A 72089-nucleotide genomic window follows, 5' to 3' on the forward strand; every position below is an offset into this window, starting at 1 on the left:
TATTTTCTTTTGTGGGGAGGTTACAAGCGTAGTCACTTGTACTTGCAGAACATATTAACAGAATACATATAACAAACGCACAATAACTAGTTCACGGAAGTGGGTGGCTCTTCAAAATTTTGCAGAAATATATTTAAAATAAGCTTTCACAATACTAATAACTAATTCAAACCCCCTAAATAAGAATAAGTTAAAGCAACGGGCTTGAATCCGAAGCCAACATCTATTAACTTTTGAATAATAAACAAAAAGCAACAAGTCCTGGAAAAACTGGCATAAGCGTAATAAAGCTAGGCTGAAACTTACAAGAAACACTGATGATGACAAAAGCGTTGTCTAAGAGAATTAAGCGAACGGTACACCATCGACTATGGCAAGTTACGGTACAAAAATTGGACGCACTCACTGCACAAGCTCACAAGGAGAGGACCCCTACTCGTCATCGCCGTATTCGTCCAAATGTATGGTACATGTAGGGCGTGGTGAGATAAGAAATGCTCGAAGTGGAAACTCCAGATGGCCAAGCGTTTAGGAAATAAAAGGAATTTTGATACGGATCTATGACTATGTGCTCCGTATCAATTCTCCCTGTGTCTGTGTGTTTAGGAAGCTGTGTTTGGCTTAGCGATAAGAAATCTGATTCTCATTAATAGGGTCGCAGGTTCGACTCCGCCCGGTGGTAATATTTTTGTGCTCCTTTGGCAATGCGTACACTAGTGATATCACAATTAACCACAACATCATATAGGTTATTTTATTAATTTATATAAGCACAAAAAGTATAGGCATAGGATGAAACCCGAGGCTGCAAACATTTAAAAAGAGTTTGTAGTTAACGTGTACACGGGAACGTATGTATGTAAATCAGTACTTCCATTCTTTTGCAATTGATCTATGACGTGTGCCGGGGTGATATTCATCAAAGAAACAGGGGAAGCAATAATTCTGACCGCATCTTACGCACGTTATAAACGACGCCTTTTTGCAGTGACATGGTTCTTTTAATGTCTCCATAGAAAAACAAACTGGAATGACAAACTGGAAACAGCTTCTTTCATCGCACAGTTCAGCAGCGAACCACGTGTAACGCAGCATATCGCTGAATACGCGCGAGGATAGCTAGTGACGTATGATGGAATGTAGTTTGATGCAAGCTTCTCGGGAAGTGATTTCTTCTTCTTTCTCGGTGAGGCAAGTGCAGTTTTGACATTTTTTATTAGGTTTCTTATTTGACTATAAAAATATACATCGCAGGGTTGCACTAGTGGCGTACATTTGGGGCGAAATACTTCAATACTGAATGTTGGCAATCTACCTTCATCTTGGAACAGTTGGTCGTAATTTACCAAGGAGCACAAAAATATGTGGCGGTGGGCGGAGTCGAACCCGCGACCATTCCAACACGAATTCGTTCTTTTATTGCTGATCCAAACCTCGCTAACTGAACGGATTGTCACTGGAACAATTTATAAGGTGCACATGGTGATAGATCCGTATCAAAAGTCCTTTTATTCCTAAGCGCTTGGCCATCTGATGTTATCACTTGGGGCACTTTCATGTTTCACCACACCCTAAATTTGGACGAATTCGGCGATGACTAATAGGCGTCCTCTGCTTCTGTACCACTCAAAATCTGTGCTTCCCATAAACCCCGATATTCAAATGAATAAACAGCCAATTTTAACCTAGAACAAACAACAATTAATGCCGATCGAAAAACAAGAACAAATTAACGGGTGAAACCAATGTAACACAAACAGTAAATAAACAGCTCTTGTCAAGTCTTTCAGCGCTAATAGCAAACACCAAGCAAGAAACCGATTCAAACCAGTAGGAAGTGACGTTCCGGCAAATAACATTAAACCAGAGTGGACGGTGCGTTAACGTCGGCTCCACGGCACAAGCGCAGAGCAACAGGGAATGTTCTGAAACACAAAGTTCAACTCTTTTTGGCTGAACAGGGCATTTTCTAAATTGTGTCTGGTACACCAGTCTTCCCTTGATAGCGTCCCGCGACTCGACGTTGCCTTCTCTCAGTGTACAGCCACCCACTTCGCCTCCTGTCATGCTCGCACAGTCACTTGCCGGAAATTCGCACTCGATCACTCGCTGCCCTATAGATGCCCACTCCGATTTTCCGCTCCGAATGGACACCACGATCCTGTTACCAATAGGAACCTTGCTTTTTGACTGACAGACAGCGACTCTCTAGTGTGAGCCCCGTAAGGCTACAGATGTCTCCGATGATGTCGTGCACGCCCTCTCAGGCGCCACGCAAGAAGTCGTTGGTGGGTAACAGCGAAAGAGTATAATAACGCGCAATATCGGTAAGAGCCGGGACAGGTGCAGTGGTGTACAGTAATACTGTGTATCGTAAACGATTGAAATCGGCTGGGCACTGAGAGGAATACAAACATAAATTTAAGTACTAGCAAGTCTTTCTTGGAGATATTTCTCTGGAGAGTAGAGAATACTTTAACGGCTATGACTCATATCTAAATAAAACAGTACTAAGCTGGCTCAGTAGGATTTAGGTTTCAGTAATTATGTAAAGGTGAAGAAACTTTCACAAGACAGACCAGCGTCAAGGCTGCATCAAATCAGTCTTCAGAATAGTAAGTAAATAAATAAAAAGTTAAAAATAAAAAAAATTCAGCTTGTCGAATTTTTTGTCATTTGTCCGGGAATGTTGGAATGTGAAAAATCGCGAAAATGTGATTGTCTGCAAAATAATATAGGAACGCTATTGATGCTTCAGTTGTGATGGCATAGTATTTTTAAATATCACCTCTACCCATTGTTTAAGATACAGAAAAAAATACCTAGAAAATGTCGCTGATTTGACGTATTTAGCAGTTGCAGTGACTTATGTGAAATTTTCAACAAATCGAGAAGGCTCTTTGTAGCTTTTTCATATCTGGCGCCTCAGCATCAAATTTATTAGAAGACAATTTCATTTTCCAGCCATCACAGTCAGCTGATTTCGGCTGTTTGTCAAGTGTGTGGAAAACAGCCGAAATCAACTGAGCCTGGTGTGATACAAACGACAGTGATCGTATAAGAGCCAGGATTGAAAACATAATGTTCTCTCAACCTACACGGTGCAACACAATTAAAGGATCACTTTTTCAGAACCCCTTAATTTCCACCATTTGGGACGCTTTAGTTAGAAGTTTGGCTCGAAGTTGCTTGGCGCCCTGTGACGTCACCATGCGCTCGACTGCACTTCAAACAGGAAGATACCGACACATGTGAAAAAAAAGGCCACAACTCAAAAGTACATGTGAAATATGAGGTGGGTTAATGATATCACACTGGCACGACACTTCACCACGGTTCTCCCCGTCGCCACCGTGTGCACGTCACATGCTGGGGAGATCGTCAGAGCCCGTCTTACCCACATTTCACCCGTTGTTTTGACGCCTCTATGATGAAGGTTAGAACTGCGACACACACGGATATCGGACATGCCCTTTCAAAGGAAACATCCCGGCATTTGCTTGCTGCTCATCGCTCTGTGAATTGTCGTTTCCGACCACGATCTGTCTGGAAATCAACGCCTCAGCGAAAGGGGTCTTCCACCCACCCCGGAGGCAGTTTCGTGACGAGCCTGAGCGGCAATTTGCGTGGAAGTTTTTTCCTTGTTCTCCCATAGGAAACCCGTAAGATGTCATCGCTGGGCGTCGTGGTTCTGACCTCCATTGCTGAGGCGTCAAACGAAGAACTGATATGTGGATAAGAGGGACGTGACAACCATCCAGTCTTTTGACATGTGCTTTTTTTTTTTTTTTTTTTTTTTTTTTTTTTTTTTTTTTTTGCATGTGTCGACTCTTTACTGTTTGAAGCGTCACCGAACCCGAGGGTCAGGTCGCAGGGCGCAACTCTTTTGCAGCATTTAGAGGAAGGTTTTAGGCATTTTTGAGCCAAATTTCAAACTCATGTCGGAGTAGGAGACAGTTACGGGACTTCGCAAAGGGAATGGTTTAATTCTGTTGCACAGTGTATTTCAAGCATTGCTCAGTGCTCAGTTATAATAAAAGTGATGTTCGTGAGCCACAACGAACGACAACATTTAAGAAATACGTGCAGTGGCAGTTTGGTTAGCACACTGGCCTCGCGTTTGGGAGAATGACGATTCAGAATCTGCACCCTGCCATCAAGCTCTAGCTTTCCGGTGGATTCCTTAAATTACTCCAGGCAAAAGCCGGGACGGTTCTTTTGAAAGGGCACGGAAGATTTCCGTCCCCATCCATGGAAGGGTCCGAAATTGTGCTCCTTCTCTAATAACCTTAGTCTGGACTGGACGATGAACACTAACCTCCTTTCGTTGATTCCCTCCTTTCTTCCTTCCTTCCTTCCTTGCAGTTAAGACTTGTGATTTTAGGACAATATATCTTTTTTACAATCAACTGTAATTGTTTTATTTACAATCGAGATATGAGACGATGGAGACTTCTTTTGTATTATTTGTGGTGCTTGATATAGGTACCACGCAGCTAGTACCGCATCATATAAGTATTGGTAACAACATATAGAGCACACATATACGATGAAAGGTCATAATGATACTGTGTGTTAACTAAGTGTCAAGAAATACAATTCTTTTACATTACTGAAGGAAAAGGGGCAAAGAATTAGTGCTAAACTTGTTCTAAAGTGACATTGTCACCTTAACTGCTAATTATACGATGACTTTTATAATGCAAAAATTAATAAATAGCCGGCCGGAGTGGCTGAGTGGTTCTAGGCACTACAGTCTGAAACCGCGCGACCGCTACGGTCGCAGGTTCGAATCCTGCCTCGGGCATGGATGTGTGTGTTGTCCTTAGGTTAGTTAGGTTTAAGTAGATCTAAGTTCTAGGGGACTGATGACCTTAGAAGTTAAGTTCCATAGTGCTCATAGCCATTTGAACCATCTGAATTAGGGAACACGTAGATATATAGCGTTATCACTAAATTACAAGTGCAGGCTACAATTTATGTGAAGTTTTCATATTTTATATCTCATGGATAGTGGTGATACTAGTGTGAAATTGCTGTTTAAAATCGGAGTTACTGGTTGCATGTAAGACTGGAAATCGCCGCGCGGGGTTAGCCGAGCGGTCTAGGGGACTGCAGTCGGCTGGTCCCGGCGGAGGTTCGAGTCCTCCCTCAGGCATGGGTGTGTGTGTTTGTCCTTAGGATAATTTAGATTAAGTAGTGTGTAAGCTTAGGGACTGATGACTTTAGCAGTTAAGTCCCATAAGATTTCACACATAGGACTGGAAATCATGTCCATCCTGGCGAAGGCCTAGAACCTACCGTCATTTTACGCTTCTCGCGATTATTTGTTATTATGAAAAATATCAGGGTGCAGAATGGTTCGGACTCAACGGTAAAATGGAGGTCCTCTTGTAACGGCCTGGGAAAGATTTAAAACTTCCAAGCATGTGACTGACAAGCAAATCTCTGTTAAAAGATTTCAAAGGAAAACCATGGAGCTAAACGAATAACGACTGAAGTTACAGAAAAAAATAATGAGGATTGTAAACAAAGGAAGTCGCTCCGACGTAGCTGTACTTCAATTCTGCACTTACATGCTAGCCAACTCTCTCTCAATTTCTAAAAGTCAATCTGTTCCTGCAAAAGCCAAAGAATTTCCTGATTTACCTTGATTTTTCTTAGATCAGGATAAATAAATCGTTATTATTCGAGTACTTTTTCTGGGTTACGTCTGCTGCCTTGTAATACAACAGTTTAGCACCAAGCAGTAGCATTGTCACATTCTGCATATAGGAGGTCCGGACTACGTTCCTACCGCCAGCGTGGCAGTTTCGTAGGCGCGGGTCGATGATATCGTTGTAGCTGATTTACGCTGACGGGCGTCGATCTCTGGCATGATAGCTGCCTTATCCGCGCTGCGCGTCGGCCCGCTCCAATACGGCCGTAAAGCGAACCGATAAGGAGGACGGCGGGGAAGGGGGTCAGGGGTCGGGGGTCGATTGTGGAAGGCGTTGACGTGGATGGCGTGGGGGTGGGGTCAGTGGGGACAGTGAAGTGCTGCCCTGGAGCGCTGTGGGGTCGCACGGCGAGGGCCTCTGGTCGATCGCTCGCTGCTGGTATGTATCGTAGGGCTACACTGGTTTCCTTGGCCCGTCGTGGTGCCCTGCGGAGGAGGGTACGCAAAACTAAATTTAATGTCTGCATCTACACTTCTGTAGCCCGCAAGTCACCTTACGGTTTTCGGCGGAGGTCACATCGTGTAGCAGTTACTGGATTTTTCCGTGCTATTACACCGAGTTTCCTGATATATCTAAGTTTTTAGTTGCAGAAGATTTGTTCGAGAAGGAAGGGTGACGGGGAAGGGGGAAACAGGAGGGGATACTGTGGTGGTATATAAAAAGAAAAGATAATCTTTATGTGGTGGGTGATAATTATTACGTAAAATTGTAATCTTCTGTTTCTGTTTTGGTACTTGATTTGAAGAGAAATGTTCATCATTAGCATTTAGTTCTGATTTTGGCTAGCACGAGACTGTTAAGCAAACTCTATACTACCACAAGCACTTACTTAGACCTTGGATATTCCGTGATGCGTACGTAACAAGTTTTATAACACAGCGCGCGACTCACCGCCTTCTGTGGTTAGCTTTGCGTGAGTGACTGTTGTTATTAATAAAAATATGCGTATATTACGCGGAATGCTGTAATAAAAGTTAGTCCTCAGGGGGCCTGATGGCAACTGGTTTAATTATGTACGATTTTAAAACCACAATTAATACCTGCAATATTTCTGTTTTCATGAAAAGTAATAAATTGCTATGATTATTTTTCACTAGCAGGGCAAAGCTAGGGAGATTCTCGTCATCTGGCGTTAAGCGGTCAATCGAAAATTTACCGGACTCAACGCAACGAAAATATTAACTATCGAAACTTTAATTTAATTTTACTCACTTTAGAATATTGACTGAGAAAAACACAGTACTCTCCTGCGTTTACAGCTATATTTAATAAATGATTTAATAAGAATAATGGTTTTGCCGGCGTAAGGGCCGATCTATGCTGCAAGAGAAGTGGTGGTCCCCTCCGGAGCACACGCTGAAACAACAAATTTACACAAAATATTGGTTCACTCATATGAGAGAAGCGAGCTGTACAAAAAGTAAATATTATTATACAGAAATATTATTTATATTTTGAATAGTTTGTCGAACTTGCGCACAATTATATCCAGCGTACAGTGGCGCCTATCATCCATATAAGAATCGAAGACAAGAGAGTGAGTCACATGATACAATATCTGTGGTCCAGTTACATTGACCAACACAGATTAAATAAAGAAGATTCGATATCATTATCTTTAGTTCTCTAGATCTTCCTTCCAAATGTTAATTTTCGTTTCACAAAACACATCGCACTTTAACACTTCTGGCGTCACATGACCAATTATTCATCAGAGCAAAAAAAGCCCATTTGTTTATAATAAGTATATGCTGCGGTCCGCCACAGTACCTTAATGCACGTAGACAGTGTTTCGCTTTCTGACTGAATAAAAATTCCGGAGTGTGGTACTTCTGTTTAAGGGGGTGACGTCAGAAGTTTTTGAAATTCGGCTACAATTATCCGTTGTAGTCTGCTGTCCGTTACTACCGCTGCCACCCAGTGTTAGAGACTGGTGCACTCCTTCTGCAGCGACTTTCCCACTGATGTTATTGCCATGTTTGTCAATCTCCCTGCCTCGCGGGATTAGCCGAGCGGTCTAAAGCGCTGCAGTCATGGACTGTGCGGCTGGTCCCGACAGAGGTTCGAGTCCTCCCTCGGGCATGGGTGTGTGTGTTTGTCCTTAGGATAATTTAGGTTAAGTAGTGTGTAAGCTTAGGGATTGATGACCTTAGCAGTTAAGTCCCACAAGATTTCACACACATTTCAACATTTTTTTCAATCTCCCTTTACACTTTGCTATAATACATTTCTGTCATCAACCGTTGCTCATCAGACTGAATCCTGCGGTATCTTGGAGGAAACAACTTGCTATAACTTCTATCAGTTTCTCCTCTTCGACAGTTTCTTTTGTGAACTTCTATTTTCACAGGACATAAAAAAATATTACTTTGAAAACATTCAAGTGTCCGTAGTACTCACACTCTGATGAGGTGGAATAAGCTGTCAGCAAAGAATTACAGAAACTGTGAAATGGCATCATATCTACATCTACATCCATACTCCGCAAGCCACACGACGGTGTGTAGTGGAGGGTACCTTGAGTACCTCTGTCGGTTCTCCCTTCCATTCCAGGCTCGTATTGTTCGTGGCAAGAAGGATTGTCGGTATGCCTCTGTGTGGGCTCTAATCTCTCTGATTTTATCCTCATGGTCTCTTCGCGAGATATACGTAGGAGGGGGCAATATACTGCTTGACTCCTCGGTGAAAGTATGTTCTAGAAACTTCAACAAAAGCCCGTACCGAGCTACTGAGCGTCTCTCCTGCAGAGTCTTCCACTGGAGTTTATCTGTTATCTCCGTAACGCTTTCGTGATTACTAAATGATCCTATGACGAAGCGCGCTGCTCTCCGTTGGATCTTCTCTATCTCTTCTATCAACCCCATCTGGTACGGATCCCACACTGGTGAGCAGTATTCAAGCAGTGGGCGAACAAGCGTACTGTAACCTACTTCCTTTGTTTTCGGATTGCACTTCCTTAGGATTCTTCCAATAAATCTCAGTCTGGCATCTGCTTTACCGACGATCAACTTTATATCCCAATACTAACTGCTAGTGAAGAATTTTATCGTGAAAAAAAGAAGAAAACAAAACATTTTTCGGTAGGAAACTTTGGGTGTGACTAGAAATAATAGAGGTCATAGGTTAGTAGAATTTGTCGGGCAGAAAAAACTGTTTCTCCTTAAAGCATTGCTCCACGAGGGAACAAGTTGAAACGCACTTGATAAAGATGAAATGCATCAAAACTGACTATACTTAGTAAACACAAAAAATTAGTTTTATACAATGTGCCGATCGTAAGCCGCTTCAGGATTTAATATGATCATAGAATTGTCAGACGAAGAGAAAAACCAAATACAAAGCTACAAGCAGGACGTCAGAAATGTACATTTTGATAAATTTAATGGAATATTCCGTCGGTACTTGGAGGACTTCAGTCATAAAACTAACTTAAATCTCAGCATTGATGATCCACAGCAATATTTATTTAACGTGTGTGGTGCTGGTGGGAGGCAATCTCCTGGCCTGTACTGCCGCTCACGGCGTAGAAATGGTGACCTGTGCGCCGCTGGTGTTGGGACCTCCAACCCCGATGACATGTACCGATATCTGACTCGCTAGATACAAAAATATTAGGAAATGACTTCGACAGCGTGTGAGAAAATACAGTGAAAAATAAATTCGCGCGTTTTACATCTAGCAGCTAAAGTCCCTCAGTCATCTCATACAAAGATGGGCTTACAATACTATGAAAATTTGTGAGATGCAAAAGAGAAACCAAGAAGTAATTGAAGGAAAAATGTAGAAACTTGTTTAGGAATGACGACAATTATCAGCAATTGAGATGGCAGATTCTGTAATAATTAACAACAGTGAGGAAAATGTACAAAAATTCAAAGCTTTCTTCAAGTGATGACAAGTTCCCTATATAATGCTGTTTGAGGTGCAGAAAGACGACTAAAAGGAAAGCCGCATGGAAACGATGAAGATTTGTTTAAAGTGGTTGAAACTCGTGACAAGAATACAAAAGAAAAAACTTGCAAAATTCTTTACAAAATGTGTACTGGGGAAGACAGTTTCCACAAACTGGAATTGAGTTGTTACTGTTCTACCGCTGATGATAAGCTTGAGAAATAAAAAAAAAGCAAAGAAACTACAGACTTATTGACCTTGTCTCCGCAGTGTGCAAGGTGCTGAGTAGAAGTTTGGACAACTCAGAAGCAAACCATTTGGGTTTAATCAACTGATGGAGCAAGATGGCCTTAGGACTGAATATAGTTAAGTGGACAACTTACCGGTTTGGAAAGAAGCAACGATGGTGAATTATCGATTTGCCTGAAGTTCATAGTGATACGAGAAAGTTTTTGAAGTATTTTCAACAATTTATTCTGACAGTCGTTGCGAAATCAGATGTCGATGAAAGCTGTGTTAATGTACTGAAGAATATATATTTATATTTATACCAATTCTTCATCAATTTCTTACAATGCAAAGAAACTAATGACTGATTGTGGCCTACCATACTCAACTCTCAAGATGTCAACACATATGCGAGGTGCGAGAGGAGGGTTCGAAAGACATTTCCATAGGGAATTGCAGGATGTTGTAGAGTGGCTTAGCGGGTGTGATGTGGTAACCAGTTTTACTGTTGGACATGTTCACAAATAAAAAAAAAAAACTGTATGGACTAAAAGGTAACATGGACATCAGAATGCGGCTCAGTTGCTTTGCGTGTCTACAACGCGGTTTTGTAAATCTCTCTGTTTAAAGGCCTGTTTGCACTTCACAGTTGAAAGCTTTCACAAGCGCTGCTAGGTGTTGGAAATTTCCTTAAGTCGACACTACTGTAGGACCGAGACTATTCTCAGGGCGTTCCAGTTGTGTGTCAACACCCAAATGAAATCGAAAGAAAAAACGATAAATTATTTGATTTCATTTGTTTAAATATAATGATTCATTATAGTGTGTTTTCCTTTCTTTATAATTCATTGTTCCGCTCCATACATTATACTTACTCTCTGCAGTGTCCGGAGTCGTCTGCTACTGCCACACAAGCCGCCAAGACGCCGCATCTGGTTCCATCGTCTCGGCAGCAGCTGGAAAACCGCATGCTCCCATGTACTCTCAGACCTCGTTCCTTCCGTTTGCAAAACCTGACCAAGGTAATGTTTCCAACGCTTTGTGTTCATTGTTGTTTCGGAGTTACGCGCTAGCGTATTTATATTTCTTACGCAGTCAAGTCGGAAGTTTAAATATCTAATAAAATATGGGAAGTGAAAGCACAGTGAGACACTTAACACCAATTCTTCATCAATTTCTTACAATGAAAAGAAACTAATGATTGATTGTGGCCTACCATACTCAGCTCTCAAGATGTCAACACATATGAGAGGTGCGAGAGGAGGGTTCGACAGACATTTCCATAGGGAATTGCAGGATGTTGTGGAGTGGCTTAGCGGGTGTGATGTGGTGACCAATTGTACTGTTGGACGTGTTCACAAATAAAAGAAAACTGTATAGAATTATCAAGTATACGATGATCTGAGCTATGTGAATGGTACAATGAAAAAGCACAGTAAGTGTGAAATTCGTCTTCCTAGTTATTTCAAATTTAACGAATTTATTTTGTCTTCCGCTAGAATTAATGTTTTTTTCTGGATTACCAATGATGAGCTGAAATCGAGATGCACAATGAAAAAGGGAGAGAGAATAGGAAGACGCTAAAAAGGCTCATTAATGACATATGCTGTTTAGGAAAACAGGAACTGCCATTTCGTGGTCATAATGAAAATGAAGAGTTCTTCAATAGAGGGAACTATATACTGTATTTCTTGCTACAAGTGCTGAATTTGATTCTACAGTCAAAGAGCATTTAGCAATATCTACAGACTTCTGCGGAACCTCAGCAAGTAAACTTTGCTTGATGAGTGTTGAAATATGAGATTTACGACGAAGTTCGAAAAACAGATTCTGTGACCATCATGCTTGATAAGACCTTAGATGTGAGCAATACGTCTCACCTCTCAACCGTGTTGCAATACTTTTCTGCGTCATAAAAGAAGTCGTAGAAAGATTCTTTGGAATTACTGATGCAAGCGCTTGTAGAACCGCAGAAGCTCTATTTAATCATGTAAATTCAATCGTGGACAGACATAAAACATACGATGGAATGTCAGTGATAACTGGGCGCCTTAGTGCTCTTCAAACGAAAGTATTAGAAAAGTATTCTCTTAAACTGTTCGTGAGGGAAGAGAGAGAGAGAGAGAGAGAGAGAGAGAGCGGCATTTATGCGTTTTTCTCGGACTTCCTTTGCAGCAGCACGGCCTGAATGCTGTACAGGACACCATCCATTGCGATAGTGACACCCGACAGCAGCTTGTTGAGCTGCTCGTCGTTGCTTATGGTGAATTGGGAGTGGCACGCTATGATGTGCATCTACTTGTTGTTACGCAGTGCATTTCCTGCCAAATACAGCGCCAGGTACTCCATGACGGGGCAAGGTAGGCAGGCGTCCCTTCTCTGATGTGCACTGCATTTGAGTTCTATTTTTTTAAATTTCTTTCGATTATTTCTGTTATATTTTCTCACATTATTAATTTGGTACTTCAACAATCTCTAGAATTTATGAAGAACTTTAAGTCATCTTCAGTGCCCTTAAATTGCTGTCATTTCCTTTTCCACATCATCCTAAAAAACTTCTCGAACCTTCAGTCTTCGAGTCCAGAAAGCTTCCATCAGTAGCTGATACCAGACGGAATTTTACTACGCCACTTATCCGTAGTGGGTAGTAACAGAGAAGCACTGATAATATTTTTTGAACATGCCTGTGGAAGTGCATATTTCGACACCTTGACTGAAATGACAACTAGAGAAGTTTCTGGATTTTTGAAGGATTTTAAATATATATTTATAAAAGTCAAAGTTACTGACTTTTATAAATATAAAAAAGTTACTGGTCCCCCCCCCCCCCCCCCCTAGAACCGTGGACCTTGCCGTTGGGGGGTGGGGGGGGGGGGGCGGCTTGCGTGCCTCAGCGATACAGGTAGCCGTACCGTAGGTGCAACCACAACGGAGGGGTGTCTGTTGAGAGGCCAGAGAAACGTGTGGTTCCTGAAGAGGGGCAGCAGCGTTTTCAGTAGTTGCAGGGGCAACAGTCTGGATGATTGACTGATCTGGCCTTGTAACACTAACCAAAACGGCCTTGCTGTGCTGGTACTTGATTCAAGAATCATAAAAGAAGGTTGTATACATGGAAGAAGCCTGGAGATACTGACAGGTTTCAGATAGATTATATAATGGTAAGACAGAGATTTAGGAACCAGGTTTTAAATTGTAAGACATTTCCAGGGGCAGATGTGGACTCTGAACCAGAGGTTGTACAGAGTTTCAGGGAGAGCATAAGGGAACAATTGACAGGAATTGGGGAAAATAAATACAGTAGAAGATGAATGGGTAGCTCTGAGGGATGAAGTAGTGAAGGCAGCAGAGGATTAAGTAGGTAAAAAGACGAGGGTTGGTAGAAATCCTCAGGTATCAGAAGAAATATTGAATTGAATGGCGAAAGGATAAAATATAAAAATGCAGTAAATGAAGCAGGCAAAAAGGAATACAAACGTCTCAAAAATGAGATCGACAGGAAGTGCAAAATGGCTAAGCAGGGATGGCTAGAGGACAAATGAAAGGATGTAGAGGCTTATCTCACTAGGGGTAAGATAGATACTGCCTAAAGGAAAATTAAAGAGACCTTTGGAGAAAAGAGAACCACTTGTATGACTCTCAAGAGCTTAGATGGAAACCCAGTTCTAAGCAAAGAAGGGAAAGCAGAAAGGTGGACGGAGTATATAGAGGGTCTATTCAAAGGCGATGTACTTGAGGACAATATTATGGAAATGGAAGAGAATGTAGATGAAGATGAAATGGGAGATACGATACTGCGTGAAGAGATTGACAGAGCTTTGAAAGACCAGAGTCGAAACAAGGCCCCGGGAGTAGACAACATTCCATTGGAACTACTGACGGCCTTGGGAGAGCCAGTCCTGACAAAACTCTACCATCTGGTGAGCAAGATGTATGAGACAGGCGAAATACCCTCAGACTTCATGAAGAATATAATAATTCCAATCCCAAAGAAAGGAGGTGCTGACAGATGTAAAAATTACAATCAGTATAATAAGTCACGGATACAAGATACTAACGCGAATTCTTTACAGACGAATGGAAAAACTGGTAGAAGCAGACCTCGGGGAAGATCAATTTGGATTCCACAGAAATTTTGGAACACGTGAGGCAATACTGACCGTACGACGTATCTTAGAAGCCAGATTAAGGAAAGGCAAACCTACGTTTCTAGCATTTGTAGACTTAGCGAAAGCTTTTGACAATGTTGACTGGAATACTCTCTTTCAAATTCTGAAGGTGGCAGGAGTAAAATACAGGGAGCGGAAGGCTATTTACAATTTGTACACAAACCATATGGCAGTTATAAGAGTCGAGGGACATGAAAGGGAAGCAGTGGTTGGGAAGGGAGTGAGACAGGGTTGTAGCCTCTCCCCGATGTTATTCAATCTATATATTGAGCAAGCAGTGAAGGAAACAAAAGAAAAGTTTGGAGTAGGTATTAAAATCCATGGAGAAGAAATAAAGACTTTGAGGTTCGCCGATGACATTGTAATTCTGTCAGAGACAGCAAAGGACTTGGAAGAGCAGTTGAACGGAATGGATAGTGTCTTGAAAGGAGGATATAGGATGAATATCAACAAAAGCAAATCGAGGATAATGGAATGTAGTCGAATTACGTCGGATGATGCTGAGGGAATTAGATTGGGAAATGAGACACTTAAAGTAGTAAAGGAGTTTTTCTATTTGGGGAACAAAATAACTGATGATGGTCGAAGTAGAGAGTATATAAAATGTAGACTGGCAATGGCAAGGAAAGCGTTTCTGAAGAAGAGAAATTTGTTAACATCGGGTATAGATGTGTCAGGAAGTCGTCTCTGAAAGTATTTGTATGGAGCGTAGCCATTTATGGAAGTGATTCATGGACGATAAATAGTTTGGACAAGAAGAGCTTCCGAAATGTTGTGCTACAGAAGAATGCTGAAGATTAGATGGGTAGATCACATAACTAATGAGGAGGTATTGAATAGAATTGGGGAGAAGTTTGTGGCAAAACTTGACTAGAAGAAGCGATCGGTTGGTAGGACATGTTCTGAGGCATCAAGGGATCACCAATTTAGTATTGTAGGGCAGCGTGGAGGGTAAAAAGCGTAGAGGGAGACCAAGAGATGAATACACTAGACAGATTCAGAAGGATGTAGGTTCCGGGAGATGAAGAAGCTTGCACAAGATAGAGTAGCATGGAAAGCTGCATCAAACCAGTCTCATTACTGAAGACCACAATAACAACAAAGTTACTGGCATTTTCAGATGTGCTAAAGGGCTCTGAGCACTATGGGGTCATCAGTCCCCTAGAACCTGTTGTTTTTGGTCATCAGTCTACTGTCTGGTTAGATGCGGCGCGCCACGAATTCCTTTCCTGTGCTAACCTCTTCGTCTCAGAGTAGCACTTGCAACATACGTCCTCAATTATTTGCTTGACGTATTCCGATCTCTGTCTTCCTCTACACTTTTTGCCCTCTACCGCTTCCTCTAGTACCATGGAAGTCATTCCCTCCTGTCTTAGCAGATGTCCTATCATCCTGTCCCGTCTCCTTATCAGTGTTTTCCACATATTCCTTTCCTCTCAGATTCTGCGTAGAACCTCCTCATTCCTTACCTTATCAGTCCACCTAATTTTCAACATTCGTCTGTAGCACCACATCTCAAATGCTTCGATTCTCTTCTGTTCCAGTTTTCCCACAGACCATGTTTCACTACCATACAATGCTGTACTCCAGACGTACATCCTCAGAAATTTCATCCTCAAATTAAGGCCGGTATTTGATATTAGTAGACTTCTCTTGGACAGAAATGCCTTTTTTGCCATAGCGAATCTGCTTTTTATGTCCTCCTTGCTCCGTCCGTCATTGGTTATTTTACTACCTAGGTAGCAGAATTCCTTAACTTCATTGACTTCGTGACCATCAATCCTGATGTTAAGTTTCTCGCTGTTCTCATTTCTACTACTTCTCATTGCCTTCGTCTTTCTCCGATTTACTCTCAAACCATACTATGTACTCAGTAGACTGTTCATTCCGTTCAGCAGATCATTTAATTCTTCTTCACTTTCACTCAGGATAGCAATGTCATCAGCGAATCTTATCATTGATATCCTTTCACCTTGTGTTTTAATTCCACTCCTGAACCTTTATTTTATTTCCATCATTGCTTCCTTGATGTACAAATTGAAGAATAGGGGCGAGAGGCTACAGCCTTGTCTTACACCCTTCTTAATACGAGCACTTCGTTCTTGATCGTCCACTCTTATTATTCCCTCTTGGCAGTTGTACATATTGTATACGACCCGTCTCTCCCTATAGCTTACCCCTACTTTTTTCAGAATCTCGAACAGCTTGCACCATTTTATATTGTCGAACGCTTTTTCCAAGTCGACAAATCCTATGAAAGTGTCTTAATTTTTCTTTCGCCTTGTTTCCATTATTAGCCGTAACGTCAGAATTGCCTTTCTCGTCCCTATACTTTTCCTAAAGTCAAACTGATCGTCACCTAGTGCATTCTCAATTTTCGTTTCCATTCTTCTGTATACTATTCTTGTAAGCAGCTTCGATGCATGAGCTGTTAAGCTGATTGTGCGATAATTCTCGCACTTGCCAGCTCTTGCCGTCTTCGGAATTGTGTGGATGATGCTTTTCCGAAAGTCAGATGGTATATCGCCAGAGTCATATATTCTACACACCAACGAGAATAGTCGTTCTGTTGCCACTTCCCCCAATGATTTTAGAAATTCTGATGGAATGTTATCCATCCCTTCTGCCTTATTTGACCGTAAGTCCTCCAAAGCTCTTTTAAATTCCGATTCTAATACTGGATCCCCTATCCCTTCTAAATCAACTCCTGTTTCTTCTTCTATCACATCAGACAAATCTTCACCCTCATAGAGGCTTTCAATGTATTCTTTCCACCTATCTGCTCTCTCCTCTGCATTTAACAGTGGAATTCCCGTTGCACTCTTAATGCTATCACCGTTGCCTTTAATGTCACCAAAGGTTGTTTTGACTTTCCTGTATGCTGAGTCTGTCCTTCCGACAATCATAACTTTTTCGATGTCTTCCCATTTTTCCTGCAGCCATTTCGTCTTAACTTCCCTGCGCTTCCTATTTATTTCATTCCTCAGCGACTTGTATTTCTGTATTGCTGTTTTTCCCGGAATATGTTTGTACTTCCTCCTTTGATCAATCAGCTGAAGTGTTTCTTCTGTTACCCATGGTTTCTTCGCAGCTACCTTCTTTGTACCTATGTTTTCCTTCCCAACTTCTGTGATGCCCATTTTTAGAGATGTCCACTGCTCTTCAACTGTACTGCCTACTGCGCTATTCCTTATTCCTGTATCTATAGCGTTAGAGAACTTCAAACGTATCTCGTCATTCCTTAGTACTTTCGTATCCCACTTCTACGCGTATTGATTCTTCCTGACTAATGTCTTGAACTTCAGCCTACTCTTCATCACTACTATATTGTGATCTGAGTCTATATCAGCTCCTGGGTACGCTTTACAATCCAGTATCTGATTTCGGAATCTCTGTCTGACCATGATGTAATCTAATTGAAATCTTCCCGTATCTCCCGGCCTTTTCCAAGTATACCTCCTCCTCTTGTGATTCTTGAACAGGGTATTCGCTATTACTAGCTGAAACTTGTTACAGAACTCAATTACTCTTTCATTCTTTGTCCCAAGCCCATATTCTCCTGTAACCTTTTCTTCTACTCCTGCCCCTACAACTGCATTCCAGTCACCCATGACTATTAGATTTTCGTCCCCCTTTGCATACTGCATTCCCCTTTCAATATCCTCATACACTTTCTCTATCTGTTCATCTTCAGCTTGCGACGTCGGCATGTATACCTGAACTATCGTTGTCGGTGTTGGTCTGCTGTCGATTCTGATTAGAACAACCCGCTCACTGAACTGTTCACAGTAACACACCCTCTGCCCTACCTTCCTATTCATAACGAACCCTACACCTGTTATACCATTTTCTGCTGCTGTTGATATTACCCGATACTCATCTGACCAGAAATCCTTGTCTTCCTTCCACTTCACTTCACTGACCCCTACTATATCTAGATTGAGCCTTTGCATTTCCCTTTTCAGATTTTCTAGTTTCCCTACCACGTTCAAGCTTCTGACATTCCACGCCCCGACTCGTAGAACGTTATCCCTTCGTTGATTATTCAATCTTTTTCTCATGTTAACCTCCCCCTCGGCAGTCCCCTCCCGGAGATTCGAATGGGGGACTATTCCGGAATCTTTTGCCAATGGAGAGATCATGACACTTCTTCAATTACAGGCCACATGTCCTGTGGATACACGTTATGTGTCTTTAATGCAGTGGTTTCCATTTCCTTCTGCATCCTCATGTCGTTGATCATTGCTGATTCTTCCGCCTTTAGGGGCAATTTCCCACCCCTAGGACAAGAGAGTGCCCTGAACCTCTATCCGCTCCTCCGCCCTCTTTGACAAGGCCGTTGGCAGAATGAGGCTGACTTCTTATGCCGGAAGTCTTCGGCCGCCAATGCTGATTACTTATCAAAGTTTATGTAGTGGCGGGGATCGAACCCGGGACCGAAGACGTTTTGATTATGAATCAAAGACGCTACTCCTGGAACTACTTAAACCTAGCTAACCTAAGGACATCACACACATCCATGCCCGAGGCAGGAGTCGAACCTGCGATCGTAGCAGTCGCGCGCTTCTGGACTGAAGCGCCTAGAACCGCTCGGTCACAGCGCCCGGCTCAGATGTACTGTTCGGCGTACGCCAGTCCACAAATGTTGACGTTTTATGTTATAGTAATAAAATAGTTGTTTCAGCAACAGCCGTAAAATAAAGAGAGAACTTTGAATCGTTATGGTCATCTACGTTGAATAAAACTGGTGATGAGGAACTTGCACCAACAAAAAGAGGAAAGTTGAATGATGAATCACGTGATAACTATTTTCGAAGCCTGTATATCGATGTCTTAGGTAATATCAGTAAGAAATAATAAATTTAATCAGTTTTTCACGCATCTCACTGACTGTGACGTTATGTGTATGGTACCATGATATGATTTTGTAGGAGCATTTAGAAGTATATGTGGATACTGTATGCGAAATTTATTGCGAATAGAGTTAGTAATGCAGAAGTACTACATTTAGATATCCTGCATGATGCAGTGCAGTTTCTCAAGCATCTCTTTTTATGGTGACATGTTTTCTGAACTATCATAGGTAGGTGCTTCTTACCCACAGAGCGACTGTTGCCTGATCATAAGGGGTGTGTGTACCAAGTATGATTGAAATCGGTGACGTGATTTAGGATGATATGTGTAACACACACACACACACACACACACACAAATAAATACGTACATTTTTATAACATGTATAGATATACATATTCAAACTGATGTTTCATGTGGCAGCTGCTGGTGTTAGGACAATCCGAATATGCTGTGCTGAAATTTAGCATGGTGCAAAGTCAGTTGGCGGACACGTCCGAAAGAACAGGCACCACTCATTCATTCAACTGATTGGCCTCTATGGTCAGTAAATCCACAACCTTCAGCACGGATGAACAATATCTTTCCACCTCAAACAGTAATCTAAATTTAGAGAGTGTAGAGCATTTGGTCGGAGGCTGCGGATGGGTGGCGCTGAGTGAGAATGTGGGTGAGCCGGGGGGCATACCCAGATAGTTCTTGCATGTGTTATAAACCTGTGTGGGGATGGCGCAGCGGTTAATGCAACTGCCTATTAAGTGGGAGATTCTGGGTTAGAGTCTCGGTCTGGCGCACATTTTCGCTAGCCGCCGCTGATTCCGCATAAAGTCCCGATACATCTAATATCACCATTTCTTTTTGTTTCCTACCTTCTCCCCCCCCCCCCCCCCCCCCCCCCGCCACTCCACATTTTATATACCCGCACAATTTTACTTCTACACTCCTGGAAATGGAAAAAAGAACACATTGACACCGGTGTGTCAGACCCACCATACTTGCTCCAGACACTGCGAGAGGGCTGTACAAGCAATGATCACACGCACGGCACAGCGGACACACCAGGAACCGCGGTGTTGCCGTCGAATGGCGCTAGCTGCGCAGCATTTGTGCACCGCCGCCTTCAGTGTCAGCCAGTTTGCCGTGGCATACGGAGCTCCATCGCAGTCTTTAACACTGGTAGCATGCCGCGACAGCGTGAACGTGAACCGTATGTGCAGTTGACGGACTTTGAGCGAGGGCGTATAGTGGGCATGCGGGAGGCCGGGTGGACGTACCGCCGAATTGCTCAACACGTGGGGCGTGAGGTCTCCACAGTACATCGATGTTGTCGCCAGTGGTCGGCGGAAGGTGCACGTGCCGTCGACCTGGGACCGGACCGCAGCGACGCACGGATGCACGCCAAGACCGTAGGATCCTACGCAGTGCCGTAGGGGACCGCACCGCCACTTCCCAGCAAATTAGGGACACTGTTGCTCCTGGGGTATCGGCGAGGACCATTCGCAACCGTCTCCATGAAGCTGGGCTATGGTCCCGCACACCGTTAGGCCGTCTTCCGCTCACGCCCCAACATCGTGCAGCCCGCCTCCAGTGGTGTCGCGACAGGCGTGAATGGAGGGACGAATGGAGACGTGTCGTCTTCAGCGATGAGAGTCGCTTCTGCCTTGGTGCCAATGATGGTCGTATGCGTGTTTGGCGCCGTGCAGGTGAGCGCCACAATCAGGACTGCATACGACCGAGGCACACAGGGCCAACACCCGGCATCATGGTGTGGGGAGCTATCTCCTACACTGGCCGTACACCACTGGTGATCGTCGAGGGGACACTGAATAGTGCACGGTACATCCAAACCGTCATCGAACCCATCGTTCTACCATTCCTAGACCGGCAAGGGAACTTGCTGTTCCAACAGGACAATGCACGTCCGCATGTATCCCGTGCCACCCAACGTGCTCTAGAAGGTGTAAGTCAACTACCCTGGCCAGCAAGATCTCCGGATCTGTCCCCCATTGAGCATGTTTGGGACTGGATGAAGCGTCGTCTCACGCGGTCTGCACGTCCAGCACGAACGCTGGTCCAACTGAGGCGCCAGGTGGAAATGGCATGGCAAGCCATTCCACAGGACTACATCCAGCATCTCTACGATCGTCTCCATGGGAGAATAGCAGCCTGCATTGCTGCGAAAGGTGGATATACACTGTACTAGTGCCGACATTGTGCATGCTCTGTTGCCTGTGTCTATGTGCCTGTGGTTCTGTCAGTGTGATCATGTGATGTATCTGACCCCAGGAATGTGTCAATAAAGTTTCCCCTTCCTGGGACAATGAATTCACGGTGTTCTTATTTCAATTTCCAGGAGTGTAGTTTATATATGAGTTGAATTATTCCAGTCATGACATTGATATAGCAGTCACTGATGCTCCTTTTTAAACTGCGTAATTTTACACTTTCCAACAGTAAAACAAGTGGTCAAACGTCTGACCATTTTTTAATCTGATATAGGTCTACCTGAACATCGGGAAGTATTTTTCCGATTGTAATTCATTACAGATAACCGCATCGTCTGAAAATTGCTGTTCATTCTGGCAGGTCACTAATATACAAGTAAGCAAAGTTCCTAAACACTTCCCTGGGGAACACCTAAAGGTGTGACACTGTGTCCATGATAACATGCTCCTTACTATGTAATCTGCAATCCGTCACAAATTTCGTTTCATAATTCTTCTTACACTATTGTTAACAGGCGTTAGCGTTGTACTTAGTTTAATGCTTTACGTAAGTCGAGAAATACTGCATTTGTTTGATATATTTCATGCTTAACAAACCCATTTCCCGGAAATCAATTATTATCTCCCTAATGGAACTACAGTACGCAGCTCGTGGTCTTACGGTAGAGTTCTCGCTTCCCGCGCACGGGGTCCCGGGTTCGATTCCCGGTGGGGTCAGGGATTTTCCCTGCCTCGAGATGACTGGGTGTTGTTGTGTTGTCTTCATCGTCATCATTCATCCTCATTACGGTCGGAGGAAGGCAATGGCAAACCACTTCCTTGCCTAGTCGGTGGTGCGTGTCTCCCGCAACGTTCCCTACGCCCCTCGGAGTACGGGACCTCATCATCATAATGGAACTACAGAAGTAATCAACGGTATGCCAAGAAATGCCAGAGGGCAGTTGAAGACGGTTAACACGTACGAATAAATTCATCTAGAAAACAACTATAGTGGCCCTTGCGGACTTTCTTTGGAAATTGCTCTAAGCTGTGCTACAGTTCGGGTAGTGAGCTGACAGTTTTAAGTCTATGGTTGCAATTGTACTTTTGTGAACTAATAAACGACTGGTTGTAGCCGATTAGGAAGGAAGATCACTCTGTGTTTAGGAGAAAGCTGGGAAAAGCGTAGCGATTTCGACCATACGAATTATTTTTGAAGATGGGTTGTGTAATGTACGGGTGGTGCCTGAAGTTCCAGCCACAGGTCACACAACAGTGCTTTGCGTGTTGTCGCTCTGCCAGACGCCTGAAGACGATGCGTCTTAATTCCACTGCGACGTCCGTAGCAGCAAGGAGTCAGCCACGTTTACCGGGCAGAGCGGCACTAGCTCACTTACGTGAAGCCACGTGGGGCTGGCTACCTTTTAGTATTCATATGTCGGCAAGTCTTTATAGAACCGTCTTCGTCAGCTCTCCAGCAGTCCGAATCCGACCGCGAATCGAGTGATAAGCGACGAATCTCCGATACTGCGCACCAGAACCAAGTCCACACTATTGCAACCACCGATTGCGACCTCGACCGATTCCGACCTTGTCTACGGCAGTGAAACCTATAGTGACAAACTGTGTATTAAATGAGTGACTTTTCTTCTGGTATGTCAGGACAGTCTCTTACGTTCATTCACGGAGAATCTGTTTTCTGGTATTTGTATTGTCTTGTCTGTATTCTTGTAGAAATAAACTCCTATTGCTCATAGCTACCTTGGCACTTTCTTGTTGAAGGAAGACAACCAACGTGTGTAACATTTGTAGATTTAAGTAGTGCTTATTGGAATATATTGTTTGGAACTCTGAGTGAAACGTCATGTGCAACCTGTATAGAATCAAGAGCTACAAAAATTGGAGAGCTTGATAGTAGAAGAAAGATAAGTGAGAGAGATTTATAGCATATGCCCCTAATAATCAACCGTGTATAGAGGAAGCACTGAAGCAAAATAAAGATATTCCTGTCGCAGTCGCAAAATTGCAGAATGGACAGTAAAATAAATGGCGACGTCAAAGGAAAATATGTGTATAATTTGTAGACTGGAAAGACCGAAGAAAACTTTCCCTTAGAAAACATGTTAACATGGAATATAAATTTAGTAGGAAGTCTTTCCGAAGAGTAATTGTCTGGTGTGCAGCAGCACATGTCTGGAATATAGAATTAGCGAAAAGTAGAAGGATAAATGGGAAACATAAGAGGAGGTAGTCTAGCGTGGAAAGTACCATCAAACCAATCTTCGTACCGAAGTCTACAACAGCAATAGCAACAACAGCTGCAGTAATAGTAACAACAAAAACAATGATTTTAGAAAAGAAATGGTTCTGAGGTACTTAACATCTGAGGTCATCAGTTCCCTAGAACTTAGAACTACTTAAACCTAACTAACCTAAGGACATCACACACATCCATGCCCGAGGCAGGACTCGAACCTGCGACCGTAGCAGTCGCGCGGTTCCGGACTGCAGCGCATAGATCCGCTCGGCCACCGCGGCCTGCATGATTTTAGAGCAGAGCAATTAACCGAGAGGTCTTCATCAGCGCCAGATACTTGACTCGTAACCAACGTAAGAGATACGTAACTACTATGCCACACTGACACTTTGATATTTAAATTTGGTTTCACATCAGTAAGCTTCCTACTCATTCAAGACAGGGAGTGATTGTGTCTGCACCAACGACAGAACGAGCTATTGCTGCTACATAGTTCTAAGCATACTCCAAATAGGAATTCATTCCGCCGTTCTTTCTAGGTGTTTAGATTTTGATAGTTGATACATAGAATGAAATTTTTTTCTGCATTGTGTAGCGTTCTGAAGCGTAGACGACTGATAATCAGTTACATTCGCACAAGTGGGGGTAATGCTACTGTAAGACGGGTCCTCGTTAGATGACACATTTAATTATTTCGCATTTGCTGTAGTTCGTCGCAAGGCAACATTGCTCTCCTGGGACAGCGAGGCATGGGCTAGCCGAACAGTTGAGCACTGGAATATAATTTGCAATGTTTGTAGATTTCCATTCCATACTGATATTGTGAAGTGGTAAAAACTGACCTATCGGAATGCATGTACACTGATCTTTGATGTGGCCTATGACCTACTGCTACGATTCCTTTGTCAGGGCGGCCTACCTTTTCCGCTTTCTTGCAAGTATCTGATTATTTTGGGTATGGATTGCAGTGGGGCGATCTTTATATCGAGATGAGATGCTCGATACAGATCACTGGTTTAATATGTACATGTACTCCCGTAACTCCAGTGCAATAAGGAGGCAAGATGTCTGTGCCATACGAGTCTGTCGTCCGAGATCCCTCGATCACTACCAGCCGTGACCTGAAGTCATATCCGATGGATCCCCATAGCACCATGCTAGGAGTAACACTGCTTTGCCTCTACAACGCAATGGAAGAATGAGACCTTCCCCCAGGTCGTCGTCTTACCCGCCGACTATGGTCATCCTGGGTATCTCAAAAGCGCGATTCGACGCTGAACACAGTGCGACGCCATTTATCAGCAGTCCATGCTTCCCGGTCATAGCACCATTCTAAACCCAGACATTTGTATTTTGATATTAACACCAGCCTACGAATGGGAAGTTAAGTCCCTAATATAGCTGCGACTTGCCTCAGACTAATGGTCCGTACCACGAAATGGTGTAGCCAGTCCATTACATGTTCTCGGATGGCAGGCGCAGATGTGAAGAAGTTGTGATGTCTGTAGTGCAGAATATGGCGATCGTAACTTGTGATGTCAGACGTGGTGACTGGAAAATTGATGACGAGTGAGCCTGCACTCAGTTCAAATGTAGTCCTACATCAGGCCACTGTCATATCCGAATACCTCACAAATCTGGATACTGAACAATTCGACGAGCCAGCGAAACGGAGACCCACAATGAGGCCTCTCTTAAACTCTGTCAGATGATGGTAACACGGTCTAACATAATTATGCGGCACTTCCCTGTAGTACAGTGCTCACTCAACATCCGACGCTGTTCGTGTCCTTTGTATGCCCCACCAGGCCTCTTCACAGCACTAAACAGGAACAACACTGATGCACTAATACACTCCGGTGCCTCTTCTACCCTCCACAGAGAACTAGTTAAAATGGCTCTGAGCACTATGCGACTTAACTCCTGAGGTCATCAGTCGCCTAGAACTTAGAACTAATTAAACCTAAGTAACCTAAGGACATCACACACATCCATGTCCGAGGCAGGATTCGAACCTGCGACCGTAGCGGTTCCAGACTGTAGCGCCTAGAACCGCACGGCCACTCCGGCCGGCCCACAGAGAACTGCAACTTTAATTTTATACATCGTATACATACCCGCCCATGGCGTCTATGTTTACGAAATTACAATATCTGACCATATCTTTTAGATCCTCAATTTTTTTTATCAGGTGTTGTATTTGCGTAACCATTATAGATATGTAACCTATGTTTCTGTTCGCTATACTGCAGCAAGGAGCACGTATTTTGTTTATGGTCGATGCTTGTTACATTCCCCATGGCTCAGATGACTCAGAGGTATGTAAATTTGCAAATCTGTTGTACTTAGTACTAGTGTACGTTTGATTTACGATCGTACGAGGAATAATAATAGTAACAGTAATGATAATAATAATACTAATAATCTCTGTTACTATTCAGGTAATCAGCCGAAATTACGAATTGGTCTTAATATCGAGCAGTGTATCACAGTCGTAGATACCCGTCATGATGGTGCAGATGGGCAGACGAAGAGGTCTTCATGCGTCCTTAGTTACTGTTGTGTATCATTCAGGACTTCGTGCAAGTGTTTGTCAGGTTGTGTGTGTGTGTGTGTGTGTGTGTGTGTGTGTGTGTGTGTGTGTATGTGTGTGTGTGTGTGTGTGTGTGTATGTGTCTGTGTTATTTCCACTGACGACTATTTTAGACGTTGTCGGCTTTCTGAAGGGGGTCGGACGGTTGGTGCGGACCAGGCAGGATATCTCCGTGCGGTGCGGTCGGCTAGGTCCCCGCCGGTCCCTGCGCAGTGTCGGAGTGTGTGTGGAGCTGTCCGATCGCTACGAGCTTCGTGGCTCACCGACCCAGGACGTCAAAGATGAGTGGTGTCTTAAGTGCCCAAGCCATGTCCGTTCATGATGTGTCGTTCGTTTCGGTGCTTCGCTGTTGGGGAGCTTTTCCTGTGAGCAACACAGTATTTGTAGGGATGAAATCGAGCCGCCGTGCCGTGGAATGAACTACATTGGTTCACTTCAATTCAAGTGCACCAGTTGAATTTTCTGCCTTGTAGCCGTTAGTGTTCTGGTTACCTGCCTTGCCCACTAACGTAATTGCAGGCAGCGTCCTTTCCTCACCTGTTGTCGCTGTTCAACATGGTGTGTAGTTTTGACAGCGTAATACATATTTCATTGTGGATAATCACGTCCGTAACAGTTAGGTCTTTGAGTTCTTAGGTACCGATTAGTGGCTAGCAAGCCGTTTGGTCGGTCGGTCCGTGGCTGTCCATTGGTTGGGTTACCGACGGATCAAGTGTAGTTGGGCCCACCACCTGTCTCATGTAAGTGAACATTTATGTTACGAGGAGAGCTCCCCCCTCCCCCCCCCCCCTCGGGATACGGATGAGTGCCGCCGTCTATACTGTCCTTTTCATGGGTGTTTAATGGTCTGTTGCTAATCTATTATAGCCAATGCTTTAAAATAACATTTTTATTGTGTTTTATGTAAATCAGTTCATGTAAATCAATTGTGGGCTTTGAGCCGCTTAAAAGCTTATTTTTAAATTTAGTTACTGTCGTTTCGTTTCTTTTTCATTTAGTGTGCGTTCCCTCAAAGCAAATTTAAAGTTTAAGGTAATTTTGAATATTTGGAAAATCAGCTGTGGACCTTCATTCAGCCTCTTAAAGCCTTATTCTCAAAATTTCCCCTTAACCGAAAACATTGCGGCCTTCTGCCTTAAAAGATTACGGTAATTTATTTTAAGATTTTGAAATTTAGTTGCGGCCTTCAGCCCTTTGTACTGCATCTTGCATATGTTTGTTCTACCACTTTTGCCTTGAGGCTTTCCGCCTAGCTGTGATATATTATTTTATTTGCTTTTTTAACTGCATGTCTTCAGTCACTTGAAATTGTTGCTTTTTAAGATTTCTTGTTTGGAGGCCTTCAGCCGTGAAAGAATTGTATTTTGAAACTTGTAGTTGTAAAGGTTTGGCTATATGCCGTTTTGGTTTAAAGGTGTTATTACATTACAATAAATTACAATTTTGAAGTGAAACTGGCCGACATCTTATTTGGCTCTTTCCAATATCCTAATCACCTGTTCTGCCCTGCGGGATTAGCGGGCGCCTCATAGCCCTTGATTGCATCATTAGGTCAAGAAACAATGAAAAGTCCAAACCAACACAGTGGACCGGGATGTGAAGCCCGTTCTTCCTCAATGGCAGTCCACAGTCTTACCGTCTGCGGCACGTCGCACAGTTTTCCTCATTGATTCAGATCGACTACTGAGACGGAAACATAAGCCACGCAGGAAGGGGTGACCGATGACTACATCGAGCCTAAACAGTGGTTGTTCGGGACTCTGGGACGGAGTGCGTCCGGGAATGGATGGCACTTCTCGGACGCGCCGTACACATGTGTGCACTGGGCAGGCTACTGTACATAATGAACGATTCTGCGTCGTAAGGCGGCGGTTGTAAATATCGGCGCTCCCGCGCGATGAAGGAAACTGATGTCGGGGTTAGCCGTAATTCACTCTGGAGCGGCGCGTTCGTGGCTGCGGGCAGAAGCGGCGGCAACTTGGAGGCGAAGCCTGCTCGGACGGAGGCCGTGATTTATGGCGATACCGGGCCCCGTCGCCGGCCCGACTTGGCTCGTGACAAATCTGTACACCATATAAATCAGCCATTATGTATCGGACGCAAAGTACGCCTAAATGATAACGGACTGCTTCCTGACGCGAACAAATGACGGCGCGTGCATTAAGAAGTAAAAGCCCGCGGGAGGGCGCGCCGTATAAATTCTCGTTGGCCCAACTCGGCGTTCATCAGTCAGGGGTCGTCATCTGCCCTCCCCCGGCGTGCACCCCTTCTGCAATCTGAATCTCGTACAACGCCGCACCGGACACCACTACCACAGGCTCACGAGTTTACTGAAATGTCTCAAGAGCAGATACCAGACAGGCAACTTTTACTTCCACTAAATGGATCTTAGAATAAAATTATTCAGATTTGTGGATCGACTGCAAACTTTACTCCTCCGTATCTCCGAATTTCTATTCTGACGCTTATCGTTTCTTTCTCCAGCATGGATGAAGCAACGGTGAGGTTTTGTAGGGAAGCAGCCTACTCACGCCTTATAAAATTCGCATCAGTCTTTCCATTGTGTGCCAGCCTAGTCCGCTGTAACTAGCTCTGACGTCATAAATATTACGCAATACTTTAAAATGAAGTAAATAACCTGAAACGTTTCTAGCATGTCAGGAGTAATACAAAATCAATATGTGTTGAATATCAGTTCAATAACTTTAACCATTTTCGAAAATTGGATGTTTTTCTGTAAAAATCATTGGCGCAACAGAAAAGAGCTAGAAACTTAAAAATTTATATTTAGATTCCTTTTGCATAATAATTTAGTAGAAACAGTATTCTAGATCTCACAAATTAAAATTTTAGTTGAAATTCATGATTTTTCTGGTTTTTGTCTTAGAAATTAACGAAGCAGGATAGATTTAGCAGGCGGATAAATAAAGCTAGGATGTTTAATTTAAGTAGAAGGGAGATCCGCTTAATCATAAAAATGTGAGAAGTTTCAACAGAATAACTATAAAACTATAGCTGTAGCATATCTCCAAAGAGCAAGTTCAGAGCTCGTCTACTTCGTGTAGGGTAATTAAATAAATTCTCTCGCCCAAAATATTTGACTTAGCCACGTCAGACTTTTATTATGATTACTTACTTGTGTGCTGATTGCAAAATTAAATTGAAAGCTTCATCGGCCATCAGCAAAGGAAGCAATGATTTATTCGATAACTTAAAGTGGTGCATTACTAGCCCAGTGGCTAGTCGGGAGAGAAGATTTGATCAGGCGTTCCCTTAGCCGTCCGCACCGCGGCTTTATATGTAAGAACGCTGCGCGAAAAAAGGAAGGCCCCCAGTTCTCTCCAGACGCTGATTAGCGCACCACCTGTTCCGGGAGTCGCGTCGCGTCGGTATCGTTGATATATACAGCCTCAGATGCAGTCATAAGTTACTTGGGATACGCGTAACCATGAAATCGTTTCCGAGTGAAGTGTTAATTTTGGGATGACGTTAATGATCTATCTTTAGTTTGCGTATGTCGTATTTTCACGTGCCGCCGCAGGACAGACATTCTACCATTATTAGCGTGGCGTTTGATGAACGTTATCATCAAATTATGGCGAGCATTCACTTAAACATTTAATTTGAACAGTTATAGTTGTATCAGCGCATTAGACTCTGAACTGCTCTGGTAGTTGGATTGTGTGGATTCTTTTTGGTCTGTGACTTTCAGAATATAGTGAACATTTTAGAGAGAATGGTTTTTGATTATGAATCCCAGACAATCTCCTAATTCCTCAGAGCTATAAGCTGTAGCTATAAATGTATTTCTCAGATGAAGTGGGCACTAGGAATTCTAATTACAGGCTTCACGTTTTGCTAATCACTTTCTGGTTGCCAATATTGTAATTAGAGACCCAGTGTTGAGAACGGCAAACAACAGCATTAAATAAATAATAGGAACATTAACAATTATTCCACCCACCGCCCCACAGTTTTCCTTGTGTTCATTGTAGAAAGAAACTTGGAATACCAAAGAAGTATGTTAGACTCATAGAAGCGAGTTTGAAAAATACAAAAGGTAGAGTACGCGTGAGGAAATTGGAGTCAGAAGAATTTGTAATAAAGAACGGGCTTAAGCAGTGAGATGCCCTGTCTCCGCTACTTTTTATTTTAATCCTAGAATATACTGTACGAATGGCGGCAGATAATTCAGAGGGTGTGGAGTTAAATGGAAGTATTAAGATACTAGGATATGCAGATGATCTAAACATCATTAGCGCTAGGAAAGAATCTGTAACAGCAAATGCGAATGCGTTAATCAAGGCTAGTGAAGATGTAGGACTAAGGATAAGTGAAGACAAAACTAAATATCTGGTTACTACTAGAATGCGAACAGCAGTAGATCAGGCAATGTTAAATCACGGATATTGTCTAGGAATTCTACCATATATGCTGTATGGTTGTGAGACTTGGTCTCTCACTGTGCAAAATGAAAAACCGTTTCGAGTATTTGAAAACAAAATTTTGACGAAAATTTTCGGAGCAAAATTAGCGGAGAGTGGCGAAAACTGCATAACGAAGAGGTTCACGAACTCTATTGAAGCCCTGACATAGTCAGTATCATTAAAGCACGTAGGCTGCGATGGGCGGGTCACGTACCTCGATTGGATGAGGGCAGGGCAGTGCACAGAGTACTGGTAGGGCACTTAGAGGAAAAACATCCTGTGGGGAGACCGAGGCGTAGGTTGGAGGACAATATGAAGGCTGATTTGAGGAGTCTAGATATTGAGGGTGAATGGAAGGAAATAGCCCAAGACAGGGACAGATGGCGAACATACGTTGCTATGGTAATGGACTCTCGAGTGTGGGGGGGGGGGGTGTTTTATCGAGGACGAATAAAAATGAGGAAGGTGCATTGAAAACGTATGTGGCTTTATCGACATGACAGGTAAGTGGTGCCATGAAAAATAGAAAGAAATAAAATTAAATATAGTGATATGGACTACAATTACAAGAAAAGGGTCTCAAATATCCTTAACAGAAATGAAAATTTTAAGATTAACAGGAAAATACCTTCTGAAGTACGATGTGCGTTGGAGATTGCTACAAATAATCAGTCAGTATGGTAAGAAACAGGGAATGGTATCTTTGTCGCAGAAAGGTACCTGCAGTGACTCCAATAAATGTGTAAGTCTTGTGCAACCATAAACGACAGTGATGTGTAACAACATTGTCCATTTGAAATCTCGAAGTTGTTGAAATTAAATTAATATTAAAGCATGATTGTTTGTTTTTAACTAGACGATTATCTCTTATCACATAGAATTTTTGTTACCGAGTACTCTGATACGTGATGCAACTGCTTAGATCTGTAGACGATCAGTAGTGACCGAAACATGTGACCCAATTAAAAATGTGCAACTCAGATGGAACAGTAAATGAGAATTATCTTAATTATCTAAATAGTTGCTGAATTTCTCAAGAAGATTATGTCAACTGTAGTGATAGACATTACTAATAATTAAATTAATTCCACAACTTATCACGCTTAATAACAAATTGATTAAATCCAGTGAACTGAAATGACTCAGTCGATAGGGATGAGATCGATGAAGATGCAGTGACATGAAGTTACATAAAGGCAAATCTTATAGGTATGCAGAAACTGCTCTGTGACGGTTACGTAGCACTAAATGAAATTTCTTCGAGTCTGGGACTCGAACACAGAACAAACAAAACTTGCAAACTGAGACCAGCAAAGCATTCAAGAATGAATGGACGCTGATAACCGACATGTCGACAGTAAAACTGCGTCCCATGATATTGACATAACGACATAGAGGGCATGTTGAATGCAATGCCCCGATTTGTTTCTATGTGAAAACTCTTAAGGCTTCTTAAATAAAACAAACGTTTTTAACATTCTACATCTTTATCCTTCATGTCTACTTATTTATTTCTCAACATAACGGCCTTGGTGACGAACACGTATCTGTCAACGAGAGACCATGTTGTTGATAACACCTCTGTAAAAGGTTTGAAATTGTTGACTAAGTCAGGACCTCACCTCTTCTTGTACCGCTTCATCGCAAGCAAAGTGAAGTCCTCGAACGTGTCGTTTAACTCCGTCGGAACAGGCCTTAGCTTCCAAGGCCGGCCGCCGTGTCATCCTCAGCCCACAGGCATCACTGGTGCGGATCTGGAGGGGTATGTGGTCAGCACATCGCTCTCCCAGCCGTATGTCAGTTTACGAGACCGGAGCCGCTACTCCTCAATGACGTAGCTCCTCAGTTTGCCTCACAAGGGCGCTCGGCCGACCGGATGGTCACCCATCCAAGTGCTAGCCCAGCCCGAGAGCGCTTAACTTCGGTGATCTGACGGGAACCGATGTTCCCACTGCGGCAAGCCAATTGGCTCTCGTAGGTGTCGTTTAAGTTTTGGAAACAGGTGAAAATCAGATGCTGAGGACAGCACACCGCACCATGTCCGAGGGAGGACTCGCACCTCCGACGGGGGGAGCCACACGGACCGTGACAAGGCGCCCTAGGACGCGTCTACGCTGCGCGGCTTTTTAAAAATGATGGCGTGTGTTAGCCATTTGTTGAACTGTAGAGACTTTCTTTTCCTGGCTTCAGTCACAAAACTTTATTTAAACACAATTCTCTCTGCATGTTGTTAAATTTGTAATAATCTAGAAGTTCTTTTCGATCGTCCTTTATTCGGTCCAACGGTAGCGTAAGTGGTGTGAATATATTTTTATAAGTTCTTCCATTTCGTGAGACACCACACAAAGCGTTCATTGGTCAGAATTAAGTCTTATTGTTCCGCACTGGACAACTAGCTACTTCAGCTATTACGTATGTAGTTTGACTTCGTTGGCGTTATTATTTTTAACATAAAATCTGCATCCTTTTCGCTCTTCATGAAACACAACGATTTAGGGACGTATTTCTTTTATTATTTAGGGGCATTTTTCTATTATGCCCCTTTCGTGAAAGTAATACGATTTATTCCTCCTGTGTGAAACACAGGCTCTATGCGTCATTCTTTTTGTCTGCGTACTATGGGCTGCTGTAACTTTTTTTCGAACGTTTACAAAATCCTTGTAGAAGTGCGAGTGAGAGGGAGATTGTTGAATCCCCCCTTACGCAGACAATGTGAAGGCGGTCAGAACTTATCGCTGGGGCGTCCAGGGCTGATGTTAGATGACAGAACAGGAAGTTAGGTCATTTAAAGAGAATCTTAGGGTAGGATGCTACCAAGTGTAGGCCAGTCTAGGACATCAAAGACGATGCAACAGTTTCGTACAAAGTTCATTACGGTTTATGCTCACTGAGAATCTATACGATTAGAAAGCTAGGCTTAATTACTGTAAGCAAGACGAAGATGGGTTAGGAAAGTGGTAGCGTGACTGGCTGAAATCTGAATGAGTCCAAAAAACACTGATGCCTCAACTGTAAACTCGCTGCTCGGTAATATGAAACATGTTTAACGTTTCAACTCTGACCTACGGGGGAAACAGCGTAAAATACACTGTTTAACATCAGCCGGTTAATTCTGTATTATCGGAAAAGATATCCTCCATAGCTTCTTCTAAAAAAATTCATAATCTGCGCAACAGAAACAGCATCACTTAAAACTGCTGAGACAAGAATCCTTGACAGCACATAAGTACCTTCAACAACATTAACCACAAGAGCTATTGCATGCTCTCAAATAAATACAAAAAGACAACCTCACACTTATTTTCATATCAACAGAACTTTCCTGTCCTTTTGGGGATAATAGCCGAAAGTCATTATATCCCCACATAACAGCTTACAGGGGTCCAACAGATCAGTCTTCCATAATCCATTTTAACTTATATTACACTGCTTAATACATCGTAGTTTTGTGCATTGAGTTCACAGTTACATGCAACTAGCACTTATGAAAAACCAACAGACAGAAAAAGACTATAAGGTAGGGAGAGAAAGTGTAGAGAGACGCAGAAAGAAGTGAAAGGGAAGATGGACAAAGTTTGTTTCTTTCGACATAAAAGATTTCTGGGTATGGTACCACGTCATAATGTATAAAACCACTCCTGTTGGAAAAAAAAACAACGTTTCGGCCACGGTTACAGCAGCCTTCTTCTGGGTCTTCAAAATGGTTCATATGGCTCTGAGCACTATGGGACTTAACTTCTGTACCCTAGAACTTAGAACTACTTAAACTGAACTAACCTAAGGACATCACAAACATCCATGCACGAGGCAGGATTCTAACCTGCGACCGTAGCGGCCACGCGGTTCCAAACTGAAGCGCCTAGAACCGTACGGGCACACCGGCCGGCTTCTGGGTCTAATGGTGCATTATAGCTATCCAGTGTCCTTTATATTTAGTTCTTACTGTTCACTGCGCATGCCGTTACGTCATAATTTTAAAAAGGTAGTTAGTTTCATTTGTCACTTAAGAAAGAAGGAGAGGGAACTTTATTTTAATAGGTTATTGCGGTGGAGGGAGAACGTAACCTCTCTTGCCTATTGGCTCTTGTGTTATGTGCCATGATTGGTGGTCACCGTCGAATGAGAAGTTGGCTGCTGTTTACCAACTGCTGGACGTCGGCCGCACGGCGGCAGTTACTCGCCGGTAGTGCTCGTGCCTCGTGTTGACAGTGCGGTCTGTTGGGCTCTGACTGCTGGGAGCCAAGATGGGGTAAACGTGAGTCCATCCTCCCTGTTCATGTTATTAGGGTGTTTAAGTATTTCGATGGCCTTTCTGATTTTGCGTTTCGTCATAACCGGCTGCTTGGCCAACACACAGGCTTCGCTGAATTTTATTTCTTTTCCGCTGTCTTGCTGATGTTTTGCCACTACAGATTTGTTGTGTTGCCCTAGACGAATATAGCTCTCGTGTTCCCGAATGCGCGTTGCTGTTGACCTACCAGTCTCGCCGCTGTATGCTTCTCCACATTCGCATTCCACCTTGCAAACGCCTGCAGTGTGTAATGTATCCATTTTGTCCTTAGATGAGCCTAGCACGTCCTGGATCCCACGACCAACGCGGTGAAGATATTCGCCTATTCGGTCAGTAACATTTTTCACATGAGATAAGCGCACTGTTGCCTGAAACTATCTACCTGTGAAAGTAACTACCTTTTCAAAATTATGACGTAATGGCATGCGCAGTGAACTGTAACAGCAAAATAAAACGCACCATTATACGCAGAAGAAGGTGGCTGCAAACATGGCCGAAACGTTGGTTTTTCTCCAACAGCAGTAGTTTTATAAATTATGAAGCGGTTCCATGACCAGAAAACTTTTATGCCGACTGACTCTGGCCGCGGAAGCCTACGCAATTCTGTTTCTTTCGTTCCACAATCCTGCATGTCACACAGCGTCCCAGTAGTTTTGGCAACGCAAGTGATAGTCATGGAATTACGACTGTGTACGCTCTTGGGGCCTCAAGTCTCCTAGTTCCGTTAGTAATCTGATAGACAGTACCAGGATGGTCAGAATCCAATGGTTTGCAACTTTTCTTACAAGGCCTCGCAATAAAACAGATTCCTTTCAATGTTAAAATGATTTAGAGTACCGATTATATCTTCGACCTTAGAGACGAGGTTTTCGAACAGAAGGGATTTGTGAGGTGTCTAATTCTCTCACGTCTGTGGATCAAGGCGTAAGATCATACTATCATCGGACGCAGGAGTAATATTTGTAGAAGATGAAAGAAAATAAGACGGATCCTGGCACGAAAGCAACATGGAAGAAAATGCCACGAACAGCTTGGAGAGACTCTGCGTGCCACAGACATTTTGCTAGTACAGATTGCTGGAGGTTAATCGAAAACTCTTAAAAACATATGTATAGAAACTTCTCATCAAAGCACCTAAGCATGACATACTTCAGTGACAACAGAGCTTAAAACATGGATAAGAAATCCACTGCAGCACGCCGATCAAGATAACTATGTGTCTGAATCAAGCAGGCATTAACTGTTCAAATAACATACATCTGAAGTGGTTATCTTGGAACAATTACACAAACATTACTCAAGAACAGACCCCATAAAAACGTTACAGTGCTACAAGATTTAGGTATGTTGAAAAGTAGAACAGTTAATCACTATGATGCCTGGTAACATCGCATACAGTGGGTAGGTAACGCAAAGAGTTGCCAAATCAGCAGTAACTTACAAGCTGGCAGTAGAAGAGATGAAGGAAAACTAAAATCAATTAACAGATAATACGTGTAGAAGAAATGCCAAATCAAGAAAAAAGTAAAATCAAAAATGAAATCTGTGGAACAGTTGAAACTTCAAATTTAACCCATGTTGTCCACAGAGAAATATGAAAGGCATAACCTATTGTTTCGCCTTCGCATCCCCGTATGAGGAGATTGAACCTCTGCTGTGAGCTAGATCGCCTCAAATTTGAATATTGGGAATTAGGAACCCATTTCAGCCGAGACTGTATGGAGACAAATGCCGACGACGGACACTTGTCAGAATGTGTTCCTTTGATTTATGTATGTATACAAAATGCTGTCGGCGACTGACAGTTCCACGACCCAGAGTCACCACATAAATCTGTACTGAGGTGCGGTAAATGCTTAGATGTTCAGCAGATATGATGCATTCTTTTGTGAACCATCTAATTAAAATATAATTAGCCCGTTACTGTTCACTTTCAACGCTCAGCTCTTTAATTGCGGCGTTTAGCTCTTTCGATTGCGAAATCAAATGTGTCGCCAGCAGCTAATTTTGCTTTCGATACACATTGGGGGTATTTTGTGAAACAAGTTAAACGTAGCGAATCACGTTTATCGGTATCGTGATGAGATAGTATTCCTTTAAAACAGAAATGCTGACTTTAATGAGAATAAGTTCATCTGTCTGGCGTAAACAAATCCAGTTGCATATCACAAGCTCAAGGGTATTCAATGAGTAATTCCGTCTGGAATTAACGATAAGAACTCGACGTGTTTGACCGAAATAAATGAATTTTGAACAGCAACAAGAATATATTCTTATCACAGCGATTTAAGAATAACCTGTGCCATTGTGCATTCCTATTTTAAAAGCTACGATCAGCCAGTTTGTTTTGTGCTCAGACAGCACAAACTGACAAAACAGACATTCTTTCCCCAGCCTTTAAGAAATATTTTTAGTTAAAGGATAATCAGAGTTTCAAAAAATTAAGGAACATCATTTCAACGCGCTGACTGTACCCTTGGTCAATCAAGTTTCATGCTACTAGTCTACTTTCTGTTGCTTGTATGTTCTTCAACGTCACTTTGCTGACGGCTGTCTAATGGAGCAAGCTCTGGATTCTTAATCTAATTATGATGCCGTGAAGTAGAAAATATGCTGAAAATTTTATCGTAAAAATACATGAATCCAGCCTTGCCTGCTAAAACGAAAGCAAATTATTTATTACAGTTTCGCCCACGTGTGTTTCATGTTATCAATATTTAGTTGCTAATTGATGCTTCCTGCAACAAATGAACAAGGTAAGAGTGACAATACGTGAGTCAACGTTTATGATTTAGCGGAATCGCTGGAGTCTGTTAGCTTTGTGCCGTAGAATCTTATATGTTGCCACCCATTTGCCTGCCGTCGTAGCAGCGTCACAGCTCTGAATGAATCTAGCGACATGCAACAGGTTACACTACTTTTTTGATTAGTGTGTTGTTTTAGTGTAGCTACATTGTTAGTTATTTAGCAATAGAGAAGAAAAGACAATCAGCTTTGCTCTGTTACTTTCTTGAAATAAGAGAGTGTTAGCTGCAAACTGTTTTCATCTATTTATTGACGCGTTTCCCCCCTCTGAGGCATCTTCAGATTAACCTAAAGGTATAAAATAAAATTGTTAGGCCTAGGTACATTAAAAACGGGGTTGGGGATAATATGAGGCAAAGTTTCAGGCAGAGTAGCCGTCTCTACAACTAACAATAACTGTCAATTTAAGTCAGAGGTAATGTCTTTAATGCCAGCATATGGGATTAAGATGAAAATTATAAGGAAACCTCGTCCTATCATCATTAGGGGAAAAAAAACGCGTAAGGGACCTGAAACCGGGAATAAAATGCCAAGTATAACTAAGAAGACCTATGGCAAACCAAGAAAAATACTTTAAAGAGCTTACATAACAGAGAGCCAACTGCGTTCCTGCGTACACAGCATGGAGCGTTGCGAAATGTAAATACATATGTAATGCACTCGAGAACACAATATACGTCAGACCCCGCAGCTGGCCTTACAAACATAGAGCCATAAAGGCAATGTTAAATGACCATAGTAACAGACACTGAGGGTAGATGACGTTGGTTAACCCACGTACTTATGAAAAGCGGTTGCACAGCTAAATTACGTAAGCGGAGAACAATAAATTAGGTAAACAGTAAAATTATTAAAATTAAATTAGTACAAAGACACTAGCTGTGTAGCGGTAAAATAACCTCTAAAGTATGAAACTGTTAAAACCTGCCTAACAATAAAACTTAAAATAAGTAAACTTAACAAGTCAGAAGACAAAAAAAAAAAAAAAAAAGAAAAAAAAACGTGTAGAAGATAAAGGAACGAGTAAGGTAGCGTCAAACTCACGCTAAGGAACTATTGGCGGATTAGTGTAGTGGTTATCATAATATCAAAATAAAACTGGTTTCTGCTAAGCAATGTATTACTCAGTATTCTACCTTTTTCTGCCCTGAAATGCTTAAGAATTTCCATTTCCTCTAAAATGTTTAGCTGTTTTCCTTTGCGCGTTGTATGGAGTATTTGTAAACTCTTCAACATCGGGGGGACGATGGCTACTAGATTTTAAGTGATCACCAAAAGCCAAATGCTATTTAATCGGTCCTTTCTGTCTTAGGTAACTGTTCACTAAATCTTGTACGAAATTTTCTACCACTGTGGCCCACATACGAGGCTTCACAGTTAACTCACTCAGTTCTATAAACTCCGGAGTCCGCGTATTTGGTTTTGGTAGATAGTTCGTTATGAATGTACCAATGCTGGACCTTATGCGTCGCCGAAAAGGCGACTCCATACCGTACTTTATAAATAATTTTGCGAAGTACTGCGATAAAGTACATACAAAAGGGATTTTAGCAAATTTAGTATTAGCGAATAACAGACGTAGATTCATCGGGATGGGTTTTTTGTTCATAGAGATCGTCTTTAATATTAGGATTGTATTCGTTGCTGGTTGAAATATATCCAAGGTTCGGTAACTCTTTTTCGATGGAAGATTGACTTCGGTGAAGTTCTGTAACACGATGAATCACTGATGTAAATTTTTCAGAGTGCTGGCAGATGAAACTGCTGACGTTTGTGGAATTCAACAGTTTGATCATTGTGCTCGATATGTTGATGAAGACAAAATTCGTGAAGATTTCCTCAGATTTGTTCCTGTTTATGATCTTCGTATACTGGCTTGGCTGATGTTAAAAGAAAACATTCATGATCTGAGGATAAATCTGACCAGTGCTTGTGGACTAGGCTTCACTGGGGCAGAAAATATTAGCGATGTGTTCAAGGGATCTGCCGCAAAATGCCAAGAGTCCTATCGGCAAGCTATTTACGATCACTGTGCTCTTAGTCATTCATATAGTGTTTCTGTAATGAAAAACTCTTCAGGCAGCAGAAACAATATCATCATATCCTTCAGAGTTTCCCCTAAGAGATAAAGATAAAATATTGCAAGTTCGTACCGAAGCAAGAAGAACGAGGCATATGAAATTCTGCCAGACCAGTAGGGTAGAAACGTGGGATACAACTTTATTGTAGTCAAACTGTTTCCACTTTTCATTGATTCTTAGGCAAAATTCAAGGAACTTCAAGCCAAATACGTTCATTTTTGACAGCAATATGGACCGACATTTCTGGTGTAAATGGTTGTAACTAGTCAGGTTTCGGGCTTATTCAGTTGGTTTACTACACTCAGAATAGATGGACCTCAGCATATGTTCTGGACTGCGTACGAATCTACAAAAGGGAATGGAAGATTTTTCGATCACACTTTCAACCATTAAACAAGGAGTCAGGAAGCGTGACTGAACCTACTGGAATTAAGCTAGAAATTCCAAGAACTAAGGGGCACAAACACAGCACAAGCCTTCAGCTTTTCTACCTTCTATAGACAGCTGCTTTCGCCAGCTCATGAATAGGTTTTTAAATCCTAAGTGAATCCTAAGAAACACAGATTTCGTTACCGAGAAACATAGTGCTACCATCCAAAGAAAACAAGCAAAGTAGTGTTTATGCTATAGTGTAATGATGTTGATGGATCACCAGAGACTATCTTGAATGAACTGTAAATGTTGAGAAGAATTTCCCTTAACTAGAAAGATCGTTACTTACTGCCCACCAGTTTTATAACATCCTTATGTACTTATGTAATGAAATCATTTTTTCCTGCAGTCTTAAGGTGCTCAAATTTTTCTGCACATTGCCGCTAACCACAGGAACACCAGAACGCTTGTTCTCAACATTGCGGCTGTAACCTCCCCACGAAATTCATTCACATTTAGTGTAACTTCAAAACAGAAGAATTTCTAAACTTCTCAACAGTAAAAATTATAATTATGTCGTTCACATTCACTGTAACGTCCCAACAAAAAATAAATTCAGTAACCTGGTAATAATACAATGTAACTAACCTCTCAATTAAATTGTCGCTCACTTATAACCTTTCAATAATTGACTGTCAATTTAACCTGGTAAATTTTGGACGTCAGCAGTGCTGCGTCATGGCCCTGAAACATCATACTGAATAAATTGAAAATTCTTATCTCAGTCTAGTCGCCGGATAACGCATGTGTATCTGCTCCTATAAGAAAATTTTCTGGCTCAGCTCTGTGCAATGCTGCCCTATAGATTTGTCATGTATAAAAAGGACAACTGATTTTTCTTAGCAATAATCGGGATGACCATGGATTGGGCAAATTAGTAAATTCTGTAAATTGAGATGGGTGATTGTCAAAAGTTACTTTTTATGACGAAGATTATTATTACGAGATTTTTGAAACATTTACATGGCACTTGAGATAACATTACTACATATTCGCGAGGCTGCTTTTACCTTATACTACGTATAACGCTCAGGCTCCGCCATCGCTGCACCACGACCGGCCCAGCCAACTCGATGCACACGACTAGACTGCTCGCTATCAACAACTTACTGCTACAGCTACATAGTTCCTACAGCAGTCAACACTGCTCTCTGGTCTGAGATTCTCTTATACCTTACATATCACAGGCAGCGCGTGAGCAATACATCGAAATTACATCTGCTCGGACCTCTTACATAACCCTCCACTGGGGGGGGGGGGCAAAAATTTGGCAACGATGGTGAGTCAATCGGACTTGCCATGGGCAACAAATTTTTCTATAATCGACTTAATTAACTAAGTCTACAGTCACAGAGTATATACATATATATAAGTGCAGAACATGAAATGAAATGGAGTATACATGCACTGAGTACAGAACATATCATGAAATGACAAAATGTATACGCAATGAGTACAAAAGATGTTAACAAATGGCAAAGTGCACACGCACTGTATAAGTCTTTAGCATTTCTACATAACATATCATGAAGTGAAATAAAGTGCACACGCACTGAATACATAATATATTAACAAATGACATAAAGTGCACACGCACTGTAGAAGTCATTAGTATTTTTAGGACCACTGATCATATTAACAAATGAAATAAAGTGCACAAGCACTGTGTATGTCTTTATCATTTTACAAAAATTTAAACGCACTGTATAAGTCTTTACCATTTTACAAGAACTAGGAAAGGAATGGAAAGGATTGCATCATGGTTGTAGCACAGTAGGTTGCACGTAGCTGCACTGGAAGTCCATATCTTTCTACAGAAACATAGCACTAAGTGAGACAATCTGAAGTTCTCTTCCCTGAAGTATTTATCTGATGTGCAACGACAAGAAAAGCGACCTGCTAACCTTGCCTTGCCGGTCACTTGCCAGGAAAAAATATGATCATCATCAGTAAGTAGTCATATAAATATAATTGCATAAGTGGTCATATAAAATTCAGGAAATGGCATTACAGTGTGATAAATCATAAAGTATATTCATTCAATAAAGGGTTTAATATTGGAGACATGGTGATTGCCTTTGCTTTTTCTGGTTCTCAAAGTTTCGACATGTACTACATTGGGGTGAGGAATGCTGCGAATTCTGTATGGACCTGCGTATAGAAGCTCAAATTTGCTGCATCTACTTTTTCCTCTGCTGGATAAATAGTGTGTGCATACTAATATCTTCTGTCCAACGTGAAAGTCACGGCGTGTACAAACCTGTTTTTGCTGTCTTCTCCGGCGCTCTGCGGCACGTTTGATGTTGTTCAGTGCAATGTCAATTATTTCATGGTGGCGTAGTCGACGAGATGTAGGAAAAGATACTAATTCTTTAATTTTGTTGGGTGGTTCAACATTTTTCGATATAACAGTCGGAGATAACATAGTAGATTCATTTGGTATGGAGTTAATTACATCCTGGAATGAGAGTATGTGTGTGTCCCAATCAATATGTTTTTTATAGCAGTATATTCTACATAGTTTACCAATTTCTTTCATTAGTCGTTCACAAGGGTTCGAAGAAGCGTGATACCTATATATATAGATCAGAGAAATGTTTCTAGCTCGTAACATATGTGTCCATATTGCAGATCGAAATTGTGGTCCATTGTCGGAAATTACTTTCAATACATGCCGTACATGAAATAAAAAACGTTTTACAAATGCATTCGAAACAGATTTAGCAGTAGCTTTGCGTAACGGAGTGAAGGTTACAAATTTGGAAGTGAGTTCAACAGCGACAAAGATGTAGCAAAAACCTTTATTTGTTCTGGGAATCGAACCAAAAATGTCTACAGCGGCCATGTGTCTCAATTTAACGGGTACAATGGCATGTAACGGAGGAATATGTGAAGTCGTGTCTGATTTAGCTTTCTGGCAGATTTTACATGACGCTAAAACTCGTCGAATACGTTTCTCCATGTTAGCAAAATGACAGTTCTGTCTCAGTATAAGAAAACATTTTCTGGCTCCGTAATGTGCGTAACTTAAATGAGTATACCAAATTAATTTGTTAACAAGTTCGTCAGGAATGCATAGTAACCAATTGTTGCTGTCAGGGTGAGAGCGGCGAAACAGAATGTTATTGCGTACAGTGCAATGGTTTCTGATTGTAGCATTATTCCTGTCTTGCCAAAGGCGTTTAATTTCTTTCCATACGTTGTCTTTGCTCTGCTCTTGTGCTATGTCTCGTAATGTCGATGAAATGAAGTTTTCAAATGCGACTTGTTGAAAATACATGACGCTAAAATTTGCTTGGCAGAAGTTGGTTGCGATGTCTTGCTGATTGTTGCTGAGAGAACGGGATAGTGCGTCTGCTACAATATTTTGTGTACCGGGAATGTGAACAATTGTAAAATTAAATTCCTGTAAATAAAGTTTCCATCTGCTTAATCTGTCGTGTGTAAATTTTGCTGAAAGTAAAAACTGGATAGCTCTATGGTCTGTGTAAACGGTAGTATATCTTCCATAAAGAAAATGCCTAAATCAAGTAAATGCCCATACAACACATAATGTTTCAAGTTCTGTGACAGAATAATTGCGTTCAGCAGGTGACAAAATGCGACTTGCAAAGGCGATGTTTTTAATTACTGTAGTACCGTCTTCTTCAATTTCCTGAGAAATGCGTGCGCTTAAAGCGGTGTTAGAACTGTCCGGGGCAATGGAAAAATTTCTAGTACTTGAAACCTTACATCAAAGGTCCTGCCTGTCTATACAGCTCTTTTCGCATTCATGACATATTTTGTAGATGTACCATATTTATTACTATTCCGTGGCAAGTTATGACGCACTAGTCTTTTGAAATTGTCGGAAGTCCTGAATGCAATTTTAACCCCGGTTCTTCGGAATATATGTACGATTTTGTCTGATGTTTTGCCTACATATTTCATAATGGCGTACTTATCCTTTTCGGATGTCGGTTTTACCTGCCGTTTCTCACTCCTTATTATCTTCTTTTTAATTTTTCTGTGTATGGAGTTAACTACATCCGGGTCATAATCATTTGCAAGTGCAAGTCTTAATATGTAAAGTTGTTTTTTCACTGAATTTTTCCAACATCATTGGTTATTTGCAGGTATTTGTCTACAGTACTGGTACACATGGAAACACTCGCGACAAAATACCGTTGCCCGTCGTCAGAGAACAGAGAACAAAAGGGAAGCCTACTGATGAAGTGGAACATCGAAAGTAGATCTTTATCTGCATTTTAAGGGGAATGACGCTACAACCGTCCCTGCAGAGTTGACGGAAGTATCCGGCAACAATGCACCATCGTAAGACACAATGCTCAAGTGTTTCAGACCAATGTTCTATAATGCAAGTCTGAATTATTTGTTCTTAGATTGGCGAATCACAAGTGAAGACCATCACTCCACATTCGAGGCGATAGTGGAAAAAAGTGATCACTTATGGATCTGTTTTAAACATCTGCGACATTTTGAACATGAAAAATGTCGCCACCAGCTGGGTTCCACGACTGCTGACACACTTTTAAAAAGTCCGTCTCAACGAGGCAGCAACACAAATGTTACAGCTGTTCAGCTCATTTCTGGTGACATACTCAACCGTCTAATCGCCATGGACGAATGCCAGGTGAATCACAATGATCCCCGAGACAAACAATGTAGTCATGGTGATTCACTGTCACCTAAAAAGTCGGAGGCTCACGTTGTTGAGGAAGGTGATTTTGTTGTTAGGACTGCCACCGAGGTTGTAAGAGATTACACTCGTAAGAGGAACGCTCTCAGAGAAGAAAACTACCGAAATCTCCTGACAGTGTCAGGAGAGGTCGTTTGGCTCAACAACAACGCCCCAGCTCAACTTGCACAGGTCAAGCTGCACATGCTGCCTCTTTCGGCTGCCAAATTTTGCCTCACTCACTGTATCCCCTTGACACCCAGTGGCTTCTTCCAGCTCCCTCGGAAAAAAAACCTCCTACGTCGGAAGCAGTTCTAGAATTCTTTATTTTCGCGGTGTAAAGTTTGCTGAACAGCTAAAATGAAGACTTCTGTAACCAAAATCTCCGCCAAGTCATCCGTTATTGGAAAAAAACTTGTCCCGTTAAATGGCGAATCTTTTAACCTTTCCCTGGCTCTTTTGACTTCAGTAATCGAAATATTAAAGGAATTGACAATGTTCAAACATGCTTTCATTTGTGTCATAATTCCAAAATTATTATGAGCTAGTGAAAGTCAAACATTGTTAATGAGTCAACTTATGCTCATTAACGCTGAAATTGCTGTCTGGCTGTTCGTCTAGACCAATGATCCTGCTACCTGTAAGAAAACTGGATTCTTGCCTTGTTATAGGTAGTTAGAAATTATATAATTAATGAGGTTATTTTCTTCACATGAACTTTTTAATTGACGACAAATGCTTCACTGCATAGCAGTCAGCATACTTGTTCACAATTTAGTGAAATTATTTACAAAACGAATTTTCAGTCGAGCACCTCATGCAAACCTCCACCTCATTCCACCATTATCTGCAAAAATGTATCAGGAGCAATTACTCCAGTTTCCGTTGTATCGTGTGCTTTTATAGATCGCGGCAAACGAGATGTGTTGGTCAGTTTCTTTACAGTCTGAAGAAAAGGAGCAATACGAACATCAACCTCATGGCTGCAGCTTTCTTTTTTTCGTGGTAATTAAAATTTGACGACTACCTCTGGGAAACGACTTTGGTTGTGTCTTGTAAAGCAATCTTTTCGACGGTCAGCCACTTAAAGATATCTAAGAATCGAAACTTGTACGACTATAATATCAACTGAAGCGTACTCATTACTCAGTTTGATAGCAAGTTTAGTTCAGTTAGTTGCTTATATAATGCCTCAAATATTATAATTATTACATAGCTCTGTACTCTGTTTTCTGTAGATTGAAGTACTGTGTGTACCTGCAGACGTGAATTTCTGTCGGAAAGAGGCGATGTTAAATTTAGAGTGTAATTCAGTTCGTTTCACGCATTTTGGCCATTGCTCAAACTTGGAGAGGAAAAGGCGTCCAAATTAGACTGCGGAGATTAAAGCCCAGGGAACACGGAATCACCTAATACCTGAACGCTTCGTGTCAGACCTTAATTGATTCGCCTGTGCCCTCACTCCTAACGGCGGAATCAGAGTTCGCAGCTCTGAATGCAGTCTTCTCCCCCAGAGCCGTTACTCATTAAGGAAATTGGCTAGCAGTTAACCGATGTTCCGTCTTCCGTGAGACGCCGACCGGAAGCCCAACAACGAGCTCTTCATTTCGAGGAAGTCTCGCAGCGGTGGGAGTAGTTGCTTCTCTGGTCTGTTGCTTCCACAGTCTATCAAATGAGCTATGATACTATTGGGAAATAGTCAGTAAACGTGACAGTAAGTCTCCACAATACTGGAGCAGCTTTTAAGGATTCAAGATATTGCTGCGGGTATAATAATAAGGCTCTAAGAAGGGAAGAATGGAACTAGAAAGTGTGTTTTACACGAAAAGAGGGGAGTTAACGATAAGAATGTTAGTTGTAGCCAATATATTTACGTTGTTGTGTCAGCAAATATTATTTAGCGTTCTTGTTTACAGCTAACTTTCAAATTTTGCTTCCTCAGATTTCAGGATTTTGGAAAATAAGCACCATTCAAATTTTAACTGCTGTTTATTGACGATGACAATATACAGCTATTTAACTATTTGTTCTACAACAATAAGACTAAAATCAAACTGGCTATTTTATTTTGAAATTCTACAATGTTATTCCTGAAACAACCCAAAATTATAATGCAGATAAAACGTAAAATATGATGTGAAAAACCCAAAACACTTGCCACGGTTTGTTAGAATTCTCTTCGTGGCATTCTAGGTGGTGGGAAAAATTGTGTATCTCGTAATGTATCGCGTATAACTGATGAATTAATTCAATCAGGTTCTGTGCGTCATGAGAACACAGTCGAAGTTAGTGCCATGCAACAATGAAACGAAAGATGTAAAATTATTTATCGAGTCACTTCCGCCTTCATATTTGAATTAGGGTTTCCACGTTTGGCAAGTCAAAATTCGGCCACTGTCACCTTTGTCAAGTCAAAAATCGAAGATTCTGAAACACGACCTAGCTCTTAGTGTATTAAATGTTCAGTTCTCACTAACGTTCGTCAGTTTTTATCCACACACGAAAACTAAACTACATGTACCATGTTGAAATTTAAAATATTTAAAAGTTAACATTTTTTATCTTATACAATGGTAAAAATCAGGGAGTCGGGGCTGGAACTTCAGACATACTTGTTGTCTGATGTATGTCTGACATAACTGCCTTTAGAAGTTCCTTCACCTCGAAAATGCTGATGGAACTGAGTAGCTCATATTGTACTTTATTTTAAGAGGAAGTTCATTTCCCACAAATTTCATCATAAGGTTGTTTTCATCATCGGTCCACAAGTTTTTCATCAGCGAAAATACTCATTGTAATTGTGCGTTGCCCACAGGAATAAAAAACACAAATTTCGCTGTCCTCAGTAAGCTTGGGACTGGAGTTTTACTAAAGAAGAGAACACGTTTTTGGCCTGTTGGTAATTCTAAAATCTTAAGAGTTTTAGCGGCATTTCTCATCGCTGCTAATGCATGATACAATTTGTCACTGTTTACATTTATACTACACTCATTTACAATATCTATAAGGATATAAAGGCATCTCGTCAAATTTCCCAAAAGGCGAGGTTTCAAAATTAAATATGACTCACACTTCAGAAACCCTAAAAAATCACCGTGATATTAATAATGATTTGCTCTTACGGAACAGTGAAAGTACAAAACATGTCAATACTCCTTTACTTGGACACTCGATACACACAACTGTCTTTTCGACCAACGAGGTGGCGAAGCACTTGACTTTCAACCCCATTGTTAGGTTGCCCTCTCGTGTCTTTTACACGTATTGGCGTTGGCTAACTAGAATAATGTGATAAACGTAACAATATGAAATTAAATATTATGAAATATTATGTAAAAATGTACAAGTGTAAAAGTAAACAAAAGGTGTAGGACTTGAAGGTGTTGAGTCACACTTACGTAGGGACATTGGAAAATTTTAAAAAAGTGGGGACGAGCCCTACAAAATCGAGATAGGCGGAAATCTTCATCTGGATATTAGCAAGTTCTTGCGTGCCTATAATGCTTAAGAGAACGCTTAAATGACATTGAAGCAATGCTTTTCACGGAAATTTCTTAACGTGTACTGCAAGGCTGGGTATGGGAGACCAGCAACTGAAAATCTTTCTGTCTTCAAGTTACCGAGAAAGAAAACAAGACAGCAAATCTGAAATTAAGAATTATGTATTAAACTGATCTGAAGTATCAAGACACCTATTAGCGTGCATTAATATGATGTGGCTCCGATTGACACAGACCGGACGTCACTCACTGCCCAGCTGGGGGCGATGGTGAGCTGGTTCGGCAGTGCTTGAAAACTGCTTGTCCCTGCTGATTTTTGCTGTTTGCATTCGTTATTGTGTGGCGGTGAATCGTCTGAAACGTGTCGCCAATCCCAGCTGTCATAGTTGGGCTGCAGTGCATTTACAGACAGCGTCACACATCACGGCGGGTGTGGACGTTGCACAACCACTAACCTCTCAGTCCACTCGCCAGCTGCGACCAACTTGGTGGTGGCCTGGTTCCGTCGTAGTGCTCCTCTGCTGCTTAGAAGTCTCGTTTATAACTTCATACTTTACATTCCTCAACAGCTGAATCAAGAGTTGGTAGTGATGATAGACGCTGGTTTCCGGAGCGAATGGACGATCTCATCTCAAACGTGTTCCACTGGGCTCAGGCAGAGACACTGGGTGGTGTGGCGGTTGCACACTCTAACCTTGTACACCAGTAACACTACTAGTTTGTAGTTGCAACACTTCTTTATTGATCACACATACACATGAATTCATCCGCAGTAATAATCAATTAACAACATTTGCATATCAATGCCCTATCCACACTTAGTATTTACAATATTAACCGTCACACTTGTGACAACGGCCCCTTTACGTGCCAGTAACAACAACAAAATAACAGATAACCAAATGTTTACAATGTCGGCTATCGCCTTTTTCACTCAGTTTTGCGCTTACTGAAAAGATAAAATTAATTTAATGCTATCTGACCTGAAGGGTACTATTAATCGTTCTGTTTATACTTAGCATTCTACTACACTCAACGTCCGAAAGATTCTAGACTTTATGCAAAGGCAAAACGTCAATTTGATGAACATGTGATGGACGCGAGCAAACGTTAATCAATTCGATTTCACAAACACACGATACAAAGGGTGAATTTATACTCAACTTTGGGCAGTAGGTAATCTTCTGCCTAAAATAAGCCTCTCGTTCAATGGAATAGACAAATCACGCTTTAACGGGGTCCGGACGGCCCTGAGTTCAAAGCCTGAGATTTCCGTCACACTGCAAGCTCGCGGGGCGAGGTTTGCTCGCGTCGACCACTATACACGTTTCTGAAAACAGGAAAACATGAACGGCAGATACACTGTAGTATATACAAGTTACACACACACACACACACACACACATATATATATATATATATATATATATATATATATATATATATATACATATATAAAAGCAATACCTTAACATATTACAAGTTAACCAATGAACAGAGTTAAGGAGCTTAGTTTCCTTTGAGCCAAAAAAAAAAAAACCGCCTGTAGATACTACTTGAAAAGATATGTCAGTCCATACCCATTGACTTCAGGTCCCCCTTACAAGATAATTTGTCTTTGCTGAATGGCTGACACCACATAATGCAAACGTGCAGTACCTAACGTGACAATCAACCTTCTGATAGGTATTTGAAATTGCAGTAGAACACTAATGTCACTTCAGTAGGTCGCTAATACAATAAGCACGGCCCCTATGGCCAGAGACCAAAATACACATGGCCCCTATCCGACCATAAAACACAATGTGACCTATATTTATCATGGCCACATGCCTTCCATACACATAAGAAATTATTAAGAAACAACAACTACCGTTAATTCGTAAAACCAGAAAATTCTAAATCTATAGCTAAATTAAAAAATGACGTTCAAGTGAACCAGCCACCTTCAGCGAGCCACTACCTTCAGCATGCTATTTCTAGCCGCTTTAGTAACATAATTTCATGGCCGTTCCAGAACATAACTCACCTTGCCACCACTGCAGTGAAAGCTTTGCTGGCCACTAGCACGAGCAACTACAACAGTCAACAGTCCTTGAGTACACAATAATATTCACTACATATAGGAGGAGGAACCCACCACGAAAGCTTGGCGATTAATTTTTTCTTCTTCATGTGAAATTAACACGCCATCCATCCACATAGCTCTCGAGGTTTTACAAAATCCTGGTCGCCAGTGGCCAGCCGCGTCAATACAACTTCAACACTTTCCGGCAGCGGCTCATGTTTTTCGTTGCTCCAACACAACTCGTCCTCACGGCATACGGCCGTGCCATGTGACATGGTGTCGCCAACTCCCCACAACGACAACATCGAAAGCACGTCACGTCACAGACTGACTCGGCTCATGCGCGGACCCACTCTCCTCGACTTGCGCACGCGCGCCACCATAAATAGCCTGCCTCAAAGACGCAAAGTGAACAAGGCACAGGGACAACGATCAAAGATGGAAGTAAGAATCGATATCGCCTGGCGCCAGAAATCCACCGGCTCACTGGGCAGGCTAGCCCTTTTCACGAATGATTTCGACCCCAAAGCATTGCCCCACAGACGCTGCTTTACGACAGGATGCTTGTCATGCTCCGAACTGTTCCTCTAAGCAATACACAATGCTGTAAAATACGTCCATACCCTTCCGCATTCAGCAGTTTCTTAAGCTCCATAAGGGGACTGCAACACAACTACAAAAACAGCCCTGTATCGTAACATGACCTCCTCTTTCCTTCACTGTCGGCAGTTCACATGATGGCAGGTAACGTTTACTTGTAATTTGCAAAACCCAAATCCATCTATCGAAATACCATAGGGTACAAAGTGGTTCACCACTCCAGACCTCTCATTTGCAGTCCTCCACTGCACAGCAGCGCCGCTCTTCGCATCACCTCAAGCATCGCTTGGCATTGGCTACACAAATGAGTGGCTTACGAAGAGTTGCTGTACCATTGTGCACATCCCTAACTGTTATTTTTCTAAACTCGTAAGTGTCAAGTTCGTGTCTTAAAAATTTGTAAATCATATCTTGATATCGAAATGTGTAAATTTCGAAGTTCGTGTCTGAAAAATTTATAAATCTTATTTTGATATCGAAATGTATAAATTTCAGTGCAGAGCAACAAAACCATAGGAAAATTGATTTTGAACGGAAATATGTGGAGCTCACGCTACACAACGCGAAATCCAGGCTAGCCGGCAGATCAAACAATTCGTGTGCGAGAAAGTAATCCGTTTCCAATGAAATTTACATATTCTGTTTGACTGCAAAACAAGTGATTCTGATTAAAATGTTGGCCCTGAATATAGCTAATCTTTACCTTGGTCTTTCAAACAATAACAGTACCAGAACTGTTATTGTACTCGTTATTACTCAGCAGATGAACATAAAAATTAACGCATCTGGCTTTCTAATGAAACTGCTTAAAAATGCTTAAGATAGCGTTTTATTTAAATCTTTTACTGGTATTAGGCATCAGAATTGGTACTGATATTTTCACAAAAACACTCTGAAAATCACTAAACCTTATCGTTGACATGAACTTAAATCGTCTGCTCTGCAACCTGCCACTATTAGCGTAATGATGGCACAATAAAAAATCAAATGTCATTTACCGTGTTTGCCATGTGCATTCCAAGATGGTATATTACTAATTTTCATAAAAATACTTCTCAATACACCACTCGCGATGTGCAATGCGAGTGTGCAAACAGAGTCACGAATGTAAATGAAGGTAGGGAACTGGCTTACCGACTATGAAATAGAACAAAGGCTCCACGTTCAACTATGATTCATTATGCCATGGCAACAAAACACCTTTGCATATAGTTATCATAACTAGACAAATTAACAAAATATTTCTTAATAACTTTCCTGTGCACAATTACTTTGATTGACACTTGTTTTGAACTATAAGACAAAACCATCAGTTGCATTATAAGATTTCTACAATAAACTTCAAGCATACGCAATGCTCTAACAATAAGAAGCAAAACTGTTACTTTGGTCCGATAAGACCTTACCACAGATTACAGAATACTGTTACAAAAATATAAAGAAACAGGATTACCTTAAAAATTGGCCTTTTGATGTTCTTCCATTAATATAATCTCATTTTCTTTCCTGAAAACATATTGGCTTGAAAGCCACTATACGGCAGGCCAGCTTCCATCCTTTAAAAGCCAAGTACATAGCCAGATTGTCCAACATGCACACTGCTATTCTCTTCAAAAGAAGTAACATCTCTGACCAACAACTACAACATTACAGAGGATGAGTACATTTATCAAATTCGCAGCTTAATTCACATTTACAGCCAAAACTAGCTGAAAATCGTCATGGAAAATAGGACAAGTCCTTTTCACTTATAATTCCCTACACACCGTCGTGCTAGGAGAAGTGCTAGTAGCACTGTGCAACTCACAAGTGATTCCTTCCCCTGATTCCACCCTCCCTGTCCCTGTACATAAGTAGAGTCTTGGTCTAGCTGCGGTTGTTCCTTCACGTTTCCTTTTCACAGTCACATCAGCAGCGGTCGACTTGCACAGCTTTGGAAGTGAAGCGCCGTGGAATAACACATTTTAGTAATTGACTAATATTAAGTCTTTTACTGGGATCGCAAGAGGCTTGAAAAGCAGGTAAGAATCCAACAGAAGGGGGGGAGGAGGATGCCAACAAGGAAGATTGTAGACCAATCTTTGATGGAGCAGAATGTTCCAGCTCTGAGCCAGGGTACCGCCATCTGAGCTAAAACTAATGGGAATCTGTGGGTGCCTTCATCCAGAAAGTCTTTTAGTGGCCTAATCAATGAGCGCAGGGAGCAGACTATCATCCATCAACGTGGGGGAAGAACTGAAGAAAGTTGAAGAACGTTTCAGTGAACCAAAGAATGTTGCCTTTTGAACAGTGATTATTGCATGAATATTACTCGTTCTACGCGAAAGATTGTGATTTATTACCCACGAATATTCAGGAGCTATCATAAACACATTTTCACTGATTTTAAAAAGTTACACAGCATGTTGAATATTCCATTCTTCAGTCAATAAATATAAGACAAATCTGCCAAATATATTTTGGACTAAGGCAGGGCTTCCCAACGTGTGGTCCGCGGACCCCTTATGGGTCCGCCGACTCTTTCTAGGGGGTCCGCGGCCACCCTTCACCAAATCGTGTAAAGTAATGAGTAAAACTATTGAGTAAAATGTGATAATCTAAGTCATCACTTTTTTTTCGTGTGAAAAACATGTGTACATTTATTTCAGGTCGTATTCCCAAACAGCCTTTGCGGTTCCGAAGTGAGAACGCATACACAGTTTAGTGCCGGAGAATGCGGCTTCTCTGATTGTTTCGCAACAATACGGGATTCGTTTGTGCGCCGCGTCACGGCGGTAGATGCGCTGAAACCTCTTACGCATGCGCGGAGCGAGCTTTGTCGACCAATCACAGCGCTCGCTGGTACGTATGCGGCCCCAGGCATCATTAAATGTTAAACTTGCTTTGTCAGTGCACTACCTACTTCACAAGTCGATTTTTGACCTCCAAGTTGTTTTCATTCCTCTGTAAACCAAAGACTATTGATACTTCAGAGGAAGGAATGGGGCGGGAGAGGGGGGGGGGGGGGGAGGGGGAGGGTCATTGGGAACGTGGAACTTGTATTAAGAAGCTTTCAGTTCCCATGGGTTTCGCTCTGAAATTTAAAGTTATTGTGCTTTTGACTGACTAGGGGTCCGCCACGGATTTTCGACTGAGGAAGGGGTCCACCAGCTAAAAAGGTTGGGAAGCCCTGGACTAAGGCATCAAAAAATTAAATCCAACCAGCTAATCGAGTCTAATGATTAGAATACTGTCATGGGTTTATTTTCAAAATATAACTTCTTTTGTTTTACAGTGTGTATTTTTCGCCTACCAAATATGAAATTACCTGGCTGGACTCATAGAGAGCGTATGGTAAAACTATGTACACTATACGGTGATAAGTCGAAACATTAGCACCACTACCCACTGCGATGTTGGATACCGCCTGGTGATGTTGCGATCGCGTGACACCGTAGCAAAAGTATGTAAGCGGAGAACACACGGGCAGTAGATTACCCTGGCGAAGATATGAGTTACAAATGGGGAAATCAATTGAGATAAACGACTTTGACAAAGGACAGATTATTATTAGGCAGAATCTGTGAACGAGTATCTCGAAATCGCTGAGGCTCGTCTATTTTTCACGTGCTACCTCATGAGCATCCACGGAAAGAGGCAGGAGAACAATGAAACTATCACTAGGACCTAATGGTTGACGTCCACGACTCTTCACAGATCGTGGCGTTCGGAGGATTGTCTGCTTTGTTAAATAGGATAGATGGTGATCGATGGTATCTCTACCGGAGGAGCATAATATTGGTGCAGGCACAAGTTCTTCGGAGCGTACCGTTCATCGTACGTTGTTGAACATGGTGCTCTGCAAGAGATCAGACCCACGTATTCACATGTTACCCCAACGACATCGTCATTTACGATTTCAGTGGGCACGAGACCATCGGAATTCTACCGTCTATCACTGGAAACTGGACGGCTCTTTGGATGAATCAAATTTTTGCTACACTAGATCGATGGGCGTCTCCACAAACGCCACCACCGAGATGAACGGCGGCTCGAAACGTGCAACGCGCCACGGACGCAGGCTGGTGGAGGCAGTATTATGTTATGGAGACATTCTGTTGCGATTGCATGGGACATGTGGTAGTAATCGAAGATACGCGGACAGCTGCGAACCACCTGTATCCCTTCACGCTTGATGTCTTCCCCAACGGTGATTTCTACTTTCAGCAGTATAATTGTCCGTGTCTCGGAGCCACAACCGTGCTACGGTGGATTTAGGAGCGTTGTAGTGAATGCACGATGATCCTTCTGATGTACATCTTATGGAAACCATCTGGGTCACTATAGGGCGCCTTCGCCGCGTACGCATATAAGCGGCCCGTTAGGTACTAGAATTACACGACCTGTACGTAGACTTCTAATACGATATACATTCCACAAACCTACCAAAAATGTTTCGGATCCCTAATATGCGGAATCAGTAAGGTATTTCATTCAAAAGGCGGACAAATAAGCTATTAAGCAGGTGGTCATAATGTTTCGGCTCAGCAGTGTAAGGTATAAAATGTTTAACAATTTCTACGCTTTTTCTGAGAAATCATCGAACGTAGAACTGTTACGACTTTTTTTAAGTACCTCTTTTATACACAGATTTAACATGCAGTTAAATAAATGTTTATCTTATTTGTATAATTCTGTTAAATGGTACAGTGTTCCACATGCAACTTCATGGAAAGATTTGTTATTACTGTAGCGCCATTCAATTCGAACTGTTGTATTAAAACCATTAACATTGTGTGATTACCTTTAATGTGAATATTATTATGTTGTAATTTTCAATTTAATTTTACATTACTTCAAGGCGTATATACTAAACAGTATCATGTCATTTGAACACAGTCAAGTACAAAACATCCTTACACTAGGACGAGAAATTTATTACTACTTCCGAAAACGATATATACCAAAAAGTACAATGATAGAATTTGCGTATGTTCTTCAAAAGGGGAGTACGAGAAACTAAATAGGATCACTGCTTTATAGATGCTCTGTCTTTTGATCTTTATGTTCTGGGGAAGAGTTTTTGCTTTGTCGAAACTTCTAAAAAAACATCAATACTCTACTTATGGGCCACACTGAAGGATGAGAGACAGGACTGGTGTGGTTGAAGCTCTGGCTAGTAGAAGAGTCTGCTGGTAGCAGCAAGGCAAATGTGCGATAGGCAGGCGGTGCTGGCATGCTTAAGGGTCAGTAGGGGATGCTGCCGCAGGAGTAGGTGACCTCACTGTTTGATACACAAAACAAGGATGCTCTGCGCTCTGCTGTGTAGTGTTGTCAGTAACCATTCGTTACGTCAGAGGTGTGCAGAAACGTTGTGACTTAACGAGCATTTCGCTCTCATTTAAATATATGGCCGAAAGAGTAAGCCTTTAGGAATTGTGAAACGAACCCTGTCGTCCAGAACCGTATACCACCCCAAAGAGCGCAGCTTCGCCACGAGTTGGGGGAATTCACAGGAATCTATTGTGCTGAATGAGGCCTAGGCGCTGTAGTGTGTGAGTGAGACAGACGAGAACCTACGTTATAGGGAAACCCACTAGAAGCTGTTTGTGGCCAGAGAGGCGTAGCAGTGTTAAATATGGCAGACCTAAGATCGGCCATAAAGGGAAACATTTATGAAAATTATTTAACTCTGTAGTAATTCAGTGAATGAAGCCACAGTAATTTTAATCTAACATCCTTAATAAATTTTCCTCGTGATACGTATAAAACTTGAATATTGATCATATCTATAATAGTTTAGGATTTACTGTTTAAGTGAAATTAACAAGTTTTGTAACGAAGACCTGAATGCTAAAATCTGAACGCTTTGGTAGATTTTTAACGATCGACATTTCATATAGAAGCCCATAATTAAAATGACAAACGTTGTAAATATCAACTCTGTAACTTTATTTGTTTAAAAGATGCAGTAAATTTAAATTATCAGTATTTTCAGTTAAACATCAGATCATTTCCTCCGCACAAAACACATTGAAATATGACAGCAAGACATCTTATTGAATCATTAGGTAACAGAATATATGTTGTAATGTTCAGTGCATAATAGTTATTATTGTTCTGTATTTATTTATCAGAAAGCATAATGGTGCAAGGTTATCGGCCGTGACGTTCAAAGTTAAGAGGGAAATTGTATTGGTTTTAAGTAAAAGAATTTAACGTTCATTATGTAATGGATATTATTGTTACTTTATTAAGAACGTGAAAGTGGTCAAGCTTTAATTATTTAAATATGTTAAAATGGAAAATAATGTAGAGTAAGCTGTAGCCAACCAGATGCACGGCTTCAAGAAAGGGAACTGCCCTAGTCAGTTGATCGAGGATGTTCATCGCGCGGGAAACACGGCAGGGGCGGGCAGAGGGACAGTGCTGGTGGAGACGCGAAAGCGGACGGTCGGTCTTTAGACAGCTAGGAAGTGAAGCGACTTAGAAAGTTTAGCGTTGTGTGTATCAGGGGACTTAGTCCGTGAGAGGTGAGCAGCCGTGCGCCTGGTGTGAACTCTAACTTTTCGCGTAGTTAACGACGTGGAGTATTGCACTCGTAATTCTCTATGACATTTTGAATAATCGAACGGTGTCAAATGGATATGAGCTCGAGTGTAATAGTAATTCTAAATTCGACCACTTTCGCTATTAGTTTGCTTTCTGAATAAACATTATTCTGACCAAATCGCAACTGTGTGGCCTACATCATTTATGGGTCGTTAATTTAGCTCCCGATATTATTATTACTGTTGTCATATGTTATATTAACACTGTATGTTTCATACAGTTTCGCAAACTTACCATCAGACAGACAGTTTAACCAGAGGTCACAAGTGTCTAATTTAGAGCGTTAATGCGACACGTGCGGTTCAACCCCTAGGCGAGTTAGAGCCAAGACATTTCGACGTAGAGGAACCACATGTGAGGCCGAATGTCTTTGGGATGTTAGCTCGCAACGTTATTCACTAAATTTGCTACAACAGCTCTTCTAAGATTCCAGATCTTTCTTTGTGTGATAGTATAAACCAACTGATCGCTGTGTCAACAATTACTATGAAAAGACAATAGTTCTTTTCCTTATAATATGCAACATGTTATTATAGGAACTGTTGGAACATTCCATACTTTCATCTTCAAGGATTCTTTCCATATCATACTCCTCTTTCAAAGTCGCATGGGCTAAAGTTGTGCTACAAAGAGAAGATATTACGTTTGATACGCAGCCCTCCATAATAAATGTTCTTTTAAAAAAGTTCTTTTTATTTTTCTTGTAACATCTCTGTGACGTTTTTACGGGGACGTGCTGAAAAGTAATTGCTACGAGATTTTTTTGTTGAAAACTCAGAGTTCTTTTCGAATAGAACACATGTTATTAACATTATACATCTTTATTCTTCTTCATGGCTTCAGAGTTGCAGCCCTCTGCCGGCAGACGGCTCCAAATTGTAGCGTGTAACATGGCGATATGTAACGCAACTACGAAGGTCGTTTCGAAATTAATGTCTCCTATTTCTTTGTGGTGTATGGAGGCGATGTAATAGACGTGAGCAATGTGAGACGATGGGTACACCATTTCCAAAGTGATGAAAGGGATGCGTATGACAAGTCACGGCCCTGTCGACCCTGCACAGCTGTCGTCCCTTACCGATCAACTCATTTGTGCTGATCGGCTGGCAGCCACGAGTGAATTGTGTGAAAAGCTGAATGTCGACTGTAATATCTTGGAAACAATGTTGGAACATATTGGTTATGGGAAAATCTGTGCGAGATGTTTGGGTGGTTGGTTGGTTTAAAAGAGGTGGGTAGGGACTACACTGTGAGTTCATCGGTCCCCTGTTCCTAATAAAAGAATGCCACAAGTGTGAGAATAAAACGGACGAGAAATAAACGAAAACAGAAAGAAAGGAAAAACCATAAGTACGAAGGAAAGGCAACGAACCCTAAAAGGAACAAAAGAGGACAAGAAAACAACAGAGAAGCTAGAAACAGAAGAGGGTAAAACAAGAAATCAAATTACAGTGGCTGGCCGACCATGACAATAAAAAAGAGAAGCCAGTCACTCTGCAACACATTAAAACTTCCACCCTAAAAGCACTAAGGTGGAGGACACAGAGGGACAAAGGACATGCGCTAAAACCTACATAGAAGTATAAAACCCACTCTCGTGGCTAAAACTTAAAACTAAAGCTGCTGCTGAGGCATCGTCGCCCAACACCGAGGGTAGGGAGCTGGGAAAATTAAAAGTGGGCAGTCCAGCAAGAGGTGGACGACTGTCATTTGGGAGTCACAGCGACACAGAGGTGGGTCCTCGCGACGGAGTAGGTGACCATACGTTGGTCATGTATGGCCAGTGCGGAGCCGGCAAACTTATTCCCTGCGAGAGAACCGCATGGAAGACTTCCACACATTCGTCGTCTCCTTAATGATACGCAGCTTGTTGTGCGTTCTCTTATGCCATACTGTCTCCCAAAGGCTGAACTCCCTGCGGCGTAAGACAGAACGCAGGTCAGATTCGGAGTTGCTCATCTCCAGAAGCGGTTTCCGCGTCGCCTGTTTGGCCAGCCTGTCGACAAGTTCGCTGCCTGGGATTCGGACGTGTCCAGGGCTCCAGACAAACACCACCGAGCGACGGAACCGTTACAGGGCATAGATGGACTCCTGGATGGACGCTACCAGAGGATGGCGAGGGTAGCACTTGTCGATAGCTTGTAGGCTGCTCAATGAGTCAGTACACAGCAGCTGGTTCAAATGGCTCTGAGCACTATGGGACTTAACTTCTAAGGTCTTCAGTCCCCTAGAACTTAGAACTACTTAAACCTAACTAACCTAAGGACATCACACACATCCATGCCCGAGGCAGGATTCGAACCTGCGACCGTATCGGTCGCGCGGTTCCAGACTGTAGCGCCTTTAACCGCGTGCCCACCACGGCCGGCTACACAGCAGAAATGACGCGCCAGATCATGAGCGGATGAGCTCAAGAGCACGAGATATGGCCGCCAGCTCTGCAGTTAAAACACTGCAGCCATCTGGCAAGGAGTGCTGTTCAATATGTCCTCCATGAACATATGCAAAGCCTACGTGAGTAATAGCCATCGAGCCAGCCCCGGAACACGTCAAGAATCGAGAGAAAGTGACAGTGGACAGCCGCAGGGTTAACGGAGTCCTAAAGGCCACTTTAACGGAGCAGACGAAGCTGCGGCCGAGGTGTACACCATGGAGGCGTACGTGATCAGACTGCAAGTAGAGGTGGTAAAGGAAAAGACTCCAGTTCGGAGAGAAGAGACAACACGCGAACCGCAATCGTTAGCCCCGACCTGCGCCGCCGATGCGGGAGATGGACTGCCGCGGGCGGGAAAAGGAGACGGTAATTCGAATCGGGACGTGCTGGACGAATATGAAGCTGAAGGTGATAATTTTCTGAACAGCATCGTCACCGACGATGAGACGTGGTGTCATCACTGTGGGGCCGGAATCCAAAAGACAGTACACGGAATGGCAATATGCAGATTCTCCGTCAAAGAAGTATTCTGCAGGCAAAGTGATGTCCACTGTCTTCTGGGACAGCCAGGGTGTGGTTCCTGTGGGTGTCCTCGAACCTGGAGAAGCTATCAATTCAGCACGCTACAAGACGACACTGACTAAGCTGAAACCACGACTTTCCAGGGTGTGGCCAGAGAAGAAGACCAATTTTCACCTGCAGCATGATAACGTCAGGCCGACACCAGTTTTGCGACCATGCAACTCAATGTAAAAATTCGACTGGACTGTCTTATCATATCTGCCGTACAGTCCCGATTTAGCGCCTTCAGACTTCCTTCTCTTTGAGCCTCTGAAAGATGGACGACGTGGCGCACATTTTTGAGACACGGATGCTGTTGTTAATGTTGTAAGGAAGTGGTTAGCTTCAGCTATTTCCGATTTTTATAAGTTCGACGTGCAATTTCTGATCAATCGTTGGTAAAAGTGCATAACGAATGGTGGTGACTATGTGGAAAAACGACAGTCTGTGGCTGAAATATCGCTCTATTTAACTGTACTTTTGTGAATTAAGTATCTCCTGTAGTTTCCATGAATATAAATAGGAGTCGTTACTTTCGGCGCGTTCCTCGAATGTCGGTACGTGAACCACAGTGCGCTATAATGCAGTTTCGAATTAGAAACACGTGGAGAACACTCTTCTTCAGCATCAGAATGCCAGAACACACACGAGCGCTGCGAGATCTGCAACAATCCGTTGCCTTGTGTTCATTCTCATGGATCATGCCCCATATAGTCCCGATTTGGCCCCATTCGATTTTCGTCTGTTTCCAAAACTTAAAGAACACCTTCAGGGACTTCACTTTGACACTGATGAAGCGGTGCAAGCATAAGCGAGGTTGTGGCTCCGTCAATAATGTTAAACATTCGACAGTGTCGTTATCAACAAACTAGTCTCTGGTCTGGAGAAATACGTCCGTGGCCAGGGTAACTATGTTGAGAAATAAATACGTAGACATGAAAATTAAGGATGTGAAATGTTAATAACATCTGTTTAATTTAGAAAGTTTTAACAATTTTCACATAAAGTATCCAGAGGCATTACTTATCGGCACGGACTCGTATATGCAATCACAGATAACGAATTCCCATTACCCTCTGTCAAATCTTGCACTCCATTCTTCTTCTCACATCAGTTTTTCTGTGAGAACATAAAGGAACTGATCATCAGAAATCACTTCCTCTGTTTTTACATTTATCAACGTAGTCATTGGTTGTCTATAACGTACAGTGTCCTTTATTCTCAATGCATACCTCTTGGGGTCTAGTGTTCTCTAAGGATCTTCGTCTAAGCCTGTCAGACTACATTCAGTCGAGTAGTTTTTAACTTATATGAAGTCAACTAACTCACAGACAAAAAAAAATTTGGAAATAAAATGTGGTACAACTGCAATATTTTGCTCAGATTCCTGTTGCTGCATTGTGTTACTTAGCAGCCAATGACGTAGTTGTCATTTGGATTTATTACTAACATTCTCCATTTTCTATCCTCATACATGAAGAACATTGGTAATTCTTAAATTATTCAAATTTTATATACGGGGTGGTCCATTGATCGTGACCGGGCCAAATACATCACGAAATAAGCGTCAAAAGATAAAACTACAAAGAAAGGAACTTGTCTAGCTTGAAGGGAGAAACCAGATGACCCTATGGTTGGCCCGCTAGATGGCGCTGTCATAGATAAAAAGGGTATAAACAGCTTTTTTTTAAAAATAGGAACCCCCATTTTTTATTACATATTCGTGTAGTACGTAAAGAAATATGAATGTTTTACTTGGACCACTTTTTTCGCTTTGTGATAGATGGCGCTGTAATGGACACAGGCATATGGCTCACAATATTTTCCGAACAGTTGGTAACAGGTAGTTTTTTTAAATTGAAATACAGAACGTAGGTATGTGTGAATATTTTATTTCGGTTGTTCCAATGTGATACGTGTACCTTTGTGAACATATCCTTTCTGACCACGCCTGCTGTTACAGCGTAATTACCACATTAATGCAATAAATGCTCAAAATGATGTCCGTCAACCTCAATGGATTTGGCAATACGTGTAACGACATTCCTCTCAACAGCGAGGATTTCGCCTTGCGTAATGTTAGCACATGCACTGACAATGCGCTGACGCATGTTGTCGGGCGTTGTCGGTGGATCACGATAGCAAATATCCTTCAATTTTCCCTACAGGAAGAAATCCGGGGACGTCAGGTCCGGTGAACGTGCGGGCCATGGTATGGTGCTTCGACGACCAATCCGCCTGTCATGAAATATGCTGTTCAGTATCGCTTCAACCGCACGCGAGCCATGTGCCGGACATCTATCATGTTGGAAGTACATCGCCATTCTGTCATGCAGTGAAACATCTTGTAGTAACATCGGTAGAACATTATGTAGGAATTGAGCATACATTGCATAATTTAGATTGTCATCGATAAAATGGTGGCCAATTATCCTTCGTCCGCCGGCCAGTGTGGCCGAGCGGTTTTAGGCGCTTCAGTCTGGAACCGCGCGACCGCTACGGTCGCTGGGTCAAATCCTGCTTCGGGCATGGATGTGTTTGATGTCCTTAGGTTAGTCCGGTTTAAGTAATTCTAAGTTCTAGGGGACTGATGACCTCAGATGTTAAGTTCCATAGTGCTCAGAGCCATTTTTATCCCTCCTCCCATAATGCCGCACCATATATTAACCCACCAAGGTCGCTGATGTTCCACTCGTCACAGCCATCGTGGATTTTCCGTTACCCAATAGCGAATATTATGCCGGTTAACGTTACCGCTGTTGGTGAATGACGCTTCGTCGCTAAATGGGACGCGTGCAAAAAATCTGTCATCGTCCCGTAATTTCTCTTGTGCCCAGTGGCAGAACTGTATTCGACGTTCAAAGTCGTCGCCGTGCAATTCCCGATTATCGCCCAATATGTCTGCTACTGATGTGCGGATTAGTCGCGACAGCAGCTAAAACACCTACTTTGGCATCATTATTTGTTGCAGGTCGTGGTTGACGTTTCATATGTGGCTGAACCCTTCCTGTCTCCTTAAATAACGTATCTATCCGGCGAGGACTTGGATGATGTCGTCCAGAATACCGAGCAGCATACACAGCACACGCCCGTTGGGCATTTTGATCACAATAGCCAAATATCAACACGATATCGACCTTTTCCGCAATTGGTAAACGGTCCATTTTAACGCGGGTAATGTATCACAAAGCAAATACCGTCCGCACTGGCGAAATGTTACGTGATACTACGTATTTATAAGTTTGTCGCTATTTTAGCGCCATCTATCACAAAGCGAAAAGTGGTCCAACTAAAACATTCATATTTCTTTACGTACTACACGAATATGTAATAAAAAATGGGGGTTCCTATTTTAAAAAACGCAGTTGATATTCGTTTGACCTATGGCAGCGCCATCTAGCGGGCCAACCACAGCGCCAACTGGTTTCCCCCTTCAAGCTAGACGAATTTCGTTCCTTGTAGTTTTTCGTTTGATGCTTATTTCGTGAGATATTTGGCCCGGCCACTATCAATGGACCACCCTACATATATATACTGTATATACATAAAGGAGATGTGACACTAACCTTGTTACCACTTTACAAGAGGGAATTAATCTTTTGAACGAAAGTCTTTATCGCCACTACTGGCATTTACAGTTTTGGTTTCTTCATTGCACAGCAGATTCTCTCGAATTTAAATACAGCTTCCTCACTAATGTAAGGTGATATTTCATTTTCCATCTGTATTCTGGAAAATGTAATATTTGAAATCTCTATTAATTTATCTATTCGTGTTGCATAAACGTGCACTCGTCATTTTTATTTCTGACAGGTGATATATCTGGCACACCTTAGTCATGTTGATACGCTCTTCATTCGCTGTAGTCATATTTGTACTGTTATCTCCAGTATTCATCTCTGCACCTTGCATCTTCATTGCTGCATTTTCACTTCCGCAGAAAGCTTTCATGAGTGCTTCCATTGTCTCTGGTCGGTTGTTCCACATTTATCTTTCGCTTCTTTTGCGGTTATTGTGTGCGTTAGTTTTTCTGTCGTCATTAAATGACTCCTTTACGACCAAGAATTGATAGATTTTATGTGTGTCAAAATGTTTTATTGGTGACAACATCTGTGCTGTAACTGGCAGCCTTCCAATAAAATATCTTTTTACCCTTCACTTTTAAGATATTGTTGCAGTAAGTACTGCAGCCTACTGCAGTCCCAAACACTTTTGATAAGATCATATTGTGCCAACTCTTGACAAATACTGAGCGGCTGTAAACAACACAAGCTCCGTCATGCCAGACTTTAGCAAATGCATCCCAACTACGTTCAAAAAATGGCTCTGAGCACTATGGGACTTAACATCTATGGTCATCAGTCACCTAGAACTTAGAACTAGTTAAACCTAACTAACCTAAGGACAGCACACAACACCCAGTCATCACGAGGCAGAGAAAATCCCTGACCCCGCCGGGAATCGAACCCGGGAACCCAGGCGTGTGAAGCGAGAACGCTACCGCACGACCACGAGCTGCGGACAACTACGTTCAGATAATTTCTTAGATATATGCTTCCATTTGTTATAAACTGTAGAAACTTATAGGTATGAATTTCCTTGATGTATATGTCTGAACAACCGACTGAGATGTAAGTTCCCACCCAGTCATATACTTAGTACAAGTGCAAATATTCACATATCACATTTATCCCTTCACTCACACCGATAATCGAAACATGAAATTAGCAATGCTTAATACAGTTATTAGCAGATAGCTGACTCATATGAACATCTGTCATGAGGGAGCAGTGACTCCCCATATGTATGAAGCTGCTGGCTGTCACAAGATTGCTAAAGGAGCAATGTATGGTGTTACCGTACACATCTCCTATAACTCTGAAAATTAATTTTCCCAAAAATTTTTTTCAGAACTATACAAAATGGCATATACGATTTTAAAATCTTAAAAATTTCCAAAACAAAATAAAATAAAAAAAAATTACATGACATAATTCCCCTTTTTGGACTTGTCAGTTCTAAAACTAAGTCTATTATTTTACAAAATTTCGTTTTTTTACAATAGTTGTTTAAAAAATCACGTGGTATGCAAATTTTCTTTCAAATGATAATCTTCAGTCTGTTTTCAGAACACTTCAAGATATTTACAAAGCTTTATTTATGCACTTTATTTAATATTTCCAAATCTCAAATTATTCACTTTCTCATTTGCTTTCGTGTGCACCTTTAGAATTTAAATCACCACAATTCCAATATCCCCTACCCTTTCCGCTTTGTAGTGCACCTGTGTTACATGTATGAATACTGCCTTACAATCAGCGCTTTTCTAGCGTCCTTTGATAGTATGAGTCATTTTCTTACGTTGTTGCGGCATGCATAACACTTCACCTTCACTGTAACCACAGTGAAGACTTCTGCTGTTTTTTCTGCAAACACACCTTTGCCTAGTAGTACTAATTTACACAACAGCTTCCTGAAAGATAAAAATATTACATATTCCTTCCATAAAACTACACTTCTTCTGTACATTAATAATGACATTTTAAGTATTTTTTTCATGTCCTCCTCAATGGAAATACATTAATAGAGAAGTCCTTATACTGCTGCACTCAAGTAGCGCTAAACTGAAGTTACTTGAAAAGACTTTTCTTACAGCTAGAAAAAGTCAGTAACTAAGTATTGAAAGCATCCCTACACTTACTTGGTTAGTTCAGAATACATATTTTACGCTGGTTCTTCAAATCTTCATATACTCATATCTTGGATGAATCGTCGTTTACAATGTTTATAATAAGGCATTGCTACCATTCTTTTTTAACAGCTTCTTTTCTTAACTTTATAGAAAGTCACATATAGTGTAAGAAAGCCACAGTGTTTCGCAAAATCGGGAGAACATTTTAATGTAATACAAAAACACATATGCCTAAATTCATGAAATTATTGACAGTATCTTCATATCATTCTTTTTCAATCTTATTCTCTCACATTTTGAGATCATTCTCATTCTCTAACACTCTGAGGTTAGTTACGTTGATGTTATGATGTGATGTATACAACACATCCATAATAAAACCTCTATGTCACAATCTGTTGCTATAAATTCAATCTCCTTCAAGTATAGGAACTAATTACTTTCAGCTTACACCACTACAACTTTTCCTTAAACATCTAGTTACTACTTGTAACCATCTATTCTTCTAACACTTTTTATGTCAGTTTGCAACTTGATCCGCAAATTATATCTACAGTTAGTTTTATTGCACTAATTGGTTGATTTAATCATCGCATATGGAAATTATTACTTCACTATTTCAAAATCCACCGTCTATTCTTCATTGAATCGACATGTCTGCCTGCAATAAGTAACCTTATTTCATCACTAATAACTTTTCTTCACTAAGTGCATTTGTTATTCCTGGTTTTCAAAAGTCATTGATGTTTCCTGTTTCATCTGAATACACACTACAATCTGTAGTCGGCTTTCAGAGTGACAGCAAAACCTGATAATTCTATTTCCTTGCTGTAGCAAAGAATGTTAGTGATGACAGACGAATTTCAGAATGACGGAAGGGGAAGACTGACAATATGAAAAGAAAATTAAGTAATATTGCCAATAACTCTAGTACCTGGCGATTGTCAGTCATCTAACATTACAAAGGCCCCAGGGGCTCAGCATTCATTTGTTGAGTACGGGCTTGGCGACCCCGGGGTCCTGAGCTGGGGACTGGTCAGCGCCGCCAGTCTCCTGTCACCGTAACCCCCGGACATGCTTCAGCGACCACCGTATGGCGCGGCAGTGGAATGTTGCGTGCTGCGGGGAATGGTAATCTTGGCTTGACCGGCTGGATTGCGAGGAAGGTCAACCTCTATAAAAACCCCTCAATCTTACGATGTGCTGCGCGCCCATAAGATGCATGGCTGTTGGGGTGGAACAGTCGCAGTCGGGCAACCTCTGGGGCACCTGCCGCACCCCAGTTGTATAAGGCTTACTCAGGCACGCGGGGCTCTGTCTGAGCTGACCTTTAGTTCCCTAGCTGCTCGTGGGACCGCAATGGACCCTTCGACTTCTACATTTCCCCCTACCAGTGTATTGGGTTAGCCACTGATAGGAAAACACACCCCATCGAAAAAGCGACTTCGTGCTGCGAGTCCTCCAGCGCCTGGTGTTACTAGAGATTTATCAGACTGTCGTGACAGAGTACACGCTGATAACCAGAATGTGTTTTTGATTGTCAAACGGAAGGAGGGTAGCTTTGAGAGGGTTTCTCCCTTTTACATCCACAAGGGTCTTGAGGGAATTGCAGGAACACTGAAATCTGTGAAGCGACTGCGCAATGGGACTCTGTTAGTTGAGACTTCTAGTTCCCGTCAAGTCACTTCTCTTCGGAAAGCAACCTGTCTTGGAGAGTACGCTATCGAGACCGAGCTCCACTCCACTTTGAACTATAGTAAGGGTGTTGTGACATGTAGGGACTTGGTGGATATCCCCAAAGACGAGTTGAAATCTCAGTGGACTGACGAAGGTATTGTTGACGTGCAGCATATTATGAAACGAGTCGATGGAGACCTAGTCAAATCCGACTCGTTTGTTCTCACGTTCAATTGCCTGAGACTCCCAGAGCATGTTAAAGCGGGTTTCTTACGTTTGCCAGTACGGCTATATTTCCCCAACCCAATGCGCTGTTTTAAATATCAGCGCTTTGGAATACTACGTTGGGGTGCAATGGGATAGCCACTTGTGGTAAATGTGGTCAACCTGCCCATTAAGGATCCGATTGTTCATCGCCTGTGAAGTGCGTGAATTGTGCTGGGAGTCACCCTGTCTGGAGTCAGGTCTGCCCCATCTATCTCGAGGAACGGAAGATACAGGAGATCAAAACATCTAAGCGCATCCCCTATGGTGAGGCCAAGAAGCTCTTTAAGGCCATGCAGACTACTGTGTTTACAACATCTTTCGCTTCCGCTCTGCAGAAACTGGTACAGTTGGCCACTGTTGCTACACAAACCGAGGTTGCTAGTGTGAGCACTAATACCAGCGTTTGCCAGTGCACTTGTGCTGCTGCGGTTGTTTTGCAACCTGCAGCACTCCCCACAACGTCGGACAAGGCCGTGGTTGCTGACATTGGGGTATTTCCTGCCCCTCCCCATATGGCGCCTTCTGCCCAAGCGAGTAAAGCTCCAACTGTTGACAAGGTTCTGCATTCGAAGCCCCCCAAGACAAAAACGCCGAAGGTGAAGGTTTTGCCACCTGAGGAGACTAGTCAGGGTTGGTCCGATGACGAGGCCATCGTACTGTCTGACATCTCCCTTGGGTCGCCATCGGAGCTGATGGACATTGATGTCGACCGGGGGCGAGCTTTTCGCCCCAGGAATAAATCTCTGGCCAGTACGGGCTCTCCTCCAAAGCACAGAGGCAGGGTGAAAGTTCAGCCACCCTGATCACTAGCTCCCATATTACAGTGGAACCTGACTGGGTTCAGGACGCATGTGGCCGAATTACAACTTCTTGTACGAGAGCGCCCCTTGTGCTTATGTCTCCAAGAGACACATTTTAGGGCCACTGATGCTCCTTATGGGGCTATACCGTGTATCGAAAAGATGATCTGATGGGGGAAAGGGGAAAGGGTGGTGTTGCGGTTTTTGTCCGTGACATGCACCACTCATCTGAGCTCCCTCTCGTTACGGACTTGCAAGCAGTTGCAGTTGACTTTCTTGTGGGGCAGAGGCTCACAATCTGTTCCGTTTACTTACCGCCTCAGGATGCAATAGACTCTGAGGCTCTCACAGACTTATCAGCCAACTCCCCCGCCCATTTCTCCTTCTGGGGGACTTCAATGCTCATAATGTCTTATGGGGCTCCACGACTACTTGCCCCAGGGGTCGCGTTCTGGAATGCCTCATGACGTCCGAGGAACAGTGCATCCTCAACTCTGGTGCTCCCACCCATTTCTGTACTGCTTCTGGGTCGTCGTCAGCTATTGACCTTTCCTTTTGCTCTCCAGCACTCACGGATTCTGCTCTGTGGGAGGTTGCTGCTGACCTCCATTCTAGTGACCACTACCCCCTTTGGATTCGCCTCCTGGATGAGGCTGTGGCATTACCAGTGCCGCCCAGGTGGCACCTCTGCAGAGCTGACTGGACACTTTTCAGCCAGCTGGCTGTTTTGGAACACCGTGCCAGCGTCCACGAATGGGTCAACCATGTTACAGCCGTGATCTCCCTTGCTGCTGAATTGTCGATACCACGGTCCTCAGGTCATCCCAAGAGGCGTCCTGTCACTTGGTGGACCACTGAATGCCTCTCAGCCATTCGAGCCCGCCGTGCAGCCCTGCGCCGCTTCAAGTGCCGTCTCTCAGCTGACAATCTTGCGGCCTTTCGAGTGGCAAGGACCAAGCCGTGGCGAGTGATTAAAGAGAGCAAACTACGGTCATGGCAATCGTTCTTGAACTCCATCTCCCGCTCCACTAATTCTACGAAAGTATGGGAAACCATCAGGAGGATCTCCGGGAAACGCAGCCAACTACTTGTCACGGCATTGCTGCATCAGGGATGTCTCCTCACAGCGCCGAGAGACATTGCCCAGACACTGGCCATCCATTTTGCGAAATCAACCGCCACTATTAACTGTGATCCAGATTTCTGCCGCTACCGCACTGCCATCGAGAGGGGTCACTTGGATTTCCGGTCTCCAAATTCTGAACCCTACAACTGCCCCTTTACAATGTGGGAACTGGATTCGGCGCTGTCTGTGGCTCATGATACTGCGCCCGGTCATGATCAAATCTGGTACAGCATGCTGCAGCACTTGTTGCTGCCATCCAAGGAAGTTCTCCTGAATTGTTTTAATATGATATGGTTATCCGGCACGTTCCCTGACTCATGGAGGGAGGCGATTTTGATTCCCATCGTCAAACCGGGGAAGGACCGAAAGCATCCCAGTAGTTATCGGAGTATTGCTTTGACGAGCTGTGTCGGGAAGACGTTGGAACGCATGGTCAACCGTCGCCTGGTTTGGCTGCTCGAGACCAGGCAGCTCCTTAGCCACTCTCAGTGTGGCTTTCGGAGATGTCGTTCAACTATAGACAACTTGACCCTGCTTGAGGCGGCCATCCAGCAGGCCTTCCTACGTAACCAGTATTGTCTAGGTGTATTCTTTGACATTAATAAGGCGTACGACACTACTTGGCGCCGCCTTATCCTCAATCAACTCCATCAATGGGGCTTTCGTGGCCATCTCCCCATCTTCATTCGGTCCTTTCTTTCCCATCGCCTCTTTCGATATCGGGTTGGTAATGCGCTATCTGATTTGTACGTGCAGGAGAATGGTGTGCCTCAGGGAAGCGTTTTAAGTGTCACTCTCTTTGCTGTCGCCATTAACAGTATCACGTCCACTATCCGGAGTCCTGCCCAGTGTTCCTTGTTTGTGCACGATTTTGCTGTTTTCTGTTCTTCCTCCAGTCTTGTCACTGCTTGTCGGCAGTTGCAGCTTACAATAAAGCGATTAGAGGCATGGACTGCGAAGACGGGTTTCACCTTTTCTGCAGACAAATGTTTGTGTGTTCATTTTAATCGTTCTCGACGTCTTTTTACCTCCACTGAATTGCGTCTGAGGGACACCATTCTTCCTTTTAGCGACACTGTGAGGTTCCTGGGCCTCACTTTTGATTCCAAGTTGTCGTGGTTGCCGCACCTTAAAGACCTCAAGGTGCCGGCCGTGAAGGCACTGAATATTTTCGTCTGAGCCATCGGTCCTGGGGAGTAGATCGGGCACGTCTGCTGCAGTTTTATAGGGCTTTCGTCTGGTCGCGTCTTGACTATGGATGCACCATGTATTGGTCATCGAGGCCTTCGTATCTGAAGATTCTTGACGCAGTACACCATGAGGGTATCAGGCTGGCCACTGGTGCCTTCCATACCAGTCCCATCCCCAACCTGTGTGCTGAGGCAGGGGTACCGCCGCTCGCCATCCGGCGGAAACTCCCCATGGTGCAACGGGTGTGTCAATTCCTTGCCTGTCCTACCTTCCCTGCCTACCCTACCGTTGCCCGACCGCCTATGGAACGTCTCTTTTCCAGTCGTCCCAGGGCAACGAGACCATTTGGGATTCATGCCAAGCATTTGCTAGAGTCCGTTGGTGTGGAGCGTGTGGCACCCCAACTCCAGGGTTTTACCCGCCTGCCTCCCTGGTTGCTCCAGAGGTCGTCCTTTTAGAATTGTCGGAGTACCGGAGGAGCTGCACTCCTGCGTTTGTTTTTACCTCCTTATTTTACGATATTTTAAAACAGCATCCCGACCATGTACCAGTATTTACGTATGGCTGTAAACAGGGGGACTCTGTTGGTTGCCGGCCGCGGTGGCCGTGCGGTTCTAGCGCTGCAGTCCAGAACCGCGGGGCTGCTACGGTCGCAGGTTCGAATCCTGCCTCGGGCATGGATGTGTGTGATGTCCTTAGGTTAGTTAGGTTTAAGTAGTTCTAAGTTCTCGGGGACTGATGACCTAAGATGTTAAGTCCCATAGTGCTCAGAGCCATTTGAACCATTTGAACTCTGTTGGTTGTGCTGTTGTTTTCCCTGATCGATTCGTAAAGTTACGGCTTCCTGCGGCGTTTACCATCTTTTATGCCGAATTGTTTGCGATCTTCCGGGCATTGGAGTAGATGAGATGTGTTCCCAGTCTTAATTTTCTCATCTGTTCTGACTCCCTGAGTG

Source organism: Schistocerca americana, chromosome 4, assembly GCF_021461395.2.
Source record: "Schistocerca americana isolate TAMUIC-IGC-003095 chromosome 4, iqSchAmer2.1, whole genome shotgun sequence".
NCBI lineage: Eukaryota > Metazoa > Arthropoda > Insecta > Orthoptera > Acrididae > Schistocerca > Schistocerca americana.